This window comes from Amphibalanus amphitrite, unplaced genomic scaffold (assembly GCF_019059575.1).
Source record: "Amphibalanus amphitrite isolate SeventyFive unplaced genomic scaffold, NRLGWU_Aamphi_draft 000399F_arrow, whole genome shotgun sequence".
Taxonomy (NCBI): domain Eukaryota; kingdom Metazoa; phylum Arthropoda; class Thecostraca; order Balanomorpha; family Balanidae; genus Amphibalanus; species Amphibalanus amphitrite.
In genome coordinates, this window is record NW_024881893.1 from 464,469 (window position 1) to 536,266 (window position 71,798).

General features: G+C 56.6%; 1 protein-coding gene across 1 annotated transcript; it reads right to left on the reverse strand.

Annotated features, from left to right (window-relative positions):
* Positions 1–2,758: 2,758 nt before the first annotated feature.
* On the reverse strand, positions 2,759–44,236 carry LOC122390536 (optomotor-blind protein-like). The gene is made up of 8 exons (XM_043383587.1): positions 43,473–44,236; positions 27,458–27,571; positions 26,594–26,747; positions 13,048–13,197; positions 9,582–9,658; positions 6,126–6,174; positions 5,828–6,071; positions 2,759–3,702 (listed from the first exon to the last, which is right to left on the reverse strand). The coding sequence occupies exons 1-8, from the start codon at positions 43,823–43,825 to the stop codon at positions 2,759–2,761; spliced, it is 2,085 nt and encodes a 694-aa protein (XP_043239522.1). The 5' UTR covers positions 43,826–44,236.
* Positions 44,237–71,798: the final 27,562 nt, after the last annotated feature.

The following is a 71,798-nucleotide window of genomic DNA, read 5'->3' on the forward strand; positions in this document are numbered from 1 at the left end:
CTGTAGCGGGTTTGTCTGAGGAGACTCGAATAGCCCTTTGAATTTCTGCGTTGAGTACCGCTTTCTTTGTCGACATGGGATGAGCAGAGGTGTAGTGTAAGATGATCGGTGCAGCCATCGGTTTGAAATACAGTTCGGTGGTGTAGGTACCTGAAGGGTGTACGGTGATCATAGATCATATTTCGGACGCATGAGGGTACCTAGGCTGGAGTCTCGTATTTGTTGCTGGCTAGCCTTGTGATAGCCTTGTCGGCCCAGTACTCTTCTACTTATCAGATATCTAGATGTGAACGATATCTTTCGTGCCTCTCGATTCTTTAACCTATTTGTTTACCTTTGTACACTTCTACATATGTGCTATAAGATTTATGTTCGAAATTGTCCGTGTCAAGAATGTATGTATCTGCATTGCGATATTCCCACCTAACATTGAGCGCGTGATAGACTTTGTGTGTAGCTAGAATTTTTAAATGTCATAAAACAATGAATCTGATGATGCTGTAAAGCGAAAGCTCATTCTCATATTTGGCCTATTTTAAAATAAAAGTTTTACATATCTGCCATGTTATTGATCATTTTCACATATTTATAAAAATAAATTAATTGTATTTACTGGCGAATCCTCTTGGCGAGCGGTGCCCGGCGTCGGTATTCATTGCCAAAGGTCAATGACCTGCCGGCTCTGATTATTTCCAGTCAGTTTTTAAGCGAACAACTGAGCCTAAAGCACGAGCCTTTTGCTCGGCGCCGGTCGCGGCCCCACCACGTGCACACCGCTGAACCCACACCGTCGAAAATTTAATACGACAAATGAGTGCACGCGATCGACTTACAGCGAAAATTTCACCCCCGTAGCCCTTACCGTTCCCGAGCAATAGCCTGTTGCCGATTCTAGTGTAAACCCTATGGCACACCACGTGAGCACGCGCCACGGGCGCACCCCTGGCCGCATCGTGCCCAAAATTGAATACGACCTGTTGAATGACGTGACCCACGAGTGGTAAAAATTTCACCCTCCTGCGTCAATCGACGGCTTTGCAATGAGCGTTTTTGGGCGTAACCCCGACGGCGGCGGACTTTTTAGGATTTATAATAGTAGATTTTTTTGGAATATCCTTACCTAGGTCAATTGAATGCATGCCTTCATCAAAACAATTCATCCGTTTTCTTGTCACACAATTCGTTTGAAGTTGAAAGCAGAATAGTTCCCCGATAATAATATAAAACGGTTGTGGTGGCTATGCAAGCCTGACTACTTCATAGCATAGTCGCATATCATTCCGGGCTCTTCCGACTATCGCCCCCTGTTTTCGACCCCTTTTGACTCTTCACATCAAGCAACTCTCGGCTTCAGTCATTCACGGTCCAGCGCCGTTCACGGTTCACCGAAATGCAGCCAACAGATACGCCGAGTCTATTTAAACCTTTATTTGTCTCGAGCTTTCAGGAACCGTATCACATTTGAACACTCTAGCGTTACACGTTAGTGTGGGTGAGGTCAACACGTAGCTCCCGAAAATGAGCCCGAGCACAGAGACGAGAAAATGACGAACTACAGACCAAGGAGCTGTAGATATATAATTTACAGATAAACAAAATAAATATATTTCTGTTTGCAACATTACAAAGTAAATAGCTTTCTGCTCGCATTTACTATAATAAAAAATGCGCGTGATAACAAAATAAGAAGTTAGTCAATTTACCATCTAATCATTTCGTCGCTTTGTCGTCTCTGTGCCCAAGCGGAGACCGACCTGGCGTCAGTCGACACGAAAACAAGCCTTCCCCGATCACAAATACACACACATCAACGGCCAGGGGGCCGCGGCCGGTGGCAAGGTTCCCTTACCATAAGGGATGTGTGCCAAAACAGGAAATACATTTATATCAGCACGAAGTATAATGGCCACGTGGTATTGACAATATATATCTTTGGTTTCTACAAGAACATCCAACAGTGAGACATTGTGCATATTTACACATTTTACTAAACACGATTTCTACGGAAGGCTAGAGAAAGAAAACAAAAATAGCTTACACGTCCAAAGATCCATATAGAATTTGATTATTCCTGCTTCTGAACGCGATCCCAGAATAAAATAAGCCTCCTCCGGAATACAGAACATCGCGCTTATCCAATGCATGCACATGAAGCAGAACCGATACTGAGCGGACCGCTAAACCCAAAGATGACTGACTTCTCGGAACAAGAGACTGGCGGCCCGCCGGGGACGAGCCCGCGACGGCGCGTACCCCAGCCGCCAGACTCGCGGGCCGCCGGCGCAAGCAATGCGGTAACACATTCCAATAAATAGCAGCCCGATTAAGTAGACTATGGAGTGCACATGCCATCCACACTCCGAGCCGCCCCGTCTCGCCGGGAAGGGCCGAGCGCTGGGGACGACCCGTGCAGATATTCGCTGTCTTTCCGTATGGATACGCATCGCCGCACAATCTGGCACATTCAGGTGAACACTGACACGCATACAGACACACGAACGCTCCGCATGCGCCTAGCCATCCACGGCGGTCACATGCGGAGCGCTCGCAAGGATACTACCCCTTACAGTCTCCCATTCGGACTCGAACACACCCACGTTCGCACGCGGGGCGCCTCTGAGCCGGCGCGGCAGCTCGCGGCCCGGGCCGGCGCGGCTCGCGACAGCGCATATGAGATGAACATAACGTACCCTGTAACACTCGATGGAAATTCTATCTATATTGCAGCGGGCAGGCGGACGGCGGCCGGGGCCGTCACTCACTTCTCGGTCGACGGTCGCCGGTGCAGGCCGTTCACCATGTTCTCGATATTCTTGAGCTGGGAGGCCACCGAGGCGGCGTGCGCGGGCGGCGCGGCCACCGGCGAGGCTGAGCCGGCGCGCGGCCGCGTCACCGTCTCGAAGGCGGACGGCCCGCCGGCGGCCAGCAGCTGGCTGGCGGCCGCCAGCGGCGAGCTGGCCGTGCTGGTGGTGGTCGTCAGCGGCGCGCTATACGGCGAGAAGCGCGCCGCCTTCAGCCGCTCGGCGTGCACGGCGCCCGGCGGCGAGCCGGCGCCCAGGCCGGCCAGGCCCGCGTACCCGGGCGAGCCGAACAGCGAGTGGCCGGAGGCGGCCAGAGCCAGGTGCGCGTTGAACAGCATGCTGGGGTTGAGCTGGGCGGCGCCCAGGTACGGCGAGCCGGCCGTCGAGGTCAGCGGGGACGACGTCTGGCTCAGCAGGTTCAGCGGCAGCGAGGTCTGCGCGGCGGCGGCGGCGGCGGCGGCTGCGGCTGCGGCGGCCGCGTTCTGCTGCAGCAGGTGGCCGAGGCCCGGCAGGCCCATGCCCGGGTGCGGGTACAGGCCCGGGTTGTACAGGTACGGCAGTAGGTGCGGTGGCTGCATCGGCGGCCCCACGGACACGTTGGGGCGCGTGGCGCCGCCGACCCGCTCGTCGTCGGAGCGCACGCTGCGGAAGGCGCTGCCGCACTCGGCGTCACTGCCGTCGCGGTCGCTGGCGTCGCCGCTGCTGCGCTCGCTGTCGGGCCGGCGCCGCTCCGGCTCCGGCTCCGACTCCTGCTCGCCGCCCGAGCGCTGCTCTCGCTCGGCGTCCGCGTGCTCGCGCTCGGGCTCGGCGGTGGCCGGCCGCTTCTTGCTCGGGCTGTCGTCGTACGGGCGGAAGGAGAGCGGCGGTGGCGCCGGCGCCTGGCGCGACTCCTCCTTGGACTCTGCAACACAGGGAGGAGGTGAGTCAGTAACTGACGTCTTCGGACTCCAGTGGAAAACAACGACGAAGCGATGGTAGAATACAAGGATCTGGCTTATGCCGAGATAGGTGGCTATTGATTGCTGCTGCTCTAAATAATTTTGGATCAATAGCTTGAGATATGGCACCCCTTATTTTCCGATACTGGGACTGTTTGGCATATTTCAATCACTCCAGCTATTGAGTGGGCGTGGCGGTACGGATGCTTCAGTCGAGCGTCCCGCCACTGCAGGCTGTCGAGCGTTGTTGACGGTGGCGCGGGGAGGTATTTTGGCGGCCTGTCGTGTCGAGTCTTTTGCAGGCAGCCAGGCAGACGGTCCGGCCGAGCCGCACCGCAGTATAAGTGTCCAGATGACGTGTGATACCACCGGCCATAATCCCAGGCCAACATGTGGCTTATTAAAAAAGATTACACCTTAGCACCCACTGGAGCGCCGCGTGGAAGGCGTCATATTTTGCCGTTAATTAGAGCACTAGATGGGGCGGTGCGGATCGCACAGGACGCTGCTCCGGCGGGCTGGCCGGCGAATCTCATGGCTCCGAGGCGGCCGCCAAACTGGTTTTCGGCCCCACGCAGCCACAGTCCTGGGAGTGGCGGCGGCGCCGTTTTTAGGATACAGGTGCTCTCATGAGCGGACCACACACCGACCGTGTCAGTGGCGCCGACACATCTCTCCGCGACTAATGACAGCGACATATTGCTGTTAGACCAACTCTCGACCACAGCGACATATTGCTGTTAGACCAACTCTCGACCACAGCGACATATTGCTGTTAGACCAACTCTCGACCACAGCGACATATTGCTGTTAGACCAACTCTCGACCGCAGCGACATATTGCTGTTAGACCAACTCTCGACCACAGCGACATATTGCTGTTAGACCAACTCTCGACCACAGCGACATATTGCTGTTAGACCAACTCTCGACCACAGCGACATATTGCTGTTAGACCAACTCTCGACCACAGCGACATATTGCTGTTAGACCAACTCTCGACCACAGCGACATATTGCTGTTAGACCAACTCTCGACCACAGCGACATATTGCTGTTAGACCAACTCTCGACCACAGCGACATATTGCTGTTAGACCAACTCTCGACCACAGCGACATATTGCTGTTAGACCAACTCTCGACCACAGCGACATATTGCTGTTAGACCAACTCTCGACCACAGCGACATATTGCTGTTAGACCAACTCTCGACCACAGCGACATATTGCTGTTAGACCAACTCTCGACCGCAGCGACATATTGCTGTTAGACCAACTCTCGACCACAGCGACATATTGCTGTTAGACCAACTCTCGACCACAGCGACATATTGCTGTTAGACCAACTCTCGACCACAGCGACATATTGCTGTTAGACCAACTCTCGACCACAGCGACATATTGCTGTTAGACCAACTCTCGACCACAGCGACATATTGCTGTTAGACCAACTCTCGACCACAGCGACATATTGCTGTTAGACCAACTCTCGACCACAGCGACATATTGCTGTTAGACCAACTCTCGACCACAGCGACATATTGCTGTTAGACCAACTCTCGACCACAGCGACATATTGCTGTTAGACCAACTCTCGACCACAGCGACATATTGCTGTTAGACCAACTCTCGACCGCAGCGACATATTGCTGTTAGACCAACTCTCGACCACAGCGCTAATGGCTAATTTTATCTGACGATCCGGCTGATGAGAGACGATAACACACGCCAGGCAGCGAAACACTCTTAGCTCGGCGCTAGTTGCTTTTTTGTACGACATACACAAATTAGCATGTTTCGTAATTAATGGCAATTAATTCGGCGTTGGTGATAGAGCAAGATAACACGACAGATAAATGGACTGGAATCCATCAACATCCAGAATATGAGTGAAAACAAGTTTCGTGTTAATATCACACCTCGAACAAACACAGCAGCAAATGGTTACACGGTGCCCTGTGTCGTGCCGCCTTTGTTTCCCTCTGCGGCCCTGATAAAATGACCGACACAGCTGGCGTTTCGGCCCACAGTGCGCTGCCGCCCCGGTGTGACTGTGACCCTAGATGGTCGGTTTCTGCGGAGGTGCCTACCTGGTTTGATGGGCGGCGAGACGGAGCGCGGCGGGCTGTCTGCGGCGGCCGGCGGCAGCGGCAGCTGCGGCAGCTGTCCGAGCTGTCCGAGCTGGGGCAGCTGGCTCAGCTGGCCCAGCGGGCCCAGCTGCGGCAGCTGCGGCGGCAGCGTGGTGGTGGTCGGCGGCATCGGCGAGCCGCGGTCGCCCACCACGTCCAGCAGGCGCTCGTCCTCGTCCTCGTCCCTCTCGTCCGAGGAGCGCGCCTGGTCCGAGTGCAGCTGGCCAGAGTCGTCCGCGCCGCCCCCGCCCCCGCCGCCGCCGCCGCCGCCGCCCGGGGAGGCGGCCGTCAGGGCGTTGGGCCGCTGGCTTCTGCGGGAAAGACCGCCGAGTTAGTATATGCCACACAATCACACAGGTGGTATCACAGCACAATCCATCACCATTCAAGTAACGCCTGTGTACTCAGCTTTCGTCACGGTCCATACATGCTGAACCACCATAAAGCTTAACATAGTGATTTTCTCGCACAGCCAACTGTAATGTAAAGGTGACATGAAAAAGTGAGGTCTTGACATTTACGAATATATGATTCTCATAACGCTCAAGGCTACGCCAACACATTTACTGACACGTCACGGGCTCAACACAAATAAACTACCACTGGGTGGCAATTTGAACACATTCGTGTGACGCTCAATTGAATTATATCAATCTCGGTAACGCGACAGGGGCAATTCGGTGGTGAAAGGTGCTCGGTACACCGGCGCCCCTCGGCGCTGTCATTATCCGGTGATATCGGCCCCACTTTGCGCCAGATAATGCGGCGGACATCCGTCACCGAGACAGAGTAATTGCCGACATTCGGTGGACCATTTTATCAGTCCGAGACGGGCTCGACAAGGTGGTCACAGAGCGGGGGTCCCGGCGGTCTCACAGAGGTGGCCTCCCGACTCACTCCCGACTCGTGGGTGGGCTGCCGCCCAGACTGAGTCAACAGGACTCAAAGTCGACAAACTCCGATTCCCAGCTCAATGTCTTAACTGCCAAACCTTCACATCCAGCTTGACACTGACAGGTCTCGACCCAAAGCTCATAGACATGCACTTTCTTCTCGATTCAAGCTGCACCAGACAATAGATTATGGTTATGTCATATGTGTTATTGTCTTTTCCTCGAAGTTTTAGCACCTTGCCGAATATATCTCGTGACAAGCCCCGAGCTTCCCCTGGATAATCGAACGCCTAAACTAGATGCATCTCACATTCTCACAACCAGAAGCTTTATCACTTTGTGACCTTGAACCCTCAGCTCTGGCTCAGAGCTCAGAGCTCCCAGCTCGGAGCCAGCGGCGGCGGCTCGCGGCCGGAGAGCTCTCTCAGGCGACATCAGACGCCACTGCCGGATACCGACAGCGCGCGGCGCCCTTTGAAAACACACCGCCGCCGCCGACAATCCGATTTTGTCCTGCTGGAAGCCGAATATATCGCGTTGCACGGTGAAAATCCCCATCCGCGGGGGTGCTGCGGCTGCGGGGGGGGGGGGGGGGGGGTGCGGGGGAGGGTGCTCTCCGGGGTCAGATGCACCTCGCGCCCCGGTGAATACCGAGCCATCCCCGACTTTGAAGTCGGCGCTCGAGGAGTTTTCCATCAGCGGGTGGCGGTCTCCGCCCAGTAACGTCGTCACATCCGCGTCACATCAAACCAAGCCCTCGGTTCGTCACACGTCACAGCTCGTGACGAGCCTCTGTCAGAGGCGTCTCCCTCTGGAGTCCGACCCGGCAGTGACCCGTTTCACCCGCTCGGCAGCCGCCGTCACCCTGCCGTCACCCTGCCGTCACCCTGCCGTCACCGCCGTCACCGCCGGCCACCTTGCCGGCGCGCGTGGCGTCATCCGATTATGACGTCACTGGCCGGTGCCGGTGACGGCGGCGAGGTGTATCGGGCGGCGCGCTTTGATCCGCGCGTCGAGGTCGGCGGCTGCACGGTGGCCGCGCCGCGACGGCCGCGTTTTTTGTGTCGATTAGGAGCCATGACAGGCGGCCGTCAGCGGGCGTCGTCAATCACTCAGCGGCGACAGTTATACGTCGGTCGGCCTCTGAGCGTCGCCAGACAATAGGCGCGCCGAGCGACTCGTTTTTACGTGGAGTTACTCCAAACACACGGCCAGCTAATCGGAATCACATCCCGGCGGCCGGCGAGACGGGCAGGACAGACGAGCGGACGGCTCTGGCGGGCCGGCCGGCAGACAGCTCGGCGGCCCGGCGATTGTCGTCAGGTGACAATAGGCCGGCCGGGTCGTGACCTGGTCGCTGACGAGTCACCGGGCTGAGACGGGCGGTCATCAGCGAGCCACCTGGCCGGCGCAGCGCCGGGCGCCGAGGCGTTGCCGGCGAACCAGCGAGGCGTTGCCGGGCGGCGGCGAGGCCTTCTGGAGCGGCGCGGCGGCAGGAAAGACCGCCCCGCGATGACCGCCTTCAAAGTCACCGCCGAGGATTAGCACGGCGGCCATTGTGTCGGCTAATTCTCGGCACGACATAGAGCTGGCGCGGCCGCGGGTCGGGGCCATTGTGGAGGTGGTCGCCGCACCCCATCGGCACTGGGGCGTAAGGACACACATCGAGAGGGCTGACACGCCGGCTGGTTCCTCCTCGTCCAGCGGGGCCTCAATAGTGACCGGTTCGGTCGTCCAGATAAAGAAAGAACCCCTCCCGTAGGAAATCGACACCTCACCGTCCTGAATTTGCAGCAGAAATCGCGGCAGAACTGCAGGAGCTGTCTGGTTTAGGCGTTACCTCTCCAAGGCAGTGGAAATCCTGCTGCCCAGACCGGTGATGATGTGCTGTTTGTTCCTATGTGACAGCGCTGTCACCAAACAGTGACGTGCGGCCGTGTCATTTGGACGCCCGAGTGTGACGACTTTTACTGCGGTCCATTCCAAGCTTGTTGTCGATGCCTGGAAGCCGACAGGACGACGACTTTTATCTGCATTTACATTTACAAGGCTTTGCGGCTTCGGTTGGGAGGGCGGTGAAAACATCGCGGGTTTGTCGTTTGCAGTTTGACATGCGGATTGTGACGAGGTGCCGAAACCGAGGACAGGGGAACAACTGCCGACTGGGGCTCACGAAACCGGACAGAGCCCGTCTGAACAGTGGAACACACCGGACAGAGGCCGTCTGAACAGTGGACCACACCAGACAGAGGCGGACAGGACGAACGGCTTTGGATTGACCGGACTAAGAGCCATAGCAAAGATGTTGGGTGGAGGCCGATATGAAATTGAACCGAGCCAGCACAGCAGGAGCACACAGTCTGCAGGCTGCCAGCCGCCGGCGGCGGTAGGCACCCCTCCGGCTACCACGCACCCCTGGCTCCTCTTCAGCTCCTATCGGGCCCTTCCGCCCGCTTGATCTCGGGGCGGCATTCGCCCCGATTACACCGTGTCCAAACGGCGCTTTGTGCCGATTGTGGCGCGCATTGTGCGGCCGCGGCGCGCGGCGCCCGTCGTCATCACACCCCTTTCGGTCAGACAGAGCGCGGCGCTGTAGCGAATCTGTATCGGCGTTCGCGGCTATTAGCACACTGGGCGTCGAAGGGCGTCATACAACACCCCTGCTCGGTGACAAAGGCCGCGTCGAGAGGCACTCCAAGGCGCGAGAGTTCGCGCCGCACGGTGCTACTCCATAATCGAACAGATGAGGGATTAGAGTGAGGAGGGTTTTTGTGGTGGCGCTGAGGCAGAGGAGATGCCGGAGCACAAAAAATGATACTCACTTTTTCTCTCGTTTTCCGGCGCCAGAGTCCCGGAAGCCCTTGGCGAACGGGTTGTGGTCAATCTTGAGCTGGGTGATCTGAAACAAGACGACGGGTCAGTGAGGCGAGTGGCGATCAAAGTGCGCCGCGTTCGGCAGCGGCGGCGATAGCGACGCACTCGGCCGTGGTGCGCGGCGTTTGCGGCGCTGCGCGGCGCCACAAAGTGCGCCCTCTGCGGCCGCCAGTGGACCGCCACGTCATCGGCCCCGGCCGCGGTGACCACAGGGTGCTGGCCGGTCCGACCGATCCCCGACCGCACCCCTCTGCCGGCCCAGATAGCGGGCGGCGTGACAGGGCGGCCGGCGGCCGGCGCTGCAGCCGCCGCCGAGTACACAGCGCTCGCGTGTCAGCCGGCCATCCGTCACCGACTAACAAGGCGAGTAAAGCGCACCGGATCATGCCAGGAGAGCTATTCCAACGCGCGCAGTGTCGACCGCTCATAAGCGGGGTCGGAATACAGTCGATCCGGCCGCGGCGCCGGCCCGACCGGCCCCCCGTCGACGGCCGGCGCCCCTGTACCTGTCTGATTAATTCATGTCGACTGGTGCACCTGATCGGCTTTGAGCTGCGGCCGGCGCCGCCGCCGGACAGCCGGGCGTGGGGCGTCGATATAGGGCCGGCCGGCGTGTGGGAAAACAACACATTAGTGGCGCCGCAGAGACAGCGGCGCGTCCGCCGGGAGGCGCGCCATACCGACAAAATATACGAGCCGTCGCAGGTAGCTACCTAAGGGCCGCTTTATAGCGCAACAAGGTGTACAATGGCGCGGCGCCGCCATAAAGTATTCCCTTTTATCGCCCCAACTGGCGTGGCCGTTATTTTGGCGACCATTAAGCGGCGTCTTAATCAGATTTATGCAAATAAAAGCTGAAGGCGGCGTCTTCTTAATCGCCTGTTAAAAGGGCCGATGTGAAATGTCAGCGGGTGAGGTGATAGTGTTTGCTCTGCAATCAAAGATGAAAGTAATCCCTTCAATGCAGCTTTAATCCGGTCGATCGGACACGAAGTACGCTGCAGCGGGCGTCTGTGCGGCTCCCGCACTGCGGCGCCGCGCGCTCCGCGTAACTCGGTAAGTGCCGATAGCTGACGGGCGCGCCGCCGATACAGACGGGCTCAGAGCGGTGCAGCGCCAGCACAGCGACTGGATATGCTGAGCACTGCACTAAGCCGTGTGGTGCGAGCTGCTCAGAAAGTGATCGTGATAAGACCATAGAAAATTAGCCGAATGATTATTTTCGTCATTAGCAAAAAAAAAGTCAGAAAATAAAGCCTGGGTTTTACACCAATACCTATATTCGCAATTTAAAACGTATCTTCTTTCACTTCGTTTACTATCCATGTGTCACGATAGGCATGCATGTTTGAAATGTGACGACTATTGAAACATGTTTCAGCTTCCCGCCGCCGTTTGTGTCATCGCGGCCGTTTGTGAGGCCGCCGGTAGCCACCGGCCGGTCGTCGCGGGCCGTGCCGCGCCGCTGCATCTGGCCGCCGCGCCGGCCGCTCCGCCTGCGCGCCGTGACACATTCGTGCACAGTGCACTGTCCAGTGCACAGTGCAGAGTGCAGCGGCGAGACGGCCCGCTGGACGGCACCGCCGTCACAGCTGCAGCGCCTACCACCGCCCGACGCGGCCGGGTGAGAAGACCTGCCGGCCGGCAGTGGCGCGCGGCCCACCAATTGCCTTGTTACACAATTGATTTAGCGGCGTCGGCACGGCGGCCGGGCCGTCATCCCCTGGCGGCGCCGTAATCACGGCCGCCGAGGAAACGCCGTGTAAAATTTGCGGTGTCGGGGTGTAATTTGCGGCCCGGCCCCACACTCTGCGACGATTATCGTGACGCCAAAAATTAACACTTAATTCGAGTCGAGCGCAAACTGGCGCCCTTTCGCCGGCAGTATACTATTTATAAAGTTGTAGCGTCGTGCGAATAATTCCGTCTGTAAATTTGCATAATTATAGCCTGGCGCGCGGAGAAATATCTCGACTGTCTAGCGAGCTGCGCTGGGGAATGGACGCCGGTCGAGCGGCCGGGCGGGGTTATTGTCGTGACCGGGAGAGCCTCGACAAATGCCTGTCTGGTTATGTATTTGTCCTGCCGGGGCACGGCTGCACCCGTTCGCTTAACTCCCGACTGGCCGTAGTGCAATACACGGGCGGTAGCTGTGGTGCTCAGTTAGACCGGAGCAAGCACAACGCAAACAGGGTCGCCGCGTCAAATTAATTACCGGGCCGGAAGCTCTCCCGGAAACCACCCCTCTCTGCCAGCCGTGCGCGTGTGAAGTCCGGCCGGGCGCGCACGATCCGCGCGATCGGCAGCCGCCGCACCGTCCGCCCTCCCGTCGCAGAGGAGCTCCGGCCGGAAACACTCCCCCTATCGCGCCATCGCGCCGCCATCGGCCGCTATCACCGGTCTATCACCGGTCTATCACCGGTCTATCACCAGCGGTGAGCTGACACCGCTTCCGAGGGCGTCCCGCAGCGAGTCGTGCGCCGCGCCGCCCACGCCGCCGCCGCGCCACCACGGACGCCGTGCACCGTGGCAGCGCCGTGCACCCCGCTTCGTGACTTTAACTCCTGGCTGACCGGTCGGCCGAGCGCGCACCGGCACCTGTCCGTCACAGCCAAATAATACAGCTAATCCGGCGGTGGCGCGGCAGAGGCGGCGCGGCGCGAATCGCGTGCGTCCTGTTCGCATCGCGAGCTCAGCGGCGCGCCGGGGCTCGTCTAACGGCACCTGAGCGTCTTTGATGGCACGCGAGTGAGATGGCCATCACCGCGAAAGTCCCAGCGGCCAGCCGGCGGGGGCTCAGCACCGCCGGCCGCCGCCGGAGCCCGGCTTTGGAGGTTTGGTTGACCACCATCAGCCGGGCCCTCGCCGGGACGTAGCCAGGTGTGTCGGAGATGCACTGTGTGATGCCGCCGGATCGCTGTGGGGTGCCTGTGTGTCGGTATTGTATGACGGGAGGTACGGAGGGCCGATCAGCCTCAGACCGCGCCGGTGCCGGCGCGCGTATAATGCGTATGCGCGTGCTGTGTCGGGCGGTAGCACCCCCTGGCGCGCGGCGGGGTGCGGTAACAGCTTCTATACCGACCAGGATACAGCCACCGTCCCAGCAGGTCGGGGATTTTAGACGCCGATTTGTATAACGATTGACCGATGTACGCATATTTCCATACAGTACACGGCGACATATGCACATGAGATGCGATATCCGATTTCACATTCACAGATTGGCATGCCGATCGGCCGGGCGGCACCGTTTCATAAGTTCGGCGCGGCGTGCTCCGCTTGAATCACTAAGGCCTACGAATCTTATCCAGCAGGCTTGACCCCCTACATTATCGCATAGTTCCACAACAGTACCCATACGACAAATAAAGTAATGGTGCGAGACTACAATATCTACTCGAGAAATGAGCGTACCTTTTCGTTTTGGTAGGCGGTGACGCCGATGAACTGCGTCTCCTTGAAGACGTAGGTGCGGAACGTCGAGTAGGGCAGCTTGAGGATGTCGTTGGCGCGCACCAGGTGGAAGCGCGGCTGGTACTTGTGCATCGAGTTCAGGATGGTCTGCTGTGAACGCACAGGGAACAATGCCGGATCAGCGCGCCGCCGCTGCAGAGTCGTCACCACAGACACATGGTGTTGATGTTCAGGGAGAGGTGAACTCGGCGTGGCGCCGGCGACAGCGTGCAGCCAGCGGTGACACCGAGAGCGCCAAATGCTGATGCAAACTCAGTAAACTACGGAAAGCATGGCTGTGACAAACATGCAAACATTTCTGACATTTAGACCATGAGACACTGCAGGGAAATTCTCACAATGTGTAACTTCATAGGTATACATGATTTTGGTTGTGGCGAAACGACTGCGTAGTGCCTTTTAGACGTCGCTCGATTCTCAATGCATGACTTCCGGATCGGAAGCCAATTATTTCCGGCGACAGATCACGCATCACATAGACACCAATCCTACCCTACACCACGAGCATGATAAGGCCAAAGGTCAGCTCCAGTGTCCTCAGCACTAAACAGCAGTAAGTACAACTTAAATCGAAGAAACATTCCCGTCCGAAATCGAAGGTCCGGGCCGGATTTGACGCGCGCGACCTTGCATCGATGACGACGCGCTGTGTTATGGAGCGGTCGTCTGATGAAGCTCGCGAGCTGCACTCTATAATTCACTCATTACGTGTTTACCGGCGGCCGGCCGTGTCGACAGAAATGGCGCGGCGTCGACGTGCGGTCGGCGCCGCGCCGCTCGGACACGCTCGGACGGCGCTCGGCCGCCTGAGCTATGCATACCGACGGTCATTGGGGCCCGACGCGCCGCAATATCGGCCGGGCCCGATGGGACTCGCCAATGACAGCCGTCACCACGCCGTCCGGCGGCCGTTGACGGGTCGTTGACGGACCGGTGACGGGTCGTTAGCGGACCGTCGGCGGACCGCAGTGTCCACAGTACGGCCCTAACGACCCGATCGGCTGGTGGCGATCGGTCGAACCAACTGTCCCCTCCGCCGGCCGGCAAAGGGGAGCGTCTGTAACCAGCTCACGCCGGCTTCAGCTCAATTTCACCGTGTCTGGCCGGTGGAAATCACTGACCGACGGCGGCGCGGGCGCTGCGTCAGCGGCGCTCGCCTCAGACACGCCGCTAAAAAACCGCGGCCGGCCGGCCTGATGAAACCCGGCCCCGTAATTGGACGATAGGGCCGAACTTTTAACTTTGTGCTGCATTGCTCGGTATCAAGTAACGTAATTGCTAGCTAACCTTCCACCACAAGAAAGTATCCCTCAAGACATACCCGCCGACATCGCACACCAGCATGATTATAGATTACTGGTCGTTTTTATTTATAAATATACGAAATAGCCCGTGCTAACTTCGACACATCAACTGTGGCGGAAGTAAGCGGCGGCGCCGGAGTTGAGCCGGTGCTCGGTCCGGGCGCCAGTGCTGTCACTCTAATTACGTCTGCACCATGGTTACTGGTCGTCTCGGGCCGGTCGATGGCTGGTCGGAGCCGCTCCGAGCCGCTCCGGTCTGCTCCGGGGCCAAGTTGGACCGCGCCGGTCGGACACCAAGGTGTCGTAGAGCCAGCCGGGCCAGTCTCCCCAAAGGGACGTTATTGCTTCAGAGAAAGTTCCACTGCCGTTCTGAACGACCATGATCTTAGCTACTTTGCACAATGAGGGCTAGTTGCCGTTTGGAGTGTTATGTAAGAAGCGGTCTACGAGTATTGAGTTTCGTCCCGTACATTATTTCTTTGAGCATACCTACATGTGCTCCGTCAAATCATCATTGCTTTATGTGACAACATGATGTGCAAGTGTGACCGGTCATGTGACCTAGTTCGTGACGCCGCGCCGCACCACGTGACCTGGATGACAGCGCGTGACACGGCGTGGAGGCGCGTGCTCGGTCACAGCCCGGGCCGTGTTATCATAGGTCGCGGTCGCTCGGGACTGCGGACGGGCGGCGCCGACCGACGCAGCGGCGCCTGGCGTGTCGGCCGCGACCCGTCCATAATGAGCTCCCGCGTCCCCGCACGCGCCCCTGATACCTCTGTCTTCGTCGCCTCTGGCGCGATCACGCGACGGCGCGATCGCACGCGCCGACACCGCGCCCGGCCGCAGGTCGATCCTTCGACACGAGAAGCGGCGACAACAGCGGCAGCCGACAGCGGCAGCGGCCGGCCGGACGGGGACGGCGGTAGCGTCGAAGGGCGCCCGCGCCGGCCGCCGCGTCCATTAGCGCTCCGGCGCGGCGCCGCGCTCTATTACCACTGTATCTGCGTTTATCTTTATGTTGGTGCGTCGCGTCGCCGGCCGGATGAGCGCAGATAGGGACGCTTTACTGTCGGTCTGGCCTGGCGCGGCGGGCGCCGGCGGTCATCTTTAATCTGCAGTTAGCGTGGGGCGACTGGGGCGCCGGGCGCTGATCGGGCGCCGGCCCTGTCGCCGGCTCGATGGTGCAATATGTCGCCGGGAATTTGGCCAATTGTTCGTAGATGGTCGGATCGGCTCGGCGGTGGTAATGGGACGCCGGGGAGCCGGGCTGCCGGCCGGCCGATCCCCAGACAGTTCGACATCGAGCTGCGGCACCAGGGGGCTCAGTATTGAGCTGCTGCACCAGTGGTCACTCACTCGACACTATGTGATCACACCGGTGCAGTAAGGGCAAGTTTAGTTCTATAGGGAGTGAGAATGAGACAAAAGAATGTCACGATGTGTCAGCAATCACTTTGAGCAAGCCGACTTCAAAGTGAGCGATATTTAATGCGGCTCAGGTCGTCTGCGCCAGTCGTTTCGTGCCGTGTGAACAACAAGGGGCTTCTGGCGCCACCCAGAGACACTCTTGGCGCGACAGTTGGCACAGCGCGACACTGCTGGCGCGGCAGTGGACACGGTAGGCGAGTCCGACGCGGTTGGTCGCCGAGAAGTCACGGAGCACCTCCGTCAACAGAGTGGCATTCGGCCAAACAATTCCCGTCAGCGCGCCCCGAGGCTCGCGAGGCAGCCTCCAGCCGCGCCCGCACAACAGAAACTCAACACTTTCTTACAAAATATTGACCGAGACAGCGGCGGGCGGCGCGCTGCGCGCCGCGAGCGCTGATGGTCGGATTACCCGCACACCCCAGGCCCGACGCCCACTGAAAGCGCATTGCAAACAATGAGAGACGCGCGTTGGGGAATCTGTTGACCTGGAGAAGACACTGGCTGGCGTGGCTTGGACGAGGGGTCAATGTGGCCAGTCGGCACGGTAAACGTCACATACGATAAATATTGAATTGATATACATTTTCCAGCACATTTTTTGCAGTGGTTAAACATTTATACAACTGGTAAAATTTTAACCATTTTTATTTTTTGATCAGTCTTTTTTTGATCAGCTATATGACACTGGGCAGCACTGGGTCACTGGGCTTCAGTATTCAAAAATCGTGCTGATAGGTCACACAGGGGGGGGGGGGGGGAGGGGGTGGGCGTGCGCCGTATTTCGTCGTGTCAGCGCGGTTCCAGAGAGAGGACATCTCTCTCTCTCCTCTCCCGGCGCTCTCACCGCTCCCCGTAATCCATCAATCTGTTTGCGCGTCGGGCGCGGCGCAGCCGACAGCGGCCGACCGGCAGAAGCTCATGTCATCGGCGCCCGCCACCTGGCCGCCGCCGCCGCCGACCCGAAACAATGACTTTTAATTACCGGCAATTTACTCGGCCGGCTTTCATGCAGCCGCTGACCAAACAGCTGAATCAGTAGCTCAAACAGGTCACGGCGCCAGGGAGGGGTGAGCGCGGCGGCGGCGATCCGCCACTGTTGGCCCAATCTAAGTGGTCGACGCGACGGGTAACGTGAGCCGCGTCTGATCTGCGCCGTGTGTGGAGCAAACAGCGCCGGCACACAGCCCAGAGCACGGACGGCGGCGTGTAGCGACGGCGCTCCGGCGCCTGGCCGCCTGCCGCTCAAACAAAGGAGATCGACGACTCGCCGCCGCCGGCCGGCCAAAGCTAATTTGCATCGATCGTTCGTATAAACACAGTTTCATCTCCGCAAATCAAGGCCCATTGTCGTCGACGGCTATCGGAGGCGACCGACGGAAAAATCAATAATTAATCCCCTATCGTTCCCCTTGATTTGTGCTACCATTTTTTACCCAGTGCTATCTTTATGTGCTGTGACAACCACAATACGATGCCGACAAATTGCTGGGGTGGAGGGCAGCTTGGACAGCGTCGATTCAATTCGACGCAGCGGCAGCGTCCGGAATAAATCAGCCGAGTCGCACTAATGCAGCTTTTATAACGGGCCAGATTGGTGTGTCGAGTCACTGCCGACTCGCCCGACTCACCCGACTCGTACTGACTCACTGACTCACCTCGACTCGCCGCTGGGCGGCCACCAGCAGCAGGGTGACAAAGCTGAGCGTCGAGTCCGACGCGATCTCGCCAATCGGCGGCGGTCGATTGAGACGACAGCGGCGCCGTTTTCGGGTGGATTTTCTCTGTTATCCGGGGAATTCATTTCCATTTAAATGCCCGTCCCGACTGATAGCGGCTCAATTATTCTCGGTGGCTATCAGCTCTCTCGAGGGAGGCTACCGACCAGCGGCGGCGGCTGTGGCGCAGATGAGACGAGTCACGGCGCAACTGCTGCGCCACCACCGCCGCCGTCGCGACGATTTACATAATCGTTGCCGGCGCCGGGCGCCGGGTCCCGTTAAAGGGCACACCTCGACCCAAAAAGTGGCTCGACACCGAATGGGAGGATTTCTAATTAACGAGCCGGGCACGACAAATTAAACCGGCGATGACATTCAGCCGGCCCCGGAGCTGCAGCGGAGAGGCTGCGATGAAACTGAGCGCGGGACGAGCGGAGCGGCGGGACGAGGGAGCGGCTGCGGCCGGCCGGAGGTGCACTCATGGCCTGGCCCCCAGCCGGGCCAGACGGGCGGTGGCCGACCCTCGGCAGCGGCGCCTGCTCTCGGCAGGGGGTACCGCCGAACCCGCTGCAACGCTCGGCACCGTCACACGCGCGCTAAACACACATACCACGGCCGGCCACCGCCCGGCGGACCGGCACGCCGCCCGCCGCGCCGCAGACTACCGGCGCGCCGGCCGCCTCACATGCCGAGCGTCCCGGGAAGCGAGCCACCTCCTCCGATTTATGAGCCCGTTATCGACCATTAACCATGTGAAGGCTGTATGTAAATTAATTCGCGCGGCGGGAGGCGGCCGTGCATCGCGGCGTGCAGTTGTCAATAACCGACACCCTGCGCCGGCGCCAGAGCCGTCACCGGCCGGCCGGCCGGCCGGTGGGCCGGATGGTTAGCGCCGCCAGGTGCCAGCCGCGCCACCGATCGCGCCGGGCCGGCCACAAACGAGCTCGTTGGCGGTGGCCGCCTGGGAACCGCCGGCCGGCTCCCAGACGGCGCCGCCGTCAGCTGACGCGTCATCAGCGCATCATCGCCGTCAGCGGCGGCGGTGACGCGCGACCGAGCGGCGCACGCCCCGCCGCTGAGCCGCGGACATTACCCCCGCCCACCGCCGGCGAATTATTACCGCCCAAAACGCAAAAACCCTAATGCTCGCATAGACTGACGCCATTGTTTGTTTAATCATTCTTATCCATATAATTATGGCGGTTTTTCGTTGCGTTTTTGCCGGTGCTTTTTGCCCGGTGCCCAAGCGTCGACACCTATCGGATGCAGCACAGTCGGCGGTCGGAGCCCAGTTAACGTGGCCGGCCCGGCCGTGAGGGGGTAGTTAGTTCCGCTCACCGCCCATCTCTCATCGCGGGCCCATCGCGGACGGACCAGGGACTGACCATCAGCTCACGGCCACGGCACAGGGACAAAGCGTGGGAGCCGTCAGAAATCCATACATCCCTGGCGGTCTCCTCCCGCACTGAGCGTCCGCTGACCGGACACATCTCAATGGGTCCGGCCGCCGGCCGCCCGAGTCCCGTTGTTGTCGGCTGCAGGACAGGCGCCGCTCTCAATGGGCGCCACAAATCAGCGTGGCGCGGCGTGTGGCGCCCGCGGCCGTTTGCCGAGCGCGGCGGGGGGCGGCCACTCTCGGCCGCCGCCGCCGCCGCCGCCGGCGCACCGTTGCATTCCAGCACTGATTGAAAACCCATAATTATAGGTATCGAGCCTGTGCCAGCCAGGACCCCACATACTGCCGACGGCACGCAAGCAGCACAGCACCCGAGCAGACATGATAGCTCGTTAAAAGCCGTGCCGGGGCGGAGCAATCCAATCTTCTGACTGTTTAAATATAATTGAAACTTGTTGATGTTTCTTGGCTGTGTTCTTGCAGGCGCTCTGCCGGCCGATGGCCCACCGGCGGAGCCCGCCGCCGCGCCTGCACGCCTAATCGCCCACGATGGGGTATGAAAAGTTATCTGCCACTATCGGCATAATATCGTGCAACCAGATGATGCACCTCTCTGGGTGGTCGATAATCGTTTACCGACCGCCAGCATGCGCTCCAATACTTACCATTACATCAATTACGTGCTTATTATAGCCTATAGATGGGCGGGGTGATTTAGAGAGCGGTGAAGCGCCGCGCGCGGCCCGGCCCGCCGGCTCGACGGTCATTAGTAAAACACACCGGGCCAATTGTTTCTCTACGAGCTGGCTGCACGCCGGGTCGTTCGCGGGACTCGTAGCGGGACGGTTCTGCAGCGGCCCGGCGCCCACTGCGGCACCTCGGGCGCGTAGGAGCAGCGGCCGGCCGGGCGGCAATCGGCCGGGAGTCCGATTGGGCCCGACTGGGGTGTCGATGACGGAGGCGGAGCCTCTGTGGAGGGGACGGGGTCGCCGGGTGGCCACTGGGTCACGGGGAGCGGCCATACACGGTGCCATTAAAGCCCGCCGTGGGCGACACCCGAACGTAATCGATGTCGCGTTGTTGCGGCAACAGAAGCCATCAACTGGCCGGCTGCAGCGGCGGCGAGGGCGGCGGCGGCGGTTCCGGGTGGTCCGGCGCGGCAGGCGCGGCCGGCATGTTATCTTCAGATCATCACCCAGCTGCCCACAGCACGCCCGGCCGAGGTGCAAGTCAGCCGGCCACACAGAGACGATTAATCTGGCCGGGAGCTGGGGCGGTACGGCGCGGCGGAGGCGGCGCCAGCTCCTCTAAGGCGGCATCACAGGCTGACGGTTCCCTCCCTCCCCACCGAACCGGTAACGACCACACGCCTCGATCTCTCCGCTATCGAGCCAGCCGTGACCCCGGCCAGGTCAGGTCAGCCGACAACTCTCGCCCACGTGACGGGGCCCAACAGGCGATTACGCGGTGATGGATGACCCTCGCTGACCAGGCAATGACTGGCGACGACAGCGAAAACAAAGCGCGCCCGCGCCCGGTTTATTTGCCCACTTCAAGCCATTAGCTAATCTTTTTATCGGATCTTTTTCTCGGCGCTAATGATTGAGCGTGATGCTGTGACGTCACCAAATAGCCGGCCGGCGTGAGGCTGCCTGAGGAGCTCCCCGGGCGGGGGCGGGGGCGGGGGCGGGGGCGGCCGAGACGAGCTCAGCAGGTCGGCGGCGATCATCAGCGACCGCACACCGGGCGCCGTGCTAATCACACGGTGATCCGGCGCGGCACCGGTCACCGTCCGGTGGCACCTCTGCCGACTCTCACCACCGACACCCGTCCGGCACCAGGCAAACGAGCCTGTCCAGTTCGCGACCTCAGCCGACCACTCTCTTCCGGCTGTACGACAATATCGCGCCGCCAGCCAGCAGCTAGCCGCCCGGCCACTCAGCTTTGACTCGAACCTGTCTCCCAGCCACCTTCCCCGGCTACCGCCACTAACACCAGCGCTGCCGGAGTGCGGCGCAGATTTTATCTGTCCGTGTCGATGTCAGCTACCGGCACTAAGGCCGCGCCGCCGCCGCCGCATCATTGACAGATGCAACACGACAGCGGCGGCCGCAGCGACACCGTCACAGCCGCCGCCGCCGCCGCCGCCGCCTCTGAGAGAGCTGGCCTTGTGGCGGAGGATTAGCCAGCCCGATCGTGTTAGAGCTGGGCCGAGCCGGCGCGAGCGGAACAGCCACCTGTCTTCGTGCGACACACGGCGGCGGCGGAGACCGTACAGCGGCGACGGCAGCGGGTGAGCGGTCCACAGCGGGCAGCGGCAACGGGAGAGCGGCCCGCAAAAACGCCGTCTGTATCAACACTCTGATCCGGCGGCGCCGCGCCGCCGCGCGCTGAGTGACGCGTCTCGAGAGCCGTGTAATTTCGAGGAATGCCAACCACTGGTCATCGCCGACCGGCGCCCGTCGCTAAGGGTCAGTTTTCACCTTGTGCCGGGCGCCGATCGCCGTTACGGTCAGGTGATTTGCCAAGGTGTCGGGGTAATTGGCGAGGTGGGGCGGCTGGCGCCGGCGCGCGCAGCGAGGGGCTTATTACTAAAACAATGAACAAGTGGAAGAAGTGTTGGCCGGCCGCCCCCCGCTGGCGCCGTGTTGGTTTTACAGGGCCGCTGGACGGGCCGGCGGCCGACCGGCGCCGTATGGGTCTCACGTCTGGCTCCGAGGCGCCGCTATCCAGCGGATCTGGATTGGGTCGGCGCGGATCTGTGGACGGATCTGGAGCCGGTGGACACGGACCGCTGCCTGGGACCATTGGTCAGGCACGGGCCGTCACTGACAGGCGACCTGAGGCCGCGCCGACCGACTGCTCCCAGCCTCGTGATCGGCATTGGGAACAGTGCCACTGGGACTGGGCGCTGCCTAATAGAGTCGGTTGAACCCTATTTGGGTTGAACGATACTCGGAACGCGGGAAGGTAATTTCAATTTAAACGTAATAACGTCCCAGAAATCACTCAGTAATCGTATCTCAATATTAGTCCTGAGCTCAGAGGCGACGCCCGGACGTTTAGGTATAAGAGTGGGGCTTGACAGAGTTTTTGTCCCCGCGTTTCTGTGTGAGCTGAGTTGAGTTGAGCGCCGAGCTCTGGCCGCCGCGCCGGCGGCGCCCGGGGCGCTCGCGGTCGCGTGTCTGTCGGCGGCGCCGTCGGTGCGGCGCCGCGCGCGAAACGAGTCCGTCCGCCGGCGCCGGAACCTCTGGCCATCGATTACCGGGCCGGCCGATTGATTCGGCGCTTGTAAACAGGCCGGCCGGCGCCCGTGCCGGCGCCCGTCTCGGTATGCGCCGTCATTGTATTAATGCACGGCGCGGTGCGCGGCCGGCCGCCGGCTCTCCGCCGGGCGCGCAGAGCAGAGGCGAGGATCGGCGCCGCCTGCCCGGCATTCCTGCGCCCGCTCCGCTAATGGGAACGGACGCCGCCGGGGCGCCGCGGCCGCCGGCAGCATTTCATTAGGCGCGCAGATATATGGAAAGAATCAATTTAAAAACAGCACCTGGGTTTTTTGTCGGGCACCGCCGACCCTCCACCTCGCTGTGTAAACACCGGTCAGCTTTTTATAACATATGTGGCAATTATCTGGCTTCATTTTTATTCCAGGCGTAGACGGCGGCGCCGGGCACGCCGAGCTAAATGGATGGAGGGGCGATTTTTCACGGCTCAAGTGAAATTAAGACGGGAAATGGGTGCAGGGAAGCTGGCCGTGTCGCCTTTTTTCGTGGGGCACCAATATGGCGGCCGGCGGTGGCGCGGCCCGCTGACAGCCTCTCGTGGCCCGGGGAGGCCCCTGGGCCGCTCAATTTCTCACAATGGCCGTGCGGGGCCAGCGGCGCGCCGTGAACACTGGGTCGTGATGCACCTCCCGCAGCTGAACTGCTCAACGGCGAAATTAATCAGCCGTAATGGCAGACCAGACGCAAATAGACGAGCCGCTCACTGTGCGGGTGGAGCATAAATTGTGTAAACATGATTAACAAAGGCCAGCTTAGGTACTGCTAACGACCGACCCTCGACTATCTCCTCGAAATCCTCTTCCATACATCGCGTCACAATAGAGACGGCGAAAACGGGCCACGTCTCAATTCGGCGCGCCGCGCCGCGATGGGTGGCGCTCCTTGTTTGGCCGCGCCGGCAGCGACAAAAGCGGCGCGCCGGCCGCGCCACGACCGCCGTGTTTGCGGCACGTAGGGCGCGGGCGCCCGCACCGCGCTCACAAAGGGCGGCGATGCGGCGATACGCGGCGGGCGGGGCGACGGCGGCTTTGTTTCAGAGCTTCCAGTGGGCTGCCGTCCCGCCCACCCGGCCCATGACACCGGCGGGTCGGAGAGCCACGGCGCCCTGCTCGCCCGCACGTCACCGGCAGGACGGGGCCGGACGGGGACCGTCTCGCCGCGCCGATAGTCATCAGCGCAGCGCATCAGAGCGACTGCTGACTCCAATACCCGACCAGCGGTCACGACTCACCGACCGGAGCCGCGCAGCAGCGCCCATCTGGCGCGGCGCACCGCCGAAATATTACGCGAGCGAACTCAGGTAAGTGGCTGTTACCTACTTTAGAAGGCCCACCAGTGAGGCAAACACTTGAGGTGCCGTTATAAAGGCGAGTTGGAACGCCTGCATGAGCATTCATTTCAACATCGTTGCGCCGAGTGTAAAACTTCCGCTTACCTCTGCGTCTTTGAGAGCGAAGCTAATTCATACGCGCCGCCTAGTCGCGGCAGCTTCTAGAGCGGGCCGTTTTTCACTCTCGACTCTGTGAGAGGGCCGAGGAGTGGCCAATTACACGTGTCAGCTGGCCGTCAGCAGCTCGAGCCGGCGGCATAAGTAATTCACTAATTAGCCACTCGGGGGAGCGTCGACTGGCCGCATTCAGACGCAGCCGAACGTGACCTCTCGTGTGGGTGGCTAATGGCGCTCGGGACTCGGCAGCCGCCGCCGCAGCGCTAACCAGCTCTCTTCACTACCCGCACAGCTCGCAGAAACTCCGCCCGCTGGCTGCCGAGGAGGCGGCCGGCCGGTGCGGTAGGTGGCCCGACAAAGGGTGCGACACTCGAGCGGTGACAATCCGCCCACTCATCGGCGCATTGTGCGCGTCTGGGCCGCCCACAGGGGCGTCCGCGCGCGCCTCTGGGCCGTCCGCCCGGTCCGCCATTGTGCTCCCGAGAGCGGGCTATTGTGGGCCGGCGGCGGCGCCTCAGATGTGCGCCTCCGCTCTCCGGCGGCGCAAACAGAGGCGCGCCACCTAATGAAGTCCCCAGCGCGCCGGCTGGAGGCGCCCGACGGCCGCTCAGCGGCGCCTTTTTACGAGCAGGTAGGCCTGCGACGGCCACCGGCCGCCAGCCCGGCAGATATACGAGGTCAAAAACCAACTGGGCCGCCCTAATTCGGCGTGAAACTCTGACGAGCGGGCCGGACCGTGGCAAATCTGGCGCTGTCGCGTCCCGCCCCGGCGTCCGGGCGGCGGGGGCAGCCGTGGCTAACGCTGAGCGATGTCTTGCACGCGGGAACGGAGTGGGGCGGCGGGCCGCGCGCCGGACGGCACCGCCGGCCGTGCAGTGAGGAGCAGCGACGTGTGCAGAGCGAGGGATGCCGCCCGAGTACCGGCGTCTCTGCACACAGAGAGATGTATGTGACCGAAGGTCGCCCCGGCCGGACGCCACAGTTGCCAACTGCCCGCGTCAACCGGCATTCCTTCCGATAAAACGGCCAGCTTGTGAGACAACCATCAGTAAATTAGTAGTTGTCTGGCAATTACAGTTACTAATAACGAATATCTTCTATCGATACGGCCTGTTACATACTTTTTCCTCGCCACAATTTTGTTCAGATGCCTCCTCCGATTTCGGGCCCATAAAAACCTCGCCGGCGCGCTCTCGGACCGTCGCGGCATCCCAAACCGGCCGTATCCGGCCGCCATCGCAGACACGTTCGGCGGCGGCGCCTCTCATCACGGCGAACCGTATCAGTTTCTCCAGGTGGCATTAGAGCGCGTCACGTCTGCGTCCCTGTCGCTCCCGTCCCCCGGCCCGCAAGACGAACGTCGCCACAGAGATTATCTCGGGTGGGTGACTGGCCGCCCCGTCAGGGCCGGGCGCGGGACGGCCCACAGGGTCGGCCCTGCGGTGGCGGGGTGCCCGTCGCGGGGGCACCGGCAGTGGGTTTATGAAATATCGACACGGAGAGACCGTGGCATCGGGCGGAGGCCGCCATCGCAGCCGGCCGCCAACGCGCGGCGGCGCTGCAGATTTATCTGTTTGACTTAGCGCCGGCCGTCGGCCGTGTAATAAACGACCTCTCGCGCGCGCCGCCACGCCGACCGCGGCGGCGGCGGCGCGGAGAGGAGCAGGTCCACTCGACCGCCGCCGCCGGGGGCACTGCTTTGTCGGCTGCCGGCGACCGGTGTCAAATTGTCCCGGCGCGGACTTTACAAACTAATTCACTCCAAAGGCGGCTCGGCGCTCGGACGGGGGCCGATCGGGGAGATAGCCCGGCGCCGAGATGGCTCGATAAGATGAGCCCGATCCGGCGGCGCGGCGCGGCACCGATCGGCCCGCTCCCGGCGCCGCTGACAGCGCCGGCGCGTTTTACGGGCCCGGACGGTGTCAGTGACGGCCGGGCAGCGTCACGCTCGGAGGCCCGGACTCGGTCACCTCTCGGCCCGTCGCCGCATCACGACCGTCACCTATCGCCGGCTGCGTGCCCGCGAAAGAGAAAGCCCCTCGCGCACGCGGCGGCCGAGGGCGCACGCTAAGCCACCGCGCGCCCCACGACGCGACACGGCTGACAACATGTAAAACGCATCAGCCGGGCAAGCGGGCGGCGGCGGCGGCCGCGCTCAAAGGAGGTGTTTACTCGGCTCGGCGGCTGCACCCGCGCTGCCGGCCGGCGGTGTTTCTGCACTGAGCGTCGGACCGCCCGAGCTGCACTAATTGACCAGACGGCCGCGCAAAGCCGCCAGACACCGCCACCCCCGCCGCCGCCCCGGCCCCCGGTCGGCTCCCACTCCCCGGGGCCCTCATCAGCACATATCCAGTGACCGTGCACGGTATGACGCCTGCAACTTGAGCCGGCCCGATAGCGGGGGACGTCTGAATTTCTGGCCCAAATCGACGGCGGCTGCAATGTGGGCGATTGCGCCGCGCCGCGGCCTTCTGCGGCGTATCACGGCGCGTCACGGCGCTACCGGGGGCGATAACGGCGCGGCAGAGACGGTCCGGGCGGGCGGGCGGCGCGGGCGCCAGACGCGCTACTGGCGAGGGTGCCACCCCGAGGTCACGGCAGTCGGCCGCGCGACATTCCATGCGGGGGCGGACTGTTTGGGGGTTGGGGTGCGGGCCGGCTGGCCGGCCGTCTCCTCAGGCTCCGTATCTGAGCGTCCAGGCATCGGGGCATATGGGAAAGCGGGCCGCCCCGGCACGGACTGCGGTGCATCGGTGCATCCCGGTATCGCCGCAGTCAGCCGCGGCGCCTGCAAGCGGTCACGTCGCCTGGTAAGCAGGACGTTATCGTACATAACATGGTATACGACATTCGGGGGGAGAAAAGCCAGAAGTGCAGCGCTCCGTCTCCGAGCGCGGTCTACTTACGAATCCGTGCTTGTCGCTGATGTTGTTGGTCAGCTTGAGCTTGTGGAAGGAGACCACCTTCTGCATCCACTGCTCGCCGGTGGCCGGACTGTCCGGGTGGATGTACATCCGCTTCGGCATCTCGGGGTCGGCCTTGCCGGCCACCATCCAGCGGCTGTGGACGGCGGCGGATTTATCACCGGTCACAGGCGAGCGGACGCCGCGAGAACGGATGGCCGCGCCAGCCGCGAGCCGCTGAATATGCATGTGCCAGATTGGTGAACCTTAATGAGTGGCATCGGCAGGTAGCCGTGTAACATTGAGAAAAAGATATCACGTTTCGCGCCGCAGTGAAAGTTCCACTTCATTATGGAGATATTTGCTGACACGTAATACGTGGGCATACCTACATAAGATATTAATGGCAGTTGATAGCAGCACGTTTTGCTAGAGGTCATGCAATTTATTGCAACGTGTTTCCGTGCCTGAGGAGGTTTCAAGAATGCCCATTAACATCTCCAACATGATTTTCTAAAAGAAAACAGACTCGTTGGCGAGATAGCATCTGTGGTGCCAGCAATCGTCAATTTACGTTGATGGAGCTAACCCTTTAGCAGACTAGTTCGCTTAATTAGCTGTAAAATAGCTAATAGGACTTATCACGTTATGATAAAAGTAATAAACCTGAGTAAGGGTCGGCGTCAGATGCGCCCGGCGGATTAGGACACTGTCTGGGAGGATCGGCCGGCACTTTTAGCGGCCACCCCCGGCAGATCGCCGCGGCTCGATAGCGGCCGCGGCGTCACCTCGGCGCCAGCTGCAGCAGCCCACGGAGCTGCAGCAGCCGGCACGCTGCGCCAGCCGACCGCACAGCCGCCAACTCACCTGTTGTGGAACTTGTAGCGACAGTCGTCGGCGGCCACAATGTCCAGCAGCAGGATGTACTTGGACTTGGGGTCCAGGCCGGACATGCGGAACTTCATCTGCGGGAACATTTGCCTGGAACGGAGCGGAGGGGCGCTGGTGAGTGCCGGTCCGCTCGGCCGCTGCCCGCTCGTATCATCTAATCGGCGCTCGTAAAGCTGCCCGTTTGGAGCGGCGACAGCGGCTGATGGTAGCAGCCGCGGCGGCGGCGCGGTGACGGCATCGGTGACGCTGGAGGTGGCAGGGGAGAGCGAGGACGCGATGGCCGGATAGCGGCGCCGTCACTCGGTCGGCGGCGTTCGGATGCCGTTTAGATGGCGTGCCGCGCGGACGACCATGCTACCGTGCGCGTCCCGAGGCGCGGCCGATGGACGCGCGGCCGGCACGCCACCGGGAGGGACGGCTGGGACCGATGGGAGAGCCGGGACGCGCCGGAGATTGGATGGGAGAGGGCGGAGAGCACCGCAGAGCTCGATAGATGGGCAAGGACATGGAGGGCGAGGGGAAGGGCAATGAACTAATAAAGATGCAGGGTGAGGGGGCAAAACGTAAATGTGACATGATCAGGGCACCTCAGATATAGTTCAGGGCTGAGGGCACCTGCGAAGAAAGCATGTCTTATGAAAGTTTGACAAGCATCAACGTGGTCGAAGATCTGCTAAGAACAAAGAGGAGACACACCGCACCATGACCACAAGATGGACCCGGGCCGATGCACAAGACCTGTCGACGCTGCATGACCCATGGCGTGCCTCCAGTCTCTCGTGCAGCGTGGCGGCTCCCCGCGCGTCATATCTCTCCCCGTTACACCCACTGCTCTGGACCCGCGTGTCGCCACACCGCGGTCAACGCATTGCGGGGGCGTTTTTCGGCGGCGGCGGCGGCGGAGCTACGACCATCGTGGCGCGTCCGGCTGCGCCAGCTTCTGTGACGCTGCACCACAAACGCCACCGTAAATCGGGGTGCGCCGCGCGCCGCAGTGGCGCAGTAAATCGCCGCGCCGCCATTGCCGCGCGCCAGGCCGGAATGCGCCGAAAACGCCGTCGCGCGGCAGTTACGCGGCGCGGAAAAACGCCGGTAAAAAGTGCCCACTCGACGGTCCATTAGAGTAAACGTTTCACGCATCCTGTGCGCCATGCTGGCTGTCGATAATGGGTGTCCCCGGGAGAGGTCGCAAGTGGTGACCTGGGAGGCAGGGGCATTGCCAAACGTCCAATAGTGGATAAATGTCACGGTAACTGTGAATGGCAAACACCATTTTGAGCCCATTTGGCATATGAGTAAACGAATGAAATAATAACAAGTACATTTAAATGCTTTTGTTCATTTGAATAATTGTGCACCACTGCTGTAATTTACTTACTCCCGGTTATTATTGCATAGATATTCTTAAAGAAACATTGATAGCCTATACTTTGAAGTACCTGAGCGTGTATCTACTTAAAGTGGGCATTGTCTCGGCACAAACGCTATCACTGCTCGAGGTGGACGGGGGGATTAGTCGTTGTTTCACTCCCACTCAGCGCCGTATGTTCGCGGCGATATCGGTCCGTTCACCCATACGAAATCAGCGTCAAACAATGATAGACCTCTTCGGCCCCACGCAAACCAAGTGCAAAAATTGAAGTGACATTTCGCTTTCACTGGAACAGGGTCCTTGGGCGGCGGTTGATCTGCTCGAGCCAGCCATAAAACAGTGCGAACAATGGCCTGCACACGTGAGGGAGCTACCGGCACTGGAGAGCACTCGGCGCCTGTTTGTCCACTCGGACGGACCTATTTGCACCCCTTGCCGGCGGTGGGGCGCGCGCCGCGCTCCCCGTCCCCGGCGCGGGATCAGTCGGCTCCCGGCGGCTCCCGGCGGCTCCCGCCCTCGTCCTCCCACCGCGGGGCGGCGGCGGCGCCTGAGATCGGTGACAAACAGAATCAGCCGGGCCGGCTGCGATCCGGCCGGCCCGGTGTCATCCCTGTGTGCGCGCATCACACGGCTGGCCGCCGCCGGCCGCCGTATTTCGGGTATCACTGGCGGCGCTAATGCGCACACCTCCGCGGCCCACTTTGTCGGTGGCCGGCGCACAAAGGGCTCAGGCGGACCCCATTGTGCGCAACTCTTCCCAGATTAATCCACCCAGAATGGAGATAATGAGGGACACGCCGGCGCCGGCCACCAATCGGGGCCGGCACACGGCTGGGTCGGCACAGGGGCCAGTGCCAGCGCCGCGGCCCCAGAAACAATGGTCTCTGTGAGCGCGGCGCCGCGGAGAGGTGGCCGACGGGGCAGCTGCCGCAGGACCTCCCGCGGCTGGCCGTGAAATCCCGCTCCTTCTCAGAGACAGGTGGGACGGAGACCGCCGCAGCAGCCGCGCCGGTCCGCCCGGAGACACCGCCGCCACGGCCCCCGCGCCGTCACGGTCTCCAGAGCCTGCACCAAGATCGCGTGACGCGTGACGCGCCCCTCCTGGGGATTTGCACACGCACCGCCACCGCCGCCGCCGCCGCCGCCATTGGAGTCCATTTTGGCGGCATCTGCGACGCCGCACCGCCACCTGCGCCGCCCAGGCCCTTTTTATGCGGCGCACTCAAATTAATAGAATTAGGCGGTCTTGTTTTATTCCTCGACAAAAGCGGCGAGTGGCGAGGAGCGATTCGGCCTGACAGCCCAGTCCGGGCGCCTTTGTGTTTATGTTTGGGGAGGCGGGCACGATTGGACGGGCGTTCTTTCAATATCACCGAAAAATCGCCGTTGAGCGCGAACAAAAACGCCAGCATGGCGTCGCTCGGCGGGCGGCGGCGGCGGTGGCGGCGGCTCGCTGCTGGGCCTGTCCTCCGGCCGCCCCAGGGCAGACGGACGGTCAGCGCGCCGCGCTCACCACTCGCATGTCACACTCCAATCGGCCGGCGGGCGATACTGGCCGCGCCGTGTAAAACTGCGGCCTGCAAACGAGGCGGGCACGCCGACCCGGGCCGCCCGGCCCGACGACCGGCTTCCGGCCAAGGCGCTAAATAGGGCCCGTTCACGGGCACTTTCGACGAACTGAGTACGCGCGACTTCCGACGGACTGCGGAACTGCCTCCTATTTCTGTGAAGCTGACTGAGCGCTCCACCGCATGTAATGCGAGCGGAGGTGCGAGATTCCTGCAGTTTTCCTGAGTTTCCCTATCGTTCTAACAGAACTCAGACCATCAGCCGGCGCTGATGTGCCCAGCGGCCGCCGGTCGGGTCACAGCGGCTGACCAGCGGCCATCAGCGGTCATCAGCCGGCGCAGTCACCGAGACGTCATCCATTGTCCCCGCGCCCGGCGCCGCCGATGGCGTCAGTGGCGGCGGGAGGGTTCGTTTCGCGCGGCCGCGGTCGCCACGCGGCTCACTGGACATCGCCTCCGATACTTAGCCTAATTGAATTTAATGACGGCCTAACTACGGGAAGCGTTTCTGCTGGTGTCAGAAGCCCCCAGGGGCGCCAGGAAGCGTCCAACCGCGGGCGGGCTAACGCGATGACGTGGTTGGAACGGCGGAGCGGTATGTCTACATAGAGGGGAGGGCAGGCAGTCAGGGCGCACCTCAGTACAGAGACGGAAGCGGCGTGATTGCGGCGAGCGGAGGCGCGTCGCGATGGAGTCAGGGGCTCCGCCACAGGGGGGTACGCGGGGGTCCGGACCCCCTCAATAATTCCCATGGGGGGTACAGTACCCCCCAATATTCCGAATACCTGTAACCTTGTTTTGCGTTAGAATGACTAAATCATTCACAGAATGTGTTGAATAATTTAATTAGAATGTGTTGATGGTCGCAAAGCTAAGGAATTTAAGATCTAGAAATGTAGGGAAACACGAAGATGTTGTGACACACGAAGTGCTCAACAATCGCCGACCTATATTTATGGGAGTGTCATTATTCTACCATTTTGTTATTACTATGAATGCGTTTAAGATTGCTAGGATTAACTTAGCATGCTAGAATTTGGCAATAATTTCGTGAGAGGGGTCCAGCTTGCAGGACACCTCCTAGACACAACACCCGGCCCAAAAGAGCTTCAAATCGATCTGAGAACCCTCTTTCCATGTGAGATCACCCGATAGTGTGTGTGTGGGGGGGGGGGGGGGGTAAGCCGGTCTTTCGAGCACCATACTAGTCTGAGAGCCTAATGCGCTGTCTGATGGCTAACACCGCCCTTGGAGCGCGCAACAGCGGCCTCCTTTCCTTAAAGGTAGTGTGCCACCTTTGAAAGATTTCCCATTTTATTTTTCCTAGGATAAGAAGCTTCTGTTTTTACCTAATATCGCAAAAAAAAATCAAAAATGGGCCTGGAATAGTGCCTTTTTCGCCTAAAAGTTTATCGGTTTTTAGATATGTATAACAACTGTAGTGGGCTCACCTGCAAACAGGCGTCGGGCAACAATCGCGAATGCGGCGCACTTGTGACAATAAGCAAAGGTCATTATAGTGTTACGACCATACGACGTACGGGAATGAGTTATCAGCTGTCTAATCGTAGACAACACAATGTCGAGCCTTAAACTGTAAGCCCGTATTGGTATTGTTTCTTTTATTTGGCTGTCGAACATTATTTATGGTTTGAAATATGATTTTATGTAAAATAATTGATATGAAAAAGCCGTCTTATAAGTTATGACCCCATTTCACCACACGCAAGTGGCAGAAATGACAATGATCAGCTGACGCATTTTTCTTGGCCGATGTCAGAGCGCGCAGCCCGACGGACCACCACCGCACCACAAAGTATGAGCAGAAGCCGCGCCCAAAGCCAGGGCCCCGGTAACGTGAGGTAGCCGAGTCGGGGCAGCGTGCGCTGACCCAAGCCGGGGCCGCAGCTTTGGGCGCGGTCTACCGCATCCCCGCGGGCAGCCCCGGGCTATCACATGACACCGGGAGGACGCGCGGCTCCGGCTTGGGTCAGCGCACGCTGCGCCCTGACTCGGCTACCTCACGTTACGTTCGCCCTGGCTTTGGGCGTGGTCTACCGCACCACCTAACAGGCGTGTTCGAAACCGCAGGAGCTGATGATGAACGGGTTTATCGAAACTTGATTGGATGAGCATATCGGTAATAGCGATTTCAGTGTGTGCATTTATTGTTCATAGTGGTGTGAAATGTGGTTGGGGTACGACCGACAACCCGTCGGGGCGAATTTCGCACTGGGGTACTCAAAATTTGAAGAATTTAAGACGTTTCCATGAGTTTTGAAGGTATGGATAAGTTCTAAAAATCCGGTTCTCCTTATCTGGGCCATTAACTCCATACGGTCCAAGAAAGCTGGCACACTACCTTTAAGAACGTTGATTTGAGAGGCCGCCATGTCGGTGTCATTGAGCTCCGCTTCTCGATTTTCGACTCCTCTTGCAAACTGAACCTTGTTTTTTTCGGTTCATAAAGCAAAATCCTCCCGATAGAATTGTTAAGTTTCCTTTGAACTCTAGAAAAAACGGCAATTTTTCATCGATTTCGGGAGCTGCAGGGGGTGGGGTGGGGGTGGGGGGTAGGGGTGGGGGTGAATTAGCCCAAAATACCCACCTTGGATCCGCCAGCGAGGTTTTGTGTTTTTGGTCGGACCCCCCCATCCCAAAACCGTGGCGGAGCCCCTGGATGGAGTCCCGACCATAAGCCGATGGAGCTGACTGGTGGCAGCGTGGGGCACTAAAGGTGCGCACTGCGTGCTCCCAGGTCCGCAGGGGAACGGGCGGCGGTGATGGCGGCGGCCGCGAGGGAGGGCGGGTGCGGCCGGGGACCGGCGGCCGGGGCTTCCGCGGCCGGGGGCGCTCGCGCAGTGGATTGATGAAGCTGGTCGGCCGCGGCTCCCTGTGCCCGCCGTATTGATTAGTGTGTTATGCGTTGTTTGTTTGTGTAATGGCTGCCGGACAGCGCGGCGGCGGCGAGTGCGGCGCGGCGGCGGCGGCGGTGGCGTGGCGGCGTCAAACGCGGCGCGGCTGACGTGAGAACGCGCCGCACTGCGGTCGGAAGTGGCGGTAGCGGTCACGCGTTAATGAGCTGCGCCGCCCGCACGATTCTAATCGCGGAGGCATGGCCGCGCGACGCGCCGGAAAACACGTCATTTGTCGGCGGCGCTGACCGGCGCTCGCAGCTGTCGGCGCAGTCAGCCGCGACGGCCGCCATTGCCGCCCCCGCCCCCGCCCGGCCGGTGGGCGCCCTGCCGCCGCCGCCGCCGCCGGCGACTCAAAACGCCAAATGAAGCCCAAGGTGTGGCGATCGGCTTATTTGGAGGGGCACGTTGAATGTAGACCGCAGTACAGTCTTCAGCCGCTCGCTGGTTGCATTCGGGGCGATCAGCCTGGCCCAATTGGTTACAATAGCCGCTCTGATATTGCGCCCTAATGGCTAAGGCTGTGTGCCTTTCATAGAGTGCGCTCAATGCTAGCCCGTGCCATATTCCAGTCGTAATTTCATAAAACCGGACGTGAATGCGCCCGGCGCAAACAGTTAATTCCGTTGTGTCCTTTTGAACCAAAGTAAATCATGGCCCGAGAGCCTCCGGCGCTTTGTTGGACGTGTAAGCAGCGCCTCGGCTGTTGTTTTGTTCGAGGCTCGCTCTGTTAAAACGATCCATCTATTTTTATGGCCGGCGCGCTTTTATCCAGGGCTTGGTCCGATCCGGAGCGGACCAAACGGACCAAATCCTGGACGGACTGTGGGACGGACGGACCGGAGCGGACGGTGAGAAGGACCGGCGAGTGAGCCGTCGGTTGACCCGGTGAGTGATTGGGTGACGTACTGATGACTTCCTCTCACCCCAGAACGGATGGGCCATCACCAGAGACTCCATCAGCCCGGAAATATCTTCATACTCTGAGCACACGCCGAAATATCTTCATAGCGAATGTGTGTGCGACTAGTCGCCGGTGGCCAGTCGGGCATGCATAATACAGTGCGGCCGGGCGGCCGGGCAGCCACCACCTAATGGATGGCGGCGAGAGAGCACCGACACGCATCCATTTGAATGGGAATATCGCCCGGATCGACAAATAAACCGGTGCCTGACAGCTGAGAAATCACAACATGGCTTCCGAACGGTGTCGGCGCGGCGGAAGGGGAGGAGAAGAGAGAGTTACTGGCCAGCTTCAGGGGTGGAGAGCGGCAGGCCCCGACCGATCCTACCGATGCCGTCAGAGGGTGCGATGAAAAAGTAGAATATTTGACTCATAATTTAGCAAAACATTCAATTTATTCAGTTAGCCTTTCCAAAATGTCGAATTAACATACAGGGACCAAAGATGCAAAGGAATTACCTACCATAAGCCAAAAAACTCAAGACTCCTTGCATAAAATCAATCGCTTTCGCTGGTGCTAACGCCAGTCAAATGCCGCAAAACCTATCAAGTCGACACGAAAGCAGCCGTTCAGCACCACCCATTAGGCATATTGGAAATCTGAGTGAACCACCTATTGTTGGAGGATAGGTGGTGCGCTGACACCAGCCCTCGCCGCGCCCCACACCGGTCTCTGAACACGGGGAGAGGCCGGGCGGCGGGGGCGAGTCGGCACATCGGCACATCAGCGCTGTATCGGCGTGTCGCCGGCCGGCGGACACGGCGACGGTGGCAGGTAAAACGGCCAGCAGCAGAGTGGTTCGGGCGTCGGACAGCGCCGCTGAATGGGGCGCTATCAGCTCCCAGCCAAACAATGGAAACGCGCCACGCACCGGCGACCGCCGCCTCATTAGCACCGGGCGCCGGGAAGCGTTGCAAAATTAACATTTTACCTACACACTGTCAACACGGTGATGGGGCCGACGCTTTTCGGTAGCTTGTTCTCCTCTCGACTGACTACTGTTCGCCGACGTGTTTTCCGGCGGCGTGAGGAAAGTGAGCGTCGCTCCAACAAGAGCTGCGCTAAACGGACGAATAGTGGCGCGTTTTTTTACGTAACCGTTCAGCTGCCGTCTGTGCACACAAATGTGAGCATGATAAAACATAGCGACAGCGTTCAGTGAAACACAACGAATGCTCGCTGACTCACAGAGGAATAATTGGAAATGCAGCAGATGGTTATACAAAGAGCTTCGTTTGTGGACAAAGGGGCTTCGTCACCGTTAGAGTATGAACGATTAACAGATTGGATGGAACATGTTCTCGCTCCCAGCGCTGAGCTGCCGTGAGCTGCAGTATCAGCTGACTAAACGGCTTACACTGCTTTAAAGCTGTCCTGGCGATGGCGCCTGCTAGAATCCGGGTGGGCGATTTGGGCAGCATGCTTCCTTTGATGTCACTAAAACTGACTTTATACTCGACTTGGTGCTTCATGGATGCATGCTACCGGTTAGATAAAGCCCACGATCAGAGCTCTGGACTCACGGTGCTTCCAGTGACGCCGGCCGTGGCCGGCATTTACACCGCGAGCTGTCGCTCAGCTGCAGCGCGAGCCGACCACACTCGAGTGAGCGCGGCCCGAACCGAGTGCAGACCCACCAGCCGGCGTCTAATCTTACAAGTTTCAGCAGTCTTGGACAACATTTCTCTTGTTTATCCAGCTTGGAAAATAAAAAGGGAACTCGGATACGCAACACGCGAGCAGGCAATAACACGTAGAGCTGTTTATTTGAGCTGATAATCCACGCACAAACTCTGTCGGCGCCACTGGCGGGCGGCGCGTGCGGGCCGCCACCGCCAGGGCCAGGACAAACTCGGCGACCCTCGCCAGACAGGGCAAAAAGGCGGCCCGACCGCGGGCCATGTTTGTCCGCGGCGCCCACCCCGCCGCCGCCCCGCCGCCGCCACCGCCACCGCCTGACCCGTAGACGCGACGACGGCTCATTCTCATATCTGACGCGCGCTGAGATTCAGAGGCGGACAAGCTATCATTAAACGGCGCCCGGCAGCATTAGCATTAACACGCCGGCTAGCTGGGTAAACAGGGAGGCGCGGAGGCGGCGGCGGGGAGCCGGTCGGCGCCGCGGCACCCGGCGTTTACAACTCACACTGACCCAAACATCCGCTACTCAGTAGCCATGTGGAACAAACATGCAGATCGGGACCGATTTTCAGTGTTCCAAGGTCCCTCCCAGTACTTCTGATATACAAGCGAAATAGTTTACCACTTCAGGAGCTGCAAACTGCAGAGGTTGCCATGTTGAAAAAGACTCGAAGTTAAAAAACCTTTCGCAGGAAACCAAGACGAGGCAAACGATGTGACACCATCATGTTCTCGTGCAGGCTCGTGAGCATTCCCGTTCCGCATAGGCGTCGGGTGCTCAGCGGAGCGCTGCTGCGAGTCGCCGATACATACCAAACCACCGTTAAATAATCTCGCAAATCGTGTATATTTGTAACATCTGGTCAAGCAGCTGTCTGGCTGAGATTACGAACATGACACGGCCGATGCAAGCGGCGAGCGTCAAAGGCTGGCCGCCGGCACACGATGCCACATATCCGGCCGCTGGCCTGGCTCTGGCCGCCCATCAGACCTTTGAGCCGCCGGCGCTGATCTGGGGGGACGTGTAGCGACACCGCTGCTGGCGCCGCCGCGCGCCACGTCGCCCGCTGCAGAAATGTTTGCCTCTCTGGCTTGGTCCCTGATCGAGCAGTGCGCGGCTCGCGCGGCGGCCGATGGCTCGCGGCGCTACCGCGGCCCGCCGGAGGTCATTATTGGACGGCGAGTAGCCACGGCCGTGTCATAACAGTGCGCCGGTCGTCTGGAGAGCCAGGCGGTACCGGGAAGCCGGCAGCAGACCAACTGGCCGGCGGCGGCCACACATGACGCGCTCGTCTGTATATGTGACTGTCATCTTTTTATCGGGCTGCTCCGGCTGCCGGCCGATTGTGGCTCTGTTTACGCCGCCGGCAGCGCGCTGCTGTCAGTGCGGCGACATGAGCGCCCACCTGGCAGAGGCGCACCGTCAGCGCCCAGCCAAACACCAACACGGCTATCGATAAGGCCGCGGCGCCCCGGGCCTGATGGACAGCCGGCGCCGAGCTCGTCAAAATCGCCAGATTTATAATCACAAGGTCTAACTCTCCCAACGAGCGGTAATGAATTGCGCTGGCTGCACCTCCCAGCGTGCACCCTGCTCGAGTGTTAACAAGCTGGCAACACCAGGCCTTGGCGAGCCCATTAGCTGAGGGAATGGTGGGAAGACTGGCCGCTGCGGCCGGCGTTTTCGCGTGTCGGCCGCTGCAGCGACTCGGGTGGTCCGCCGGCCGGCCCGAGCGCTCCCCTCCGGCGGCCATCCCCAAATGAGAGAACAAATCGTTCTCGGCGATATTGCCATGGCCGGTGTTGCATCAATTATGATTCATCGCCGGTGGTCGGTCGACCGGCCGGCCCGGCGCGCCGGCTGACCGCGTGAACACCTCGCCGCCTGTAAATAGCGCGCCCGAGCTGTGCCGGGTGGCCATAAGTCAGACGAGCCGGCGCTGCGGCACACCCAAACCATGTCGGCCGGCGCTCCGTCCCGCCGACCGCCGGCGCAGTAGGCGCGAGGTGACCAGATTATACGGCTCAATGAATTATCAGCGCGGCCGCCACCTCGTCCCGGCCCCGCGGCGGCCGCCGGCCTAAAGGTGTTGTCAATTGACGGCTTGGCGTGGAAATAATACGGCTGGCCGACGAGCAATTGCGGTAACCGCACCGGCCGCGTGTTTTAGGTGGTTACACGGGCTCGAAGTGCGCATTAGCTGCGGCTAAAATACACATTACCGGCCGGGCCGGGCCTACAAATGCGGTGGGGACTCGGGCGAGGAGGCGCGGTATGCTAACAAGGCTGAGCGTCGGAGCGCGCGCGGCCGCGGCAGCCGAGCGGCCGGCCGGCGGCCCCACTAAATGCCGATCAGCTCGAGAGCGGTGTTTGGACGCGACCGCGACACGCCGCCGCCGTTGTGACAATGTCGTGATTAGTCGATGATGGATCGGCCGTAATGAGAGGTGTCCGTCGGCGAGCCGGCGCCTCCGTCTGCCCGGGACCTAGAAGGGACTGCCCGGGCGGCGTGGACACCGATCACCGCCGGATCACCGTGGTGTCACCGCCGTGTCACCGTCCGATCACCACCTTATCATATCCCGACCACCGCCCGAGCAGCGTCCGATCACACCGTATCGCGGTTTTACACTGACCCGATACACCTAATGACCATCGCCCTATCCGTCGCCCGACCACCGCCCGACCACCGCCCAATAGCTGCCCGGTCGAAGCCCTATCACCACCCCCACCGCCACTGAGCTGGCCCTCAAACCCCACCACCGACCTCCCACCGTCCGGCCACCGCCCGGCCACCGTCCGACCACCACAGCAAATGTAAATGAGTGTTTTCGAGGCTTTCTGGTGGGTTTAGAGCGCGTGGCCGAGCCCGGGGCGCGGTCAGGTGCCGGCCTGCCACCCCTATCCGCCACCCAGACAGACAGCCAGCCAGTCAGCCAGACGGGACTGTACGCCAGTCTAGACGGCCGGACAGGGTCCCTTGTAATACAGCAAGGCCACAGGACAAGGTAATGATACATGTTAGCTGGTAGGAGACATCTAGTGATGCAATTTCTATACAATGGGGATCTTTAACAAATTACAGTGAGTCTATTGATCAGTGTCAATGACGTATGCACAAAGAGGTATTGCCGACGCACCGGTTGACCCAAGACATGCCGGTGCCCCGCGGTGTGTCTTTCCACAATTGATGGCGTCCGATACACGTCCGCGGCCACAGGGCAGCGCCCCGGTGCCGACGACCGACCGTCTGGCGGGCGTCGGGCTCGACTTTACGAGCCGTCGCAGCCGACGCGGCCGGCGGTGCTCGGTCGATTTTACGGCTTCCGACGGCGCGGCGGAGGCGTCGCGAAACCCCAGAACAAACGGCGGCGGCCGGTGCCGTGTCGCCGGCGACGACCGCCCACAAACGGTCCGCGAGCGGCGGCGTGACGCCCTCAGAGACAGGGGACCTAGTGAGGAAAGTGTGGATTTGAATTTGTATCAAGTATGAGCTCTGCTTTCTATAAGTTGGCGTTTTTGTTATTCGTGGAAGTAATAGCAACTGCATTACGCATAATGCTTCAGTCGCTCGAAGTGGTATTAATTCTATGTCAAGTGGGGAAAACAATGAAGGAGAACAATCAAATTGATACTGGTTTACTAATGCATAAGCACACTTCTTTTCCTATTCTTACAGACACAGACGAGTGACCTAAATGTTTTAATGGCTCCACTTTATGAGCAAGTGACGTCAGTCGTTACAAAGTACATCATTTGTTAGGATTCAGCTCCTCCATTGTCCTACATCAGATTCTGATATCAACAACATGCTTCACAACAAATAAGCCATTTAGGCCCATTGTGGAGTCGACCCCAGACAGATATGTTCACATAATGCACATAACGAAAACATGTTGACTACCACAGACGTACAAATTAGACTGAAACAAGGCAACTCCACCACAAAGTATTCAACGTGACACAAAGCGAGCACAAAGTAATTGAAGCTGCAGGCCGTGTAAATAATTTTCCAGCGCACCGCAGACGCGGCGGGCACGTGCTAATTAAATGTGAGTCAATCGGCCGGTGCGCGGCGCGGGCGCCGGTGCATGTTTGTCTGCTGGCGTGTCGCCGCGCCGGGTCCCGGCCGGGCCGGCCGCAGGTCCGGCTGGCCGGCCGACCGCTCGTGACTGGCACCTCATGTTCGCTGCAAAACAATTGGAGCGCTATGGGGCTACGGCCGCGAGCCGCACGCCAGCGAAACTGTGCCCGAAATAAAGAAGGAGCGAATCGCTGAACACGGCTGGTGGTCACCTGTTATTGTTGGAGCAGGACAGTCACTGTCTGAAACAATACCTGCGGCTGCATTTGTGACACATTGTCACTGTCGTTGCCTGAGAATGTAGCTGCCACTGCGACTGCTACTGTGACTGTCTGAGACAGTCAGTGATTGCCATTATACTGCGTCTGCGGATTATACGAGTCTGACTAGGACCGCAGCTTGTTCCCTGTGGCTGTCGATGACGTGGCGATCAGCAGGAAATTCGACAACGTTCAGCTCTATGAGACCGGTTTCTCTGTACATATATCGACTGAGCTGGTCGCTAAGTGATGGATTATTCTCAATTACCGGTGCCCGTAGTGTGTCGTGTAGCACTGCGCCGCGGCAGACAGGGTGACATCATTGTCACGGCCGGGCCCGGCACGGAACGACTGTCCGGCCCAGCTGCGGCCGGTACAGACAACATTTCCCGCCGCGCCCGCCGCGCCAAGAGACATTTTCCCAGGCCGAGAGTGACATTCGGCTACCTGAATTATACCAACCGGCTACCGAGCTACGAGGAAAGGTTACGGGCCGTGCTGTGTTTATTGCATCCGCCGCCTCGTTGCGTCTAATGCTTTAGGTCATGTTTTTGCCATTTAATGCCATTAGCACACAGCGAGTGTAAGCATGACAGGACCGATAAAGTCAACACTAAAACATGAAACGGCTCCATACGAAATTAATAAATCACAATGAAAATGAAACCTCCAAAGGTGGATGTGCACTGCAGCAATACACCAGCTAAGCTAGCCGAAGACAGGGCTGCAGAATTAGCCCATAAAACGCCCTACGACAACGTGCATTAGGCATAATATAATATTCGTTCCACGTCCGCGAAAACCATCAGAGGACCCTCCGGGGCCCAGCACTTGGCAGGGTCGACTCGGCTCCACAAAATCGCCAGCAAACAAGTTCACTTGACAGCGCTGTTAAACCAGTCCGAACAAAACCCAAACGACTTCTAGGCTCGTAAAATTATGCGCCCATGGTGGGCTAGCCACTGGCTCATTTCCAGGGGTACATAAATACGGTCCTCGGGACGGCCGTCGCCACCCGGTGACAACCAGAGTCGATTCCGCGGGGACAGGGCGAGCTCTGGACAGCTTCCCGGGAGGAGACAGTCGGGGACAAAAAGGGACAGCCGTGTAAAAAGGGACAGTAGCGCGGCAGTAGTGAGGCGGCGGCGCCAACACGGCAGTAAGGCCTTGGCACTTTGTCCCAGCAGCCACTGTACTCGTATGGGAGACTTAGTGACCATAAGGGAACTGTCCCAGTGGGCTAAGGAGACATCAGACTGCTTCAGTGACCAAGGGTGTCTGTCCCAGCTGCGATATGATAGCTGTCCCAACGGCCACAGGAAGACTGTCCCACTGTCCCAGCGCAGCGGTCGGGGAGTGAGAGGGTCGGGCCGATCGGGGCCGGCCGGGCCGGGCGGCGACTACCTGGCGCCTGTCTGCGGGTCCGGCGGCCCCTGTGAGGGGCGGACTGGCCCCTGTGAGGGTCGGGGGGCCCCCGCCGAAGTCCCGACACCCGGCGCCGGGTCAGCCCACAGCGGCGTCACTGAGACCGGCGATAAGATCGCCCCGTAATTGGCGGACGGCGGTGACCGTCGGCAATCGCGGCTCGTGGGCCGCCGCCGCCGCCGCCGGCCGACACGGGTCACGGCGGCCGAGCGGGGATCCCGGCCCGGCGCCTCACGGGACTCACGGACACGGGACTCACGGCCGACCCATTCACGGAGCGAGACAGGGCGCTGGATCGGTACACGACACGATAGCGACGCCTCCACAGCGCTCCGGTGTTCCTTTATGTCTCGGCTATTGCGCGATGGCTATCATTGCGGTTGACATGGCTTGCATGCAGATTCAATATTGATAGAGTGATGCATGCCGTAATAGCCGGTCAATTTGGTCCAAACAAGATATCGGCTATCTTTCCAATATCAGGCACAGGAGTCCCACCGGGCCGTGTCGTTTCCTTAAAAGTACAATGGTGTGATCTTAAAAGTGTTCTGCTTGATGTGTGATTTTGACAGCGTGCCAAAGGCCAAAGCCATAAAACAAATTATGTGCACACTGCGCACAAGTATAAAATGTACTAAACCTAAAAGAAGTTGCAAGAAAGCGGATGATAAACTGACTGATGTTGCAGTTCATGTTGTTATGTTCCTTGACCGTGTCCACATTTCCTGAGCGGACCATCACGCAGACGGCTGGCACAATATTTGAAATTACTGACCGTTCCAAATTTCATCGATTTTAAATGCAGGGAAGAAACAAGGAGGCTTGGAAATATTATGATCCTTGGAAAACAATAATAATAGACGTAACTCTTTGTGAAAAGTTGTATACAATTATTTATATCTAACCTCTGAGCATTCCAAGTTTACCAGCAACAAAATAAAATTGTTAAATTATTATTTTACCTCAGTAATAAGTTACATTTATAAAAATGCGAAAAAGTGTAAGATCCCACCGCTGTGGATAAACGTTTCTAATTTTTTTTTGCATTGAAGTTTTGCAACATCATTTCCCTGACCAAGAGTTCTGAAACATTTCAGCGTACCTCCTTAGTAGGCATTACCTGTCTGCCACTTATAGGTTGAAGCTTTCCTGGTTTATCGGTTCACATCGTGAGCCATGCGTTTTTAAGTTTTGATGCCTATCAGAATCATTAACGGGCCCACCAAGTTAGCAACTTTGGACGCTGCAGCTAATGCTACGAGCAAAAGTTAATAAAAATTCGTAAATTATTCAGAGTTTGCCTCCTCGTGTGTTGTCTGTGGCCCGCGCAATCAGATATATTTTGCCATAAAAACGGCATTTTTCTTTACCAGAAAAAAAAACAAATTTTCACGCAATTTGAACGCTAGGTGTTTATTACTGAAGGGTTGAAGTTCCTTTTCAAATAGATTAAAAATTAATTCAGATATATTGTGGTAGCCCTCACTAAGCAAAGTTGAATGGGATCTTGTCTAATAATAATATTATGTATCTAAGATTATAAGTTACCTAGAAAAATAGTATATACCCTTAATACAATTTTGCGCTCTCACTTTTTCACTTCACTCAATGAGATATTTCTTTTTTATTTTTGTTTAAGATTTTTTTTACATAAACCTAGGCTAGAACGGCATCAATTTACAAGTGTGAGCTACCTTAAAAATCCTAGTTGTCCTTCCACTCTGGTATCGCTGCGCGCTGACACCCCGGTAGGCACTCACCTGCCGCTTTTAGTGATGACCATCTCGGTGCCGAGCTTGTGGAACTGCGCCCACAGCTCCTTGGACTCCAGCGTCACCTTGGGGTCGTCCACCACACCGTCGTCCTCGGGCTGGAGGCAGCGCGGCGGCCGCAGACTGCCCTGGTGACCCAGCACGTCGTCCGCGCCGAACGGGTGACCGCCCAGACCGGGCGGCATCTTGGGCAGCAGCGACTGCGGGTACGGCACGTGCGGCGGCAGCGCCGGGAAGTACTGGCCCGGTGTCAGGAACGAGCCGGCTGAAAAGTCCGGGTGGCGCATGAACGGCGGGTAGGCCATCTCGGGAACGCGGATGTCCGACTGTTCGAATCTCATGGAAGCCTCGGCCGCCCGCAAGCGGGAACCATCAGCTAGAGCAGTGAGCCGCTGGTGAGCGCCGGGCGCCGCGCGCTGGTCGGCCAGGGTCGTGGTGCGGCGGCAGAGTCCAGTAGAGTCCTCCGGCGGCAGAGTCCCAGTCCGGGGCGCGGTCACAGCACTGAGCGGCGCCGACAGCGGAGCGCGCGGACACGTCCCTCCTCAGAGGCAGCACTCCAGTCACTAGCGAGTGTCAAAAGCCGTGCGCCGGCCTCGCCGCAGCGCTAATCAGCTGACACTCGCCGCGATTGGTCGAGGTAACACCCGTCGACCAATGGGAGCGCGCCGAGGCGTGGGCCGCGCCGCGCTGGAGGTGTCCGACTGGCGGCCGGCCGCTGCGCCATGCGGCTGCCGCGCGCTGCCCGCCGACTGCCGGCAGGGAGCGCGCCGCGCCGCGCCGCGCCGCGCTGCCGTCGCCGCCCGGGACGTGACACGGCCGTGTCAGTGTCACCGCCTCGGGAGCCGGCAGGTGGCGGCCGGCCGCCGACCCACCCCGCCCCACTCCCCCCTCCCGCCCCAGGCACTGCCACCGCCGCCGCAGGCTACCCGGACACCGCCCGCGGGCGCGCTCGAAATACCGGTCACCGCCCGGGGCGCTGAAATTCGCGACCTGGCCGAAATCCGAGTGTGTGACGGTGGTGGGTGCATTGTTGGCTGGGTGTTGACCTGGCGGTGACCGTGGTGGCGCCGGGCGCGGGGAGGGGCGGCGCCGGCGCCGCTCAGTGGCGCGTCGGCGCCGGGGGGCGGGGCCTAGCGCGGCCATTCTCGCGCTGGCAGCGCCACCTCTCGGTGGGAGCCGCGCCGCCGCCGACACGCATTGATTGCCGCGCGCCGGGCCGCTCGGGCGCCGCGCCGATTCTGCCGCCGACTACGGAAGCGGTGGATTTGTCGCGTCGCGGCCGATGCGGCGCGGATAAGGCGGCTACGCTCGGAGCGGCGGCTGCCTGGGCTGCCCGGCGGGCTCCTGAGCTGTCCGGGTCGGCAGCTCAGCCGGTGATTTAGGTCCGCCGCCGCCGCTGAGCCTCTTCCCGTGCCCACGCACCACCGCCGCCGCACCCGGCTTTGGTGTCGTCTCTGTCGGCGTCGGCGGCGTCTCCTCTCCATTAGCGGCGCTCTGTCCGCCGGACGGTGCTATTGATCAGGAGCTCCGCCGCCGCCGGTGGCTTTGTCTCCGCGGCGGCCGAGTGCGCCGTCACGGCCGTCCGAGATATGCGCGTGTGCCGCCGACGCAGTCGCCGCGACACTGCGGCGCAGCAGGGCGCCACCTTGCAGGCGGCAGCGCCGGCCGGCCGTCCATCACGTGCCGCTCAGCCGTCCACTCCCGTCACTCGTTAATTCGCTCTGAACTGACCGGCTATCCAGGCCATGTTGATAATTGTAATTTACAGAAATGGATGACGTCCATATAAGCGGATGGTCGGTGGTGTCTGGAGCTGGGGGCCTTTTCTGGGCGGCGGGTGGGCGAGGGTCCGGACCGGAGAGCCGAGGCCGCCGTCGGTCACACGGTCGTCTATTCAGAACATCGTTCAAGCGAACGGCAAACGAACGATCTCCCCAGTGGCCGAAGCTGCTGGTGACGGAAAGACCAGTAATTTCACAGGGAAGTAATTCAACGTCGTGGGTAGATACTCAGCTCAGCCCGTCGTAAAAAAAACTGTTGGTGCCAAACATGTGCATGGATCCGAGTGATGGTTCTATGATCTCAGTGGATCTCGAGGGACATTGCAGGTTCGGATCTATGATCCCACCGAATCCGGTATGAAAAATTTATCCTGGATCTATGATCTGACAGGATCTGACGATAAAACAAGAACATGGATCTATGATCTGAGTGGATCCCACCATGCACAACATTTGAAACCAAGTTTCCAAGTGTTTCTATGTCAATAAGTGCCATAAAACTATGGATTATGACGTGTTATCACATAAAATCACTGAATAAGAACGTTTGTGAGTTGCAGCGAGTGATATTTTGGGATTTCTGTGTTGACCGAAAATAAATGAGGATCTATGATCCCACTGGATCTCAAGCAAAAATACTAAACTCGGATCTATTATCCCTATGGATCTCTCGATAAATCAAATAGTTGGATCTATGATCCCGACGGATCGGAGATCAGGATCGGTGGGATCAGATCCAAGATCCATTTTCTCGGATCCATGCACATGTCTGGATTGTTGTGATTACGGTAATCCATATGAAGCCATTATAGTCTGGTTCATATTAAACAATAAGCAATATTCCTACTCAGAAATCACACAAATATATGGAGCAACAGCAAGCTAAGTCCAGCTATATTTCTGTAAGAGGTATCAACCTTTCCTTCGTACAGCGTTGCTGCAGTTCGTTTTTAATCGTTCTTCGGTAATTGGTTGGCGAATCGAGTTCAAGTTGGTAGAGCTTTAGAGTTGGATGTCTGTTCTTTAAATGCACATCTAAATGATACCATTTTTGTGGGGCATAAAGCCTGGGCCATGCAACAGGATTTTCAAATAGCAGGAAAGTTCATCTAAACCGCATTCGTTCAGGGATGCTTAGTGAGCTTCCTAGACAATATAATAAAAGTGAAATACAGACGGTTACCATGGCGTAGGAAACGAGCAACAATGGCATTTTTAGCAACACTGTTAGCTGTAAAAACAATTTTCAAATTTTTCCTGAATTGGAAACTTAAAGTTGCTACTAATATCGCTCGCTGCTACTGGAGTGGCTTCCAGCTCAACATCGCCTGCTTGTCTATTTATATCTTGATATGTCCTGGGCCAGGTCAACCATGTTATAGGGTCCCCGGTCATCCCGTCCCTCACCCAGCTGATGCGGTTGGTGACATTCTTCGAGCCCTTGCTGACCCTGCCCTTCACGGAGCGTGCATAGTCACCGCCCCTGTCACAGCGTGTTCAAAGGTCACTCCTTTGTGCCACGAGAAACGTCGAGCCCGGTCTGGGGGCAGAGTGCACGCTTCGTGACCACGACCATGTCTCACGCATACGACAAAGTGTTTTGTAGCAGCGCCCTTCGTGGTTCCGCAGGGTTACTTTGTTTCTAAGCGCGGGTTTCACGCTTCAGTTACTGGAAACAAATTGGAGGGAAGTCAGCATAAGTGGATAGTGATCTGGGGCAAGGATAGAAATTTTAGCCCAGTAGCTAGTTAGTTATGCGCCTGTAATGAGGCTTTAACTAAATGCCACAATCCGTAAATTATTTGCAGCTGTCAATTATTAGCAATGGCAAGTGAAAAATATTTTTTAGTTAAGAGCCAATCCCAGGCACAAGACTCACTACATACATTGTACCATTGTTCCTCATCATGCATGCTCGCAACTACATAACATGATACAATAACATAGACTTCTCTGGATATATGTAATACAGTACCTAGTCTAAGGCGGTTTATAAACATTTGTGTGTGTTGGAAAGCTTGCAGTAATGGTGACTGGCGTTACTCACCCAAGCAATGATTGTTTTCCCCGTCATTATTATTTTAAGTTTCCTGCGCTGATTTATGCATCCCAAACTTAACTTTAACAGTGCCAGCTCGAGGTACCGTAAATGTTCACTGCAGTCCTGAGCATGGGTCTTGTACTGTGTCAGTATAGTGACGTGAAATGTTGAAAACTGCCGTAATCACTATCATCGACACTAATTGAATCCGTTTTATCCATTATCACCACAATCCCGGGACACAGCTACTGATTCAGCTTGTGACACCAATGTGAGACCACTGAGCAGCCTTGGTGTAACCCGTGTGGCTGCAGTTCGACCTTGTCCCACTTCCCCCAAAGGAGCTCCGCAGCCCCAACTGGGCAATCACGACCCTGCAGAATTATCAATCCCTACCACTGGAGCACATATACGTGAGAAAGCCCACCCAGCGCTGCGAGATCTTATCGCTCGTATTTAGCGGCTTTGGGGAGCCGTTTGCTCTGACGAACACGATCAGTAGGCAGGCGCGATTGGCGAGCCGAGCGAACAGCTCACCCGTATCGTGTTCAGGTCTTGTTAGGAATCCATTCAGTGGCGGCCACGCTATTGTTCTATGTCGCTCTCACACGGCAAAAAGAATTTGTTGCCGCTTTGCTTCAACTACTTGCAGGCGTTCAATTGAGTTTTTTTAGAATTGCAGGGCTTTCATGACGTCAGCGTGGACGATAAAAGATTCAGATTAACGGATTTTCAAGTAATTGTTAAAATACAAGAACATGCAAAATATAGGTACTGACACTTTCATTTGCCAGGGAATAGAAATGTGTTTAATTGTTGAGGTAACTTGTCCCTCCAAGATGCGAGAAATGCATCGTGTCGACATAATAGTGTGCGCCTTTTGAGGTACTATGTAATATGTATATGAGTACACATCTATGTAGTTAGGATTTTAAATGACCTTTTCCTCGATAATTAATTGGAAATTCAATAAAAAGTAAATATTATATTATCTATTTATATTATCTATTTTGTTATATATCTATTTATATTATCTATTTATGCATACTATTTCTTCATGAGTACACATCAGTTAAATAAGTTAAGAATAAATAGAGGAATACATACATGACTTCCAATAAAACCAATGTTAACCTTCGTTAGTTGAAGAAATACCAACGCTGACACAAAAAAAGGAGACTTTAGGAACAGTCTTCCAAAGTATGGAAGAATCAGTTATGACCAGAGTCTTCCATTTCATGGCGTGTCATTTCGCGAACTAGCGACCGGAGTTTAGTACACCTCCTCACCGACAGATGGCAGGACAACTGCGTGAGAATATACCTGAGAAAAACGTAAAAAAGCAAAACAAATATCACGATCATCATTGCAAGCGTACAATAAACCGCCAAGAAGACCACTTTAACGATTTATAGGTTTAAAATGGCGAGTTCGCTAAAATAAGATCCAGCCAACATGCCACGGGCTCGCCCGGTATTCATTGCATGCACTTATCATCGAACATTGCGGGCACATTTTTGAACGGAATGAATCGAAACTCGGTGACAGTAGTCTTCAATGTATCCACCAAGCGGAGCCAGGGAACATTTTTGATAAACCTAATAGTTTCAGAGATATTCAATGATAACCGAGATTCCGTCGCTCCGTCGGCGGCGTTCCCGACGATTTAACATGGGAAAATGAGAATAACTTGCAAAATGTACACGACGATTGCGGGCACAGTTTTAGAGTCTCGCACACCAAAATGGCATCAATATGTTCCAAATTGATCATAGTTTCCTGTACTCGGGAACATCTTTGATAAACGGTCCCGTTCTGCCGCAATCGCCGGTAATGTGACGAATCCGCGCGAAATCCCTATGGCAGCCGGTGCGCCGGAGCGGCCGGCCGCCGGTCGCTAGTTCGCGAAATGACACGCCATGTTCTTCCGATATTGCTTTATGAGATGATCCTTTCACTTCACTGGTTTCATTACAAAGTGTTGATGATGGAAGCTTACGGAGATAGCCAACGACCAATTACATGGTTTCATGGCACACACTCTGAAAGACGAGCTAACCTGCCACCAAGACAGCCACATGGGCCATGGCTTTAGGACCAAAGACGAATCATAATCGTATTCCTTCGGAAAACATTCATTCTTCAATTCGAGAAAAAAATTGGCGAAGAATCGTTTTCCAAATCATATTGATTTGCTTAGGCTAGGTTTTGATTTTCAAGGTAATGACCAAATAATTGCAACGCAGTAATTTCCCTCGTCATGCGTGATTTATAGTTTGCCTAGAATGCAATTACACGGCAAAAGAACACAGGTTTTCTAAACGGCCGTTTGTCATTATGATTGTTGATAAATATTAAATGTAACTGTCCTGTAATGACTTTTTACCAAGCTGAACATAATTTTTTCGTGTAATACAAACAAAATAACGGCTCGGTTTGCTTAGCAAAACATATTATTTCATAATTTGCGCCTTGCTGCTAATTATTTCTGAGCTTTAGATGAAGACAGATGATGAAAACTGCGAGGAATTAACAACATATTAATGATAGGTTTCAAGGGAAAACTATTTGACTTCAATCGTGGCACCTTTTAAAGAAGGCATTAAGTATTGCTCGCTCATCTCCATTAAAGTGTAAACTAGTCCATGAAACAGCTGAACAAATCATACCGTGCTCATGAATTTGTGGCAAAGCAAGTTACACAGCTAGGCATGCAATCACAGGCTTAGACGATATTGGAGATTTTGCACGCAACTCATTCATTAAAAACCACACGAATCACACATTACAAGCCAAGCGTGCCTTACGAATGGTCGGTGGGGTAGCTTGCCTTATCTATTGGTCTGCCGATAGTTTATCATTGTTCGCTACTGACAGCCACCTGAGAATAAGTGAAATTGGAAGGAAAAGGACTTATTCTTTTTTCAAGTTTATCAATGCATGTTATATTATACATTAATATAATATGTATATAACTCAAGTAGCACGGATCGTACCTATACCATTCAGTGCGTACTTACACGGTTGTTGGTTTGCTATTTTGCAACCAAAAAAAGTACGATCTTCCTTCTAAAGAATTATTTGAGCAGATCATGAAAGGCATTATCTATCATGATTTTTTTATTCACGTCGACAACATTCACTTTATTTCGAAAAAGTTCAAATGTTGCATAAGTTTCTATGCAATATTTTCAAGTTACAATTTCCAGGAGATACATTTGTCTCTTTTCGAAATGATTAATGGTTTCATCACTAGATGAATCGTTTTACCGCTCTCCTCTCAGATTTCCGTGGCAAACACGACCTCCAACTATCTGATAAACCAGCTTTATCGAAACGAAACTCGGTAGCATGCTGCTCTCGGGGCGTAAACAGTGCCGGTCATTAGCGCACTACCGTGCAGCCGCCAAAAGCGCCGACGACGGGTCGGTTTCCTTGTGACGCCTCTGCCGTAACCCTCCCCGCTCTCCCCCCCCCCCCTGGCCCGGCTCCCGGCGGCGTGCCTCGCTCATTTCGCTGCAATTAGTCTTCTAAACATAACGTTTGTGTAGCGGGCGGGCCGCCGCCACATGAGAGCAGCCGACGTCGTGGCGATGCGACGCACGGAAGCGTCGGTAACGAGCGGCGCCCGCGGCGGCGGCGGCGGGGTGTGCGCCGCGGCCCAGTGAGGCCCTAACGAGCTCCGGCCGGGACGGTGCGGACGGGCCTGCACGGAGGAGCCTCCCTGCCATCCGTCCCCTCCGCGGCCCAACCCACCCACTCACTCGGCGGTGCCACTAAAGTACATCATATCCGAGAAAAACGTCGAGTGTGGGAAGTTTGTCGGGCGCCGGTTTGGTGTATCTCGCGGAGAAATGCTGAGAAAATGTGATACATTATGCCCGCTGCACATCAGCTCCAGCAAGCTAATGTCGCCATGCATGAAGAAATAACGTCCTTCGTGAAGCCACAGGGTTCAGAGCACTTTGCTAAGTTATGAGGCTGGACATAACTTGTGAATAGTGCATGCAGGCAAAGTGTTGTCCCCAGAACAGCTGACACTTACTAGTGGACTTTGGAAACGATGACGAAATGCTGAGGAATGAAACAAAGTTCAACTTAACAAATGTATCACGATATCGTAACACTAACACCAACAATCGGCAAACTATGTTCAATCTGTACAAACTTGATCAACTTCCTAACGAGCCGAGAGATGTTCTAGAAACGACGTAATCCTCAGTTCGACAAGTGCAACATGGACTCAACCGGAGTCCGGAACCTTATTACATAATTCTGAGGATGTCTGAGGTCGCAAACACGAAATGCGGCCAAGTTATACGCAATTTGGACGGCAGTAGTGGGTAGGTAAGTACAACTATGTTCAGAAAGTCAGGGTTTAGCATAACCGACAAAAGCCTGAAGGTTTTTGCTAGAATCATTTATTGTGACGCAGGACAAACATCACTATCTCATCATATCTTCGTTGCTCTCATGAAAGGACATCGGCATTTGTAGAGTTCGCTTTGTCTTCGCATTCCTTGAAGCTCACCCCACGCATTGCTTTCTCGACAATCGTTGTGTCGATTCAGCGCCTCCGTCTGCAATCTGCATCCAGCTACCAGGCACTGCAGCATGCAGACGACACCCTCTTGGCTACCACCTCCCCCGAGCCGACTGTGCAGAGCCCCCCCCCCCCCCCCCCCGGGCGCCGCACACGGGGGGCGCTCTGTAGTGGGCGCCGACTGTGACGCGATGAGAGGCGCCGCCGCCGGCGCGGGCCATAGCCGCGCCGCCGGCCGTGTCCGGCCCGCGGCAGCGCGACGCGGCCGCGCGACCTCTGACCCGGCCCGCCGGCCGCCACTTCAAAGGCCCCCCCGCTTTGAAGACCGTCGGCGTCGACATCAAACATCGGTCTGGTCGCGGCGCGGCGCGCGGCGGGCGCGCCGGTAGCGTCGCCGCCGTCACCGCCGGACGTGGACGGCGCGCCGGTCGAAGCGCTAATTGCCCCGGGCGCTGTGCATCGCTACGCTGCAAATTGGCGCATCTTCTGAAGGGCCGCCGTCGACGCGGGCGGCGCGGTGGAGACTCTGGCGCCGTCGGCAGCGGCGCGGCGGCGGCGGCGGCGCCACGCACATCCTGGTCACGCACCGACAGCAGAGGAGGGATGGGAGGGGACGACGGACAGGTCCGCTGATTATCCCAGCCCCACCAGGTAGAAGGGGAGGGTGGGACATGGATAAGCTTTCTTGCCGCGCGCTGTGCGGTCACGAGTGGTGACTGGGCCCCGCCGGTGCCCCGTCGGCCGGCTGGCACGACCGACAGCGTAACATGAAAGCGATTGCCGCTTTGAACCAGGTGGATTTCTGAGAAGTGTCGGGTCACCTGTGGTACACACGCGCCCCCGCGAGCCACTGGTGCCAAATACTATTTTAGCAGTTTCTGAGAAAATATTAGGCAGCCCGCGTGGTATGCCGCTATTTTTATATCGTACTGTAAACATGTGGCCTGAGCAGTTGCACAACATTCTATTTCATTTCAAGGATTTTCAAACAGTTTTATTTGGCCAATTCATTCCCACGTTTAGGCCATGCTTACCTCGAAACTCATCATTATTATCTTTTTTTTTTACTTATTTTGTTGGAAAAATATATGATAACTATATGTTACTAGACATTGTTTTAATGCTATATTTTACCTTTCCTAATGACCAGTTATAATGTTGTGACCTCAGAAGAAAGGCACACCACACCATGTAGGGCTGACTTGCAGCCATTCTGCACCCGTAACCAGTGACCCAGAGCGGATGAGGCAGTCTCTCACTGAGGGGCAGCAGCAGGCCGAGGCCAAACACGCGAGGCCACTTGTTCTCAGCTTTGTGTTTGGAAACTCTGGACGATGCTGGTCTATGGTCTTCTTATTGGTGTCGGATTCATTAGAAATGGGAAACAGTCTCATTTCAGAAGGGGATGCAATAGCTTTAATTGGGCTCGATGATGCTTGTGTCACAATTTTGTAAGCGATATCCTTTTCCTGTTACCCAAACGAAAACAAAATGCAGCGATGTTCGTTTATTTTTGTAAAAAGCCAACTGCATGCAGATTTTCGTGTTGAGCAATCCATAGGCGTAGGAACAGGGGGGGGGGGGGGCAGGTGGGCAAGTGCCCACCCACTTTTCGAGGTGGGGGGGCCAACCATGTGTTTTGGCCCACCCACTTTTTACTCGAGGCCCCTCGTCTCGATTTGAGAGGACGTCGTCACCTTTCAGAATAAACAAACTCGGTAAAAATAAGTTCCACGAATCCCCACGCACGGACTCCAAGGGGCCGTGATGGATCCAAGGAGGCCCTCTGTTCATACTTGTCAGTCAAAGCCCCTGAGACTGATGGCCTGAGAGGCCCTAGTGGATCTGAGGAGGCCCCAATATCCACACTGGTCTGGGGAGGCCCCTGACACTGGCGGTCTGGGAGGCCCCTCTATCCACACTAGTCAGAGGTCTGAGACTGGTGGTCTGGGAGGCCCCTCCATCCACACTAGTCAGAATAGGCCCCTGACACTGGCGGTCTAGCCGAGTCTGGGAGGCCTATCCATTTACACTGCAGTCAGAGGAGGCCCCTGAGACTGATGACCTGAGAGGCCCTTATAATCACACTAGGCAGAAGAGGCCCATGAGACTGATGGACTGAGAGGCCCTTCTATTCATACTGGCCACAGGAGACCCCCAAAACTTTCGGTCTGGTAGGTCCCTCAATCCGGCACCAGTCAGAAGAGTCCCCTGAGACTGATGGCCTGGGAAGCCCTTATATTCACACTAGGCAGAGGAGGCCCCTGAGACTGATGGTATGAGACGCCCTCATATTCACACCAGTCAGAAGAGGCCCCCGAGGCTGATGGCTGTGAGGCCCTTCTGTTCATATAACTGGCCACTGGAGGCCCCTGAAACCGGTGGTCTGGGAGGGCCCTCTATCCACACTAGTCAGAAGAGGCCCCTGAGACCGATGATCTGAGAGGCTCTTATATTCATCCTGGCCACAAGAGGCCCTTGAGACTGATAGTCAGAGAGGTCCACTCCTAATGAATCTGAGGGGGCCCTCTATCCACATTTACACTTTTCTAGGGAGGCCCCCGAGACTGATGGTCTAGAGGCCCTTTTATTTATACTGTCCACAGGAGCCCCCTGAGATTAATGGTCTGAGAGGCTCTTCTATTTATACTAACCAGAGGAGGCCCCTAGGATTGATGGTCTAACAGGCCCTTCTATATATACTAGCCAGAGGAGGCCCATGATACTGATGGTCTGAGAGGCCCTTCTATTCAAACTAGGCAGATGAGGCCCCTGAGAATCATAGTCCGAAGAGCCATGCGGCGGCAACTGGCCGTGGCCATATTTCGGCTCGGTAGGGCCCCACAGAGCTCATGAGAGCACCTCAAGGGCTCCTAAGTAGACACGTTTATCCCCATAAGGGTGCCACGCCGGCTTCTGAAGGCTCCTTGTAGGCATCCAAGGGCCCTTTCCGGCCTCTAACGGCTCCACCCGCCTGTGATGGCTCCACACCAGTATTTATGAGCGCCACACAGCGGCGCCTTTGAGGGTCATACTAGTGTCTCTTAGGGCCCTATATCGGTGGCTCTGGGGGCCCCACACCGGCGCCTCTGTGGGCCACCACACCTGTGCATCTCAAGGCTCTATAGGTACATCTGAAGGACCCACACCGACACCTCTGAGGGCCCCACACCAGTATCTCGGAGCTCTGAAGGCCCCACACCGGTGACTCTGAGGACTCACCGGCTCCTGAGAGCACCATGTTGATGTCTAACGGCTCCACAAGGCCACTGAAGGCACCACACAAGCTCTCACGGAGCTCTAATGTCCATGTACCGGCCTCTGAGGGATTTAAGCCAGCGCATTCATAGCTCCACACCAGCAATTGTAAGGGCTTCACACTGAAGTATCTGAGGGTTCCACACTGGTGTCTCTAAGGGCCACATACCAGCATCTCTGAGGGCCCCATGGCGTCTCCGAGGGTCCACATCTGGCGGGCACCCATCAGCGACTGAAGGTCCCACACTGTCGACTCCGAGAGCCCCATCTGCGTCTGGGAGCACCATGCCGTCTCTAAGAACCACAACGGCTCCTCCGTACGAAAGATGGGCGTCTGCATGCCAAAGGGGAGCGGTTCTGAGACAGTAGGGCACCTACGTGCAATAGAGGGGCGCCTATGAAGCCCATAGGGGCGCCTCAATGCGAAAGAGGGGCATCTCTGAGGCCTACATATATGGACGTCCACATGCAATAGAGGTCTGCAAATTGCAATTGATTAATGCCATGGGGGTGCATTCATAAGAAACAGGGGCGCCGGCATGGCAAAGAGGGGCGCCTTCAGGTGTCCATAAAAGAGAGACGCCTATGATAAGCGCACATTGTATGCGACAACGGGGCGACTGTGGGACATATAGGGATGTCTCTGATGACTATACAGTATTCATAGGGCGCTTATATGCCAAAGAGGGCGCCTATGAAGCTAATGGGGGCACCTGGGAAACGAGGAAGACATTTGTGTAAGGGTTTTCAGGGGTCATGCGCCGTTTGCGGCAAATATATTCTAAAAAAAAAATCGGAGGGGGAATAAGTTTAAAACTAATGGTGCGGACTTTACGCACTGTTCGCTTAAGCGGTTGCGCCCATGGATACATCTGCCCGATCTCAGAACCTAGATTTGTACTTGAAAGCAGCCAGCAGGACGAGGCAAAAGTTGGAGGCCCCTGAAAATAGGAGGCCCCCTGGAAAAGGAGGCCCCTTGACAGGGTGGCCCACCCACTTTTCATGACGTTCGTTCGCCCGTGGAGCAATCACAAAACATTTAACACGCGCAGTGGAAGGGGGGGGGGGCGGATTCCGCCCACCCCTCCTGTTTTTCGCCAATAACTCGCGCCGCAAACATAATGTTAATGTGAAATTTTGGCTACCTGTCCAGAATTGAACTGCAGATCTTCTCGTGCAAGAAATAAGAAAATAGGGTCACAACTTTTCTAGTAATAGCGGTGTAAAGTCAAACATCCTGTCGCCGCGGCGGCGCGGCGGCGCGGCGGCCGGCGGTAGCCGTTACGCGCCGCCTGAATTGTAGACTGTGCCGGGGCGGGACGGTTCCGTCTTTACATCGCGCTCCTTACCGCTGATTATATTCGATTCGCGTCAAATTTTGTGAGAAGACTTAGAAATGTACCGGCAATCTCATCGTCAAAGAATTTTGAAAATCGGCCGGTAACAACTTGAGTTATGAGTGAACAAAAACACAAAATTGTGATTGCCGCGTTTCCCGCGTCGGCCGATCCCGCTTCAGCCGGCGACATCTTACTCTTAGAAGGCTTCTAGCTGCCAAAGTTATTGCTGGATTAACTAGGAATTCACCATACATACTCACAAATGTATATTCTTTCGTATAGTGAAAGAAAAAAAATCGGCCGGTAACTTTTTGAGTTATCGGCGTGTAAACGCCAAAAAGTCGCTCATATGGCAGATTTGACCACATTTGACCTCATTTGACCTTGGAGATATTGACCTAGGGTCATGAAATTCACACACAAAGAGTTCCCCAGGGCCTTCACCAGCCCTCCAAATTTCGTCTTTCTAGCTCCAGTGGGAGCTGAGATCTTAGGGGGGGGGGGGGGCGACAACCGCCGCCCCTTCCACTGGGCGTAGTACATACTCGCAACCCTTCCACTGGGCGTGTTAATATGCTGCAACAATTGCAATGCACGAGTTTATGGAAAAATCTTTTTCCATAAACTGAAAAAAATATCCTTGCAAAAAAGCCTGTCGTTAGCAAAGACGGCTTGGTGAGCCAAAACTAAGGATATATGCACGATCAGCTGCTGTATGAGATTCGCCAATGACATTTTAGCCGTTTTCACGACGGGCTATCCGGCGAGTGCACCTTATTTGACCAAATCTGCACCTAATCTCTTTTACAGCAAATATCTTTATTTTATGAATTTATTTCAGTGTTTTAATCGATGATACTCTCTGATAATATGACAAAGCAGGCATAAAAGCAAATAGTGCAACCCTAGCTGATACTACTAAGATACACATTGAACCTAATTTGACCAAATCTGCACCTAATCTGCACCAGATGTGCACCAAATGTGTACCAGATGGCCGTCGTGAAAACGGCTTGTATCTCTCGGTTGCTACCGAGAACCTCCCGTGCAGACGGTCCTGTCCTATATGCTCGGCACGCCGCCTGCAATCTCCGAACAGCGACTGTCGGCGGCGGTCGCTGCGGTCGGCCGCTCGGCAGGCCGCCGGCCGTGTCAGTGTTTGACTGCACTCCGGCACGTTTACAAACTGCTGTCATCGAGTATTTGGCCGCGCGGGTGTAGCGATGAGCGCCGACGGCAGCGGTCCGGTCACGCGGCCGGTCCGGACCGACACTGCGTGTACCCGGGGACGGCGGAGCCTGCACGGGCGTCAGGGCCGACTTAGGACGGCGCGCGGCGGCGGCCGTGATCAAAGCGCCGCGAGCGAAGCGCCGCCACGCGCCGCCGCGCCTGCCGGGGATCAGCGGCGGTCACATGGCCCGACGGCGCCGACGCCGCATGGGAACGGCAGCGCGTCGCGCCGCGGCAGGCGCCACTCCGACCCCGGCGGACACAGAGACTGAGACGGCGGCGGCGGCGGCGGCTCGTGGACAAGACCCGGGTGATTATTAGCCGATGCCAATCGCGGCTCTGGTTACCTGGCGGACTGGCTGGGCGCCGGCGGCCGGCGGGCGCCCCCCAGCCGTGCGGCTGTCCCGGTCGGCTCATTAGGGGCGGGGTCGCGTCGATTGAGTCGTGTGTTGACGGCGGACAGCGGCCGTCATCGCTGGCAGGTAAGCCGCCTCTAATGGTGGCCACATGTCAACAGCCGCCCGTGGCGAGCGCCACGGGAGCCGAACCGCCCCGCCCCGCCCCCACCCCCGCCCCACAGACACGGCCCCACGGGTCGGCCTGCATCCGCCGCCGCCGGCCGCCGCGAGACGCCCCTGCTTAATTACACCTTAAACCACGGCACATTCCTGCGCCGGTCACCGGCGGAGCGGCGCGGCCACAAATTAACGCCCAGTACAAAGAGCTGGCGGCCACACCTCGTCAGGGGGCGGCTGATCGTGGCCGGGCGGCCGGCGGGGGGCCGCGGCACCGGCGCCGGCGCGCTCCGGACCGACCCGGTCCCGTCTCGGACCCGTCCCGGACCGGACCGCCCACACTGACACGGCCGCGGTCTACATTCCGCCGGGACAGGGCGCGCTGTTTGCCGAGGGCGCGCTGTGCGGACGGTCCGCTGGCCATTATGTCGCCGCTGGTGGTGGAGGCCCTGGACTCGCCCTAATGGGTGCCGCGGCCACCGGGGACCGTGTTTACACATATGTCAAACTTCACGTCATCGAGGGTCGGTTCGGTGATGGAGGATGGTCGGACCCTGTTGTCTGGAGCGCTGCTACGGTAATATGTAGCGCATGATGGAGGTCATGTAAGCAGTGAAACGTTTTAATCTAAAATTACGGACAACCGAGGGGTGTGGCATGGACCAATCAGTGTCATATGTGTAGAACGACAGCCAGAACGCCAACAAAGCTGGACTTTTACATGAAATAACGCAAATAATTAACGCTCCTAAAATGAAATAGATCACGCCTCGATTTAATATCAAAGTTATCAGCTACAAATAAAAGCGCCCGTACCACACGTTCACTTGCTACCTGATCGTTGGAGCTCCAACATTTTACAGCATACATTGTAAGTTATATTACGGTCGCTTATTATTAATCGATAAGCCAAGAATGTATGACCTACGCGCTATACGGTTCACGTGTCCTCGCACGTCAAACTAGTAACGCTTTCACCGCAGCTAAAATGTTTCCAGAACAATATATGAATTTGCGAACTATAAACACGTCACTTACGTTATAGTTTTATTGTCACCGGGTGACGAGAATGGGCACTTATCGATATGATCTGTAATGTATTACCAATACCTTTATAGGCCATTTCTTAGCGGGCCCAACAGCCAAGGGTGCTATGCAGACGCCGAGGTGTAAATCAGATTAGCGCTTGATAAGTTGGCGGAGATCATAAAGCCGGGTCCTGAATCACAGCTCGGCCTATTTATGACCGCTGGAGCAGGGTACACACGGGCTATCAACAAGTGATTCTCGGCAGACAGAGTTCAGCTCGCCTTCGCAGAGATCCACTGCCTATGTCCCTTCATATATATCTGCTATGACCATGTCATGCATAGTCGACGACTGGTTATAAGATGAACATTAAGAATACAACAAAAGTTGTGATGTTTATGATATTGAGAACACACGAATTTTTTTATGAAGATTTAAAATAATAGCGCTAGAATACGTGGTGTACCCACTACCCACATTTTCAACATCTTCAAATACTGATGAAGACTCCATTAACTGTCAGAGTTCAAGCATATTTGTTTATCTAACATGTGTCCCTGACCCCGGCGTTACCCATGTAGGTACCTTGCAAATGTTTTAAAATAATATCAGGTCTCACCATTTATACAGGGTGTCCCAGAAGTCTTGAGGCTTTTTTATTTTTGTCGTGTGATCTTGTTATGCCACCGATTAAGGCAAATGATGCCTAAAACGAAAGAGAATGAACTGAAATTTTGTATTTTCATGCGTAGAGCACCACTTTAGTCAGGTGACCCCCGTTGTGAGTCGCACAAGAACGAGCGCAAGAGATCACGTTCTTCGCTGCCGCCAAGATCTCCCGATTTGCGAAACACCGGTGTCCCCATGCCCGTTTCTTGTCAGCTTCAGAGCCTTATTCCATGATAAATATGTGTCGCAAATGTTATTTGTGACAGGTTGATATTTGTCTTAGCCCCATAATAATGCGACGAATCAAAGGATTAAAATGGGCTGTTGCTTAGCGCGCTCAAGCAGCTGAGCCTCATTTTCGTAGTGGATGCGTGAAAACATCTCAGAAGACTTCCTGATCAGTAAATCATTATGTTGCTAATGTTTTCTTGGGGTCTGGGGTCAATACCTACGCTGTTTCCTGGCTTGCTTCATGGAATAAGGCTCTGAAGCTGACAAGCAACGGGCATGGCGACAACGGTGTTTCGCAAATCGGGAGATCTTGGCGGCAGCGAAGAACGTGATCTCTTGCGCTCGTTCTTATGCGACTCACAACGGGGGCCACCTGACTAAAGTGGTGCTCTACGCATGAAAATACAAAACTTCAGTTCATTCTCTTTCGTTTGAGGCATCATTTGCCTTAATCGGTGGCATAGCAAGGTCACACGACAACAATAAAAAAGCTTCAAGACTTCTGGGACACCCTGTATCTTCTAAACTCTTGTGTAAAACGGACCAAGTCGATAAATACCATATGGACCCTGGCAGATAGTGTCGGTGCACTGTCCAATGTGCATGCTTCAACGCCTAATACCTACACTTCAATGCTGTACTTCAATATACTTATTGCTTCGACACTAGTTTCTCGTGCCTACTGACCGAGGAAAACGGAGAAAAAAAGATGGACTGCCGCCGGACAAGCTGCCCGTTTTCCGGTTTTACCCATGGTGGCGGCGCCGGCATGGGAACCTCGACCAAAGCGTGACCTCAGTGCGACCCCAGAGACACCGGCGCATCCAGCGTCAACAGCGCCTACTCTGACGCGCCGCTATCGTCTCCATCGACCCTCCGCGCCGCCTTCGCCGCCTCCGCCTCGGCCGCCAACAGGGAGGCCCTGTGCTGAGCGGCCACTACACAAACGACACTTTATCTGCGACAAAAGTGACGGATCGGCGGTGGCGGCGGCGCGGCGCACAGTGCGCCGTTGTTCACCGCGGCGCCGTGCGCCGGCGGTGGTCGCGCCGCGCCACAAACGCCGCATTCAGTTGCGGCACCGAAAAACACGGGTCAGTTTTTCAGGCGTCTGATTTATTTTTGTGGGCGCGCGGCGTGTGCCGGGTTTGTGGAGCTGTCCGTCACCTCTGGTGTGGCCCGCCGGCAGCTCGCCACACACGAAGCTCAGCCAAGTAAGTATGGGAACAGACCGCCGAGTGTCGGCGCATTTTTCTGCCCGCCGCTTCCCTGTGATCTTCTGCCAAAAGCTGTGCTATAAGTGAAGTCCTCAGGCATCGTGCGAGTGCTTATGATTCTTCCGTCACCAAACGAATGGATGAATCGCAGCCTAGCCGCGGTCTGAGATTTACATAGCTGTGAAGCGAGAGTGGTCGTAGGCTGGTGATAATGGGAATTCACAAAAAGCAAATTGTCACCTTTTCACAAGAACGATCACTTTATGCTACCCGTGCTAGGTAACAATTCCATTTAAACTGACCTGTTCGCCTTCCCGTCTCATAAAACCGCCTTGAGTGTCTGGTAATGAGTGTTCCTGCTCTTCTTGTGGACAGTCATGTCGTTTCTAAATAGCACGCCGAGAGGCCAGCGGATCACATTTGTCACGCCCATCCAGCGAAACACGCATTGTAATGGTAATGCGGCCAATGCCGTCCGAGAACAAGACATTTCCTAATTCGAGGGCACGTATTTGTCATGCCGTCCGTCGGGCCGTTTCCACCCGTCCGGCCGTCGCCACTGTCATTACAGCGCCACTTATACGTCGCCGAGGCCGGCGCCGGCCCATCACCGCGGCTTCTCCCGGCGCCCGCCGGCCGCCACTCTCGTTAGGCGCTGCAGCTCCAGGGAAGCAATCGTGGCGCGCCGGCGGCCATACCAGCGCACAGGTGGCAATTGCGGTGTGCGGGTGGCAATTGCGGCGCGGGTGGCGCGCGGACCGAGCCGAGCGAGGCCAGCGCGACCCTCCGCGGCGCTCCAGACGAGCCCTGGCGCCCGAAAATCACCAGTTGTCCGGAAGGCTCGTCGCGCGGGCGTGGCCGTGCCATTTCACAGCTTGTTGGCCTTTACCGGGGGACGGTGATTTTCCCGGCCACTGAGCGGCGCGGCGGATCCGGCGCGGCGCGCCGTGTTTGTCGGCGCGCAGATGACAGCGCCGGATGAGCGGCACCACCCAGCTCGCGGTCGACCCCATTGTCTGGGTGTGCGCCCGGCCTGGTCAGCTCCATCCAACCCGCAAACAGGCGGCGGCTGACTGAGCTGGGCCGGCGCCGAGCGGCTGATTTTCGGCTCGTTTAGAGGGTCGGTGATCACGGACACAGCGCCGGGTGAGGGTCGGGTGACTCAGCCGTGTGACAGCTCCGTCAGCTGGGGGGCGGCCGGTGAGAGGCGGAGGTCACCTCTCACAGTGTGAGATCGGTGAGATGAACAGCTCCGGTGCGATGGGCATCACTCGACAGTGGGAGACAAACAATGAGAGGCACGAAATGCTGATCATTCGTGAAAGGGCTCAGTGAGCCATGTGGATGATACATTCTGAAGTGGTGAAACGGATCAATGAAAGGAGACACACCACTTTGTAGGTGGTAATAAGCTTGTGGAGTGCATTTTTTTTTAAATTTTCACTTATAAATGTCCAACTGTATGGGGTTGATTTTGAACATATATTTTGTGACATTGATAGCAATGAATCGTGTATTCTTAGCTATACCCTATCGCTTCTTGCTTTCATGGGCTTACAGAGTTGCACGAAAAATCATAGCTTCTCTGTCAAGGCGAGATATGGGCGCACCTGCTTTCCTAGCTTTTGTTTTTGTATTGAGCTGTCACCAAGCACTTTGCCACTGGCCAGTATGGCCAGACATGCCGCACGGACCGGCTGTGCCGAAATATACCACGGACGCATTGTTCGCTCAGACATCGGGCCGCCAGTCATAGGGGCCAATAAATCGCCCGTCACACTCTCCACACAATGAGGGGCCACATGTCACCAGAGGTGTCATTGTCAGACGTAAAAAAGCAACCATTGACGCCGGTGAATGGCGCCAGAGGTGACAATGAGTATTGAGGTGTCAAGTAGGACGCAAGTGTTCCCAGACCATCCCTTCTCCCCCACCCCAATAAAAAAAACACACACACACTGTCATGTGATTGCTGCAGTTGGAAGCCGACAACAAATTTAAATCGCATTTTGCAAATACGAATGTAGTGCACCAAGTTAAAGTAAAAAAGAAAAAAAAATGTCAATAAGGCAACTGTCATTACTCACCAGCCGGTAGTGGAGGCTTGGTCAGAGCTCCGGTGGCCAGAGAACGTTCAGTGGCCTGGGTTTGTCTGCTGATCTGTGGCCGTGTGATGACCTCCGACTGTCTGGTGACCTCTAACCGCCTAGTGACCTGTGCCTGACTCGTGGCCTGTGACTGACGAATGATCTGTGTCACACCCGTGACCTGTGTCTAACTCGTGACCCGTGTCTAGCCTTTGACCTGTGTCCAGCCCGTGACCTGCGTCAAACCCGTGACTTTATGTCTGACCCGTGACCCGTGTCTAGCCTGTGACCTGTGTCTAGCCTGGGACATTTGTCTTACTTGTAACCTGTGTCTAACCTGTGACCTGTATTTACCTTTGACCTGTGTTTACCTGTGACCTATGCCTGTGACCTGTGACCATCTGGTGACCTGTGACTCTGTGTTATGCATACCATGTAACCGCTTGTGACCTGTGTCCATCTGTTGACCTGTATATGTCTGGTGACCTGTGATCGTCTGGTGACCTACGATCGGTACTCTGATGAGCTGTGATCATCTGGTGACCTCTGACCGTCTGGTGACCTCTAACCGTCTGGTGACCTCTAACCGTCTAGTGACCTGTGATCATCTGGTGACCTTTGACCGTCTGGTGACCTCTGACCGTCTGGTGACCTGTGGATATCTGTGTGTGACCTGTCCCTGTCTGGTGGGCAGTGCCCGTCTGGTGACCTGTGATCGCCTATTGACTTGTGACCTTGGTCTGACCGGGATTGTCTGGTGACCTAGCTGTGACCGTCTGATGACCTGGCTCTGTCTGGTGACCTGTATCTGTCTGTTGACCTGCGTCCGGCGCTGGGGCCGCGGGTGGCCGCTGCCAACGGCGGCCGCTCTGATGCCAGGCCACTTCCGGTCGATCTGGCGTGCCGGCCGGCGGGCGGCCCCTTTGATGTCGCTCTGATTAGCCGAGTAGCGGCACCAGACGGGGCCGCCGCCGCGGCACATGCCCCACAAGGACACCGGCCGCACACGCGCCGACATGGACACCGGGGACAGTAGAGGACACAGACGGACAGACGGACAGACGCCGACCGGCCCAGATCGCACTTGGCCGGGTCAAGAAGAAAGCCAGTGAGGCCCATTGTTGTCACACGAGGCGGTAAAAACCGTATCCATAGACTCTCCGCGGGCTTCGTTTAGAAACACGAGAGATAGTGAGTGGTATGGTGTACAGTTACTAATTGCTAAATATTTTATTCGGGAACATCAAACATGCCACATCAGAGGGGCCGACGCAGCAGTGTACGCAGTATAAGACGGTGCCACGTTACGCCCTCAGTTATCGGATATGATACAATTAAAACATGGTTTTTATATTTGTCGGCATTAGCCTCAAATAGCGTATCATTTGTTTAGTTTAGCTACATGCATATACAATGTACAAAGCGGCGTTATTTCTCTTTCAAGTTTTACTGGAATCGTATTTCATTCATCTCCAGCTGGAAATAGAGTTGGAGATGATGAGGTCACTGACCAGGGCCAAAGGGCCAATTTAGCTAGGTGTCACTGAAAATGTGGTGTGTTGGTGGCCACCCCAGCAAAATACTATTACCTACACCTTGTGAATTTCTACATATACCTAAATCAATCGTATAAATTGTCCACAAAAACATGCCATTCGCCGGCGCTGCCTCGGTTGTCCTATCAGTTTCCTTCTGCTATTTCCCTCCAGCCGCGTCGGCCGCTTAGTGCCATCGGCCGTGTGTGCTGGCCGTGTGTGCTGGCCGTGTGCTGCCTGCCGGCGCTATCAGCTCGCCGATCCCGGCTCGGCGGTCATCCATCAGAGCCGCTCTCATCGCGCGGCCCGTACACACGGCCAACACGCCGGGACGCCCTAAATGATACAAAACAACTCAATATGGGGCGGGCGCCGGGCCGGCGCGCCGTAACGCCACCCATCTGCATAAGCGGCGCCGCGGGCAGCAGGTAGCACGAGCAGCGCCCGACCGGTGGTCTGGTGGTCTGGTGGTCTGGAATCTGGGGTGGTAATTGGTATCCATTTCTCTTACATAACCGCATAGGAGCGCACACACCACACGCACATACAGAGTTCCACCATTGCGCATTTAGGCACCGACTGTGTTGAAATGGAGCCCGGGGCGCATATATTAGCAGCACAGAGGTGGGGACAGCAGATTTAGCGTCGAGCATTGAGGAAATGGTGTATCTACCTACTGAGATGGTGTGGCAAGGAACGGTGAAATGTGCTGCGTCTTGGTAACAAATCTGCTAAATTTGATCAAGGGAGGAACAGCATGAAAGGAGAAAGGTGCCGAAATGTGTCCAAAGAAAGCATGCGACAACCAATACCTACTGAATAAATAACGGCCGAACATCTACAATGCAATGTGCAAACGATCAGGACGAGATGATCAAATAACCTGTGCTTAAGAGCTCCGAGCTCCTTTACTCTGAGCTTGCACCGATGCGACGGTCGCTGCAAGATGCTAGCATTTATGTAGTTCCTTGAAATTGTTTGGTGCAACGATTTCGACTACGAACTATTTATGTTCCTCACTCTTTCAGGATTGCCCAGTGCCCAGTATCCGGCTAACAGCGTCCTACTTCGCTGGCCGCCGGTCATATTGTTCACTGTTCAGCCCACCTCAGATGGACGGCCGGATAATATCGGAAAATGACTGCGTGCTGGCTGTTTTTAGCCTGTTCTTGCCCCGTTCGTTTTCTCCGCCATCATCGATGGTGACGTGCCACCGACGGTAAAAAGAACATTACCTACTGGACGCCGTTTTTAAATGGACTGATTTCTAAATCGAAGTCATGTCCAAAGTATGTTAGTTCTGTTTGTGAAAATAAACAGCATTAGACTGTCGACTTATAACGTTGTGCGCCCTATAAATGTGTGCAGTGCACGTTGATGATTAAAAATCATCCAATTGATTTCGTAGCTTGGGATGAAAAGGCTGTTTTGATAATTGATATCTTTACTTCTGAACAGTGACAACAATTTGGGTTGCACTGAGTGCTGCTCTAACGAGCACCAGTCTGCACCAATCATTGCCTGGGTCTCGCGGTGTGCGGCGGGGGCTGCTGCAGCCTCTGGCGCACCCCGTCACCTCTCTGCCGCCCGCCAAGACGCTCCCTCTCCCCGTAGGTGGCCGGCGCGGCGGCCGAGCAGGCGCGTGCTATTGATCGGCCGGCTGCTCCGACCGGCCCGGCTGCCAGCCGTAATGGAGTGCCGGCACACTGCCGTCCTGGAGACGAGGCGAGACGAGACGAGACGAGGCGCCGAGCACGGCAGCACCGCAGCAGACGAGAGCGGACGACACGGGCAGCGCCAACCGCTCAAACTGGGCGCCCGCGGGGAGAGGCCGGGCGCCGCGCGCACGCGATCCCACCATTTGGGGTAATAGCGGAAACCGCGCGGGCACCTCTGCCGTTCGATCGGCGGCGGCGGAAAGTCCGGAAATGATGGCCGGCACGGAGCCATCGGCCAACAGCGGAACCGATTCCCGAACGGAACAGGCCGCCATCGGCCGCATTATCGGCGGCAGCGCTGTGCCGCCGCAGGGGAACGTTTCTGCGAGTGTCTCCGAGAGATCCTACAACCACCACCACCACCACCACCACCTCTGAAATGGGGAGGGGAGGGGGTAAGGCTGGAGACAGCTGAAATGCTGATTAAAGAAAAATAGGATTAGGGATAAATAATAGGGAAAGGGACGGTCTGATATGCATCAAGCAGTTGAGAGGGAACCAGCTGGTGAACTAATCGGTGTCTGGTGCTATTATGGTTCGAGCGGCTTTGACGCTCATTATTTTGCTTTGAGATGACCTGCGACCAGTAGTGGGGGCCACGGTATTCTCGTCAAAGGTCAAATCATTCGGTGAACAAAGCGACCGCTGCGATCGGTAGTGCGGGCCACGGTATTCTCGTCAAAGGTCATATCATTCGGCGGGCAAAGGGACCGTGTCCGGCTGTGCGACTCACCGGTAAGGGTCAAAAAGCAGGACCTCACGGCGGTCACGCGGGATCACTCTTCGCTTAGTGCCAGTTCTGACCATGAAGATTTAATCGTACAAAACATTTCGTCTAAATGAATTCAAAACATTAGATCGTAGCATCAAATTTATTGGGTATTTGTCAAACAATGTATCTTATTAGGCAAACACGATTATTTGAATACGCCATCTGTCGGGTAAATTACGCCTGCATTGGACAACATCTCCCATCACGTCGAGTGATTCGTGTGCTATCTGCTCCATCAGTAGAAACAATCGGTCGGCTGTGCATGCCGTGGATACCTGTCGTCGGCCTCCTCCGCGTGTGTCGAGCCGTGTGATGAGCCCGATACCATCGGAGCCGAGCGCACTGGGCCGCCGGCTGCCCTAGCAGCTGATGGACAAGATAGACGTAATGTCGCATACAGCTTTGTTGTAATGGTGTTTTGGTGAGGCGAAATGTGTTTCTGAATACACCTGAAAGGTATTTGCATGACATTTCAGGAGGCATATTTACACGGCACATAATGGCTAATTACAGTTTATGGGTTACCTTGTTGTGGGAAGTGCCATTCCATCATGAATGACTGTCTCGTCATGAAATGTCATTTACATGAAGAATATTACGTAAATGCAAACAACATTGAAACATTGAACGGATAGTGCAATGCCAACGGCCACCTTATCTCAACTTTTATGTAATTTCCATCAAGTAAATATCTAACCATTTTGACGTTCTTCGGTACTCTGCCAGAGAACTAAAGAAAATAAATCGAGAAAAACATGACACTTTTGCATTATGTCTATTGCCTATACCTTTCCGATAAAATATAGCCGCCTGCCATCGGTAAGCATATGCTATAATTACCAGAGAAACGCCTTCTTCTGTGGACAAAGCGAATATATTGCTTATGGAGCAGTAAGCCGTCCCCCGTGGTGGTGCTGGCCCCAGTGACCCGCCTGTAACAGCTCGGTGTAGAGCAGTGAGCGGCCCTGTGTCGGAGCCGCTCTCCCCCGCGGGGCACCACACAAATGATGCATCTTGATGCCTTCCGCGGCTCTGTCGGCGCTCTCAGTGCGTGTTTACCGGCGGCCGCGGCGCGGCGCGTGGCCGACCATTGTGGCGCAGTCGGCGACAATTGTGGCGCTGCCGGCGCACGGCGCGCCGCGTCGTTACCACCTTCCGGCGATGCCAACAGACGACAAATTCGGCGCCCGGCGACGGCTCTCCATCAGGCGGCGGATTTTTCCGCGTCCGGTGTCGCCGGCAACGATTTTCGCGTCGCCATGGCAACTGGGCGCGTCGGCAGAAGACGTGCAGAAGTTGGCGCGTGCATCATTCAGCGGGCCGACGGCGGTCGTCGGTGATTACCGGCCAGGCGCCGTCGGCACCGACGATCTGAGGGGGGGGGGGGAGACAGCGAGGAGACGTGTGGGAGGGAGGCCAGGCCGGGAGTACACTGTAAAAAATGCTAACAAACCAGTTAGTTAATTCTTCAAGCAAAATCTAGTATTAAAACACACGTTGTTGCAAAAAACGGGTCAGATAACACATATGTTTGCAACCTAACACCACATCCATTTCATCGAATCAGAAAAGCTAACATCATTGTAAGCCGACAAATATTATCCGTGCAAACCATGCCGTGTTATTTGACAAACATGTTTGTTTATGCTTCCTTTGCCTTTTTTTCTGGGCAACGTGTTAACTAACAAATCAAACGCATGTTGTAACTCACAATCTTAGTTTTCTTACTACCCTTTTTGTTGTAGCTACAAAGACCTTAGTTAATTGAAAAATTCGCCATTTTGTGCGCCCCTCTGCGCCCGCCATGTTCAGTCTGTGCCAAGTCAGAGAAGGGAGAGGACGTGTGCGTTGTGAAGGAGCTGAGCTGTGGCGTATAGGTGTTGCGTGTGCAGTATATAAGGAGCTGCTGTGGTGTTAAGAATAAGAATAATAAGAAGTCAAACAGTGAAATGATATGGATTGTTGGACATGGCTTTCATCCTTACTGGTATGGGGAGTGATTATGGGAAAGATCAGTGCAGATATTGCTGGCGTTTTAGTGTGGTTTATGTACCTATGTCACTCATTTTCTTTTCAATTGAACCTCCAACCAGGCTTTAGAGGGTCTCAGGTTGGAGACACTGTTCATTTGTTGACTGTCAATTGACGTCTATAAGTACATATGACGGACTGAACAATGAGCATGTTGCACACTAAAACCGCATTAAGCTTTGAACAAGAAATTTAATGTACCTAATTTTTGGTTGGGCACTCAACCAGTGAACGCGGTGAGGTGCTGTTTTATGCAATTCCTGTCACTGCACCCATGTTGTCAAATAAAATTTTTGTAGACACATGAGTCACCATTGTTCGGTCAGGGAATTTTTGCCTTTTTGTTGCAATTTAGTTTACCCATATCGACAGAAATGAAGCATTCTCAATGTTTTCGTAATAGGTATTTGGAGCCTGTATGGTGTCATGGCTGGTGCGGATTCCTGCAGGCTATATATAGTTGCAGGTGTGAATCAGTGCAGATTTGTCACCACGACCGGTGCAGATTACCGACTGATTTATGACGTTGGTTGGCATGAGGTTGGTTGCGTTGCTTTATTCGTTGGTTTGAATAAACATCTTTGTGTTTAAATACTCGTCTGTATGATACTTTTTTTACAATAAAAATTTTGACGCGTGTCGCAACACGGTGTGTGAAAACGCACAACATGTATATATACTGTAAAACATATTTGCACGTTTCGAGTCATCCTGGCAAATCTCACTAACCAAATGCGTGTAAACTTTGTATTTACACACTGCATCCCGAAGTTTATAACGCATTTGGCTAATGATATTTGCCTGGATAACATGTGCACGTTGTGCAAATCTCGGCAGAAGCTTGTGAAGCTTACTCACATTTTGCGTGTAAGCGTGTTTTCTTCTGTGTGTGTTATGTAACACCGAAGTTAGTTATCCTGCAACTAGGCGATGCCTAGTTGCATGATAACTAACTTCGGTGTTACATAACACGCACAAAAGAAAACACGCTTACACGCAAAATGCTAGTAAGCTTCACACGCTTTTGCCTAGTGAGATTTGCCAGGATAACTAACTTTTTAGTTACTTTACACGCATAATATTAGTACACTGACAGGTAGATATTAGTTAAGTAACACGGTCACACGCAAAAGGCGTGTAGGTCAACACCACGTCGAAAACTAATGTCTTAGTTTCATAACACGTTTTTTCTTAAAAGCGTGTTATATAAAACACGTTTGGCCAGTAGATGCGTGTAAACTTTACACGCTTTAGGTTAGTGAGATTTGCCATGATAACACGGAAGTTAGTTTACATTTTTTACAGTGTAACGATGGCACTGAGGGATAATCGGGATGGAGCGCCTGTTAGTGACCTGAAATACAACATGGGTTGGCAGTGATGCTGCTTTGCAAGCAAAGCAATATCATAAGTCTCATCTCCTCGGACTTTGTTCTCGTCCTCTTTTGCCACCATTCTGCTTACTTTCGCCTCCTTTGTGTGATATTGTCTCACAGTTTTATGCCTGCGACGTCTTCGCCGTTTCCCGCCGTCTCCGTCGCCTCTCCAGTCTCCTGCCGTCTGAGGGGCCGGTCGTCGACCGGCGCCCGTCGGCCGGCCGGTGATGGAGGGCATCGTCGTCAGCCCGAGTGTCGCCCTGATGGCCGCGCGCTCCGCCGCGGCGGCACCAGAGGCGATTTGGGCCGGCCGGCCGCCACGGACGGGCGCCGCCACGAGAGATATGGCGACTGGCCGAGGCGCCGGACGACAAAGCCGTGACGGCTGGCCGAGCGGTGCTTCTTCACCGGCAGCCCACCCCGAGCTCCGAACGAGCCTCCCACTGCCCGCCCCGCCCGCCCCGCCCGAACCCCCCACTGCCAGCCCTGCGGCTGACCTGCCGACAACTGACCGCAGTGCCCCGCGGCGCAGCGGTCCGACGCCGGACGGCAGGCAGGAGAGCAACCGTGCCGCCCGGTGTCTGCAGGCGAGGTGTTGAGCACTTTGAGCAGAGGGGGAGCTTCTTAGATGCTTCAGACCCCTGACAGACGCCTGCAGGGGTATATCGGCAGCATCAGATTGCGCCAGGGCCCTGGTGCAATCTGATGCTGCAGATGTAGACAGAGTTTGGGTTGGAGCTGTTTGAGCAAGTGTGTCATGTGCTTTCTAAGCGTTCTATTTTAGGCTTTAAATAGCATTCATTTGACAATTACCTTCTACAGAAAATTGCAAAATTGCCTAGAATCCACATGTCATGTCTGCTAGCTATTTAGCTAATAGCACAAGCATGGGACCAATGTTAACCTTTTACTAGCCATGTTCTTAGTTTCGTACATCAATG

Bases quoted from the DNA above. Each gene is read 5' to 3' on its own strand.
- LOC122390536 (XM_043383587.1), bottom strand. From the start codon at position 43,825: ATGAGATTCGAACAGTCGGACATCCGCGTTCCCGAGATGGCCTACCCG. The intron at 27,572-43,472 runs GTGAGTGCCTAC...GCTCCGTTCCAG, and splicing joins GTCATCACTAAAAGCGGCAG to GCAAATGTTCCCGCAGATGA. The intron at 26,748-27,457 runs GTGAGTTGGCGG...CGCCGTCCACAG, and splicing joins CGCTACAAGTTCCACAACAG to CCGCTGGATGGTGGCCGGCA.